This window comes from Schistocerca piceifrons, chromosome 7 (genome assembly GCF_021461385.2).
Source record: "Schistocerca piceifrons isolate TAMUIC-IGC-003096 chromosome 7, iqSchPice1.1, whole genome shotgun sequence".
In the NCBI taxonomy this organism is placed as follows: domain Eukaryota; kingdom Metazoa; phylum Arthropoda; class Insecta; order Orthoptera; family Acrididae; genus Schistocerca; species Schistocerca piceifrons.
Window position 1 is genome coordinate 307,504,529 of NC_060144.1, and position 72,089 is coordinate 307,576,617.

The 72,089-nt window shown below is 45.3% G+C and overlaps 1 protein-coding gene across 1 annotated transcript; it reads right to left on the bottom strand.

Moving 5' to 3' along the window:
- Nucleotides 1-3,093: 3,093 nt before the first annotated feature.
- Nucleotides 3,094-59,393, bottom strand: LOC124804935. The gene is made up of 2 exons (XM_047265313.1): nucleotides 59,031-59,393; nucleotides 3,094-4,989 (listed from the first exon to the last, which is right to left on the bottom strand). Exons 1-2 carry the CDS (start codon nucleotides 59,383-59,385, stop codon nucleotides 4,892-4,894), a joined length of 453 nt encoding a protein of 150 aa, XP_047121269.1. The 5' UTR covers nucleotides 59,386-59,393; the 3' UTR covers nucleotides 3,094-4,891.
- Between the last annotated feature and the right edge of the window lie 12,696 nt (nucleotides 59,394-72,089).

A 72,089-nucleotide genomic window follows, 5' to 3' on the forward strand; every position in this document is an offset into this window, starting at 1 on the left:
ATACTGTATTTTCGTTTTCGCAGTTCACTCAGAATGTTTCAGGTTTACGCACAGCATCCAAAAAAGGGTAGTTCGAGTTCAATTTTGTACTAAGTGACAAACACGGCATTGCCCGGGTATTCATTTTGCCAGTTTTCTATTAGAAACGAAGCCTTACCTACACATTTGCAATAGACTCGGTGTGAGTTGATCCCGGACAATTTCTGTACGCTGGACGCAGCTGCTTCACGTGTCTCCAATACGATTTTATAAACGCCTCTATGGCAACACCTCTTCACAGCTCTACAGACGGCTATTGTTTTCGCTTACAGCCGTTTGCTCTTCGCAGTTGAAAGCTGCCACAAGCGCTGCTATATAGCATGGATTCCCTTACGTCGTTTCGAATGTAGGAGTGACTTAACTGTAGAGAATAAATGTATTAAAACTTCATGTATGTTGCGGCATTTTTTCACGTATCGCAATGTTTATGACGTCATATCTACTAGTCTTTTTCATACAATGATACATTTTTGTGGGTACATTCAGCGGCATATGTGAATGTTTTTGTTGTGGTCTTCGGTCCAAAGACTGGTTTGATGCAACTCTCCATGCTACTCTATCCTGTGAAAGCCACTTCATCTCCGAGTAACTACTGCAAACTACATCTTTCTGAATCTTCTTACTGTATCCATCTCTTGGTCATCCTCTGCAGTTTATAACTCCCACGCTTCCCTCCAATACTATATTGGTGATTCCTTGATGCCTCAGAACGTGTCCTATCAACCGATCAGTTCTTCTAGTCAGGTTGTGCCACAAATTTCTTCTCTCTCCTATTCTATTCAGTATCTCCTCATTAGTTAGGTGATCTACCTACCTAATCTTCAGCATTCTTCTGTAGCACCACATTTCAGAAACTTCGTTTCTGCCGGCCAGAGTGGCCGAGCGGTTCTAGGCGCTTCTGTCTGGAACCGTGCGACCGTTACGGTCGCAGATTCGAATCCTGCCTCGGGCATGGATGTGTGTGATGTCCTTAGGTTAGTTAGGTTTAAGTAGTTCTAAGTTCTAGGGGACTGATGACCTCTGATGTTAAGTCCTATAGTGCTCAGAGACATTTGAACCAAACTTCTATTCTCTTGTTGTCTAAACTGTTTATCGTCCATGTTTCACTTCCATACATGGCTACACTCGATACAAACACTTTCAGAAAGGACTTACTGACACTTAAAGATATACTCGATGTTAACAAATTTCTCTTCTTCAGAAACGCTTTTCTTGCCATTCCCAGTATACCTTTTATATCTTCCCTTACTTCGACCGTAATCAGTTATTTTGCTTCCCAAATGGCAAAACTCATTTTCTAATTTAAGTGTCTCGTTTCCTAATCTAATTCCCTCAGCATCACCTGATTTAATTCCACTACGTTCCGTTATCCTCGTTTCGCTTTTGTTGATGTTCATCTTATATCCTCTTTTCATGCATATGTGCATACTGGCTGCAAAATGTGTTGCGAATCGAGTGAGTAGTAATATATTTAAACGTCATGCACAATGCGGCTGCTTTTATGACGTCATGTCTCCTGCGCTGTTTGTGCATTTAGCGGAATATATGGATACTGTCTGCGAAATTGATGTCTAATAGAGTTATTAGCGGAAAAGTAACAATACGTCATTCATGATGCATCAGTTTTCATGCATCTCAGTGTTAATTACGGCACATCTCCCGAACTAGGATAGGTAGATGGTCCTTACCCCCCACAGTGATTTTTGATTTACAGTAAAGGATGTGTATATAAGGTTTGGTTTACATTAGTCCCGTGGTTTAGGAGGAGATGTGGAACATACATAAACACTTACATCCACTTTTAGAATATGTATAGATTCCTGTCAGTTTCCATCTTTTTTCCTCTCATGCTATATTCCATAATCTGACTTCTCCCTTTACATACTTTCTTAGTCTTGTAAGTTATTTTCTGTCGGCTGGCTTTCAATAGCAGAACCATCGTGTACTGAGTTTCATTGCATTGTTCATTACTGTATGCACTGCTCCTTTAATGAGGACATGGAAAGCGATTGCACTGCATGGAAAGGATTATACCATGTAAAGCATCTAATAAGTTTCAATGCTACATTAATTACACCAATTTGTTTGAGACGTGTGAAGCTGAAGATTCCAAGCTTACAATACAGGTTACTATAATATATATTTCACTAGTTATTGCTATTAACTACTTACCTCTTGGATTAATTTGACGTGTATCGAAGAATTGCAAATTGATATCACCTTGTCGCGAAACTGAAAAAGATATAGTAATGTTCTTCCTTCACAACGGCCACTTGAACTGATGCTGTAAGAATTTTATAGACCCTAACACATAGTGTTGCTTCGGTTTTCATGTTTTGTGGTAACAGTTACTGTCATGCTTCGCTTATTCTGAAATACATTTTGTGTGTGTGAGATCATATTCATTACATTTACGTTCGTGGACACTGGAGCTGTGAAAAATGTATTTATTAGACGTTAAAATTTTTCTGCTTCATGTTCTTTTGCAGAATCCTTTGATATTCTACCGAATGCAGATACTGAGATTTATTTTTTGTTCCTCCAGTTGTCTGTTATCCCTGTCAAAACGCTAGTTTGTGTGGCGTCAGGTCTGTGACTTAGTTCTAGTCGCTTTGTGTATTCTGTCTTTCCGTTATTGAGTACTTCTATGTATCGCAATGTTTGTTCCTTTTGTTTTTGTATAGGTAATTTTCCATTCTCCTTTTTCAGGATATTCGTGCAGTTTCTTGTTCGATTAGTGCTGTTAGTGTTTCTAATAAAATAGCCTCCTCTGTTTAACTAGTTTTTCAATGTGGGATAAACAAGTGACGAAGCTGGGTAGATATAGATACTGTTACAGTTGTACCCATTTGGTATATTTCTCCATCTTAAGTGTTACAGTATTGTTTTTGGCAATACTGCAACACTGTCTCTTAAATGTCAATGCGAGATCTTGCTGTAGTTACGATGTGATTCATCTGTCAGTAAAACAAGATTCAGTGGTATTCCAAGACAAATGCAACAGCAGATATTAAATACAGTTTTTTTAGTCACAGTTAAGAGTTTATTCAGATGACTGACATTTACTGTATCTTACGCAGAAAAGAACAAATGTTATAGCATAATGAGATCTGGTATCATTCAGACTAGACATTACTGAACGGAATATACAATGTTTATTTAATAATCTGAACGACAGCATTTCAATCATTACGTAATAATTAATGGACAGATTAAATTAAACTGTACATTCATCATAGAATCAACATCCAGTAATATACAACGATACCACAAAGATAATTCTCTTTGTTTTAGATGTACTTATGCCTGAAGTAAGACACAATTCTACGAAGACCCTCAATATTTCAGTATTACAGCGCACTTACACAAAGTTAAATACTTACATTTATACATTAAATATTTTGACTTTGTCAATCTCTTTCACAAAATTTACATATTTTCCCCTTAAAGGTAATTGCAGATGTCAAATACTAAGATTATTTAGGGGTGACTAGAGTGGTTAGTCAAGAGAAGACGAAATCGCCAATGGATGGAACACTTACACTACACTGCTAAGGATGCAACGTGTGTGTTACGCACTTTCTTTGGCCTATCCGCTGTAGGCTGGCAGCTCTCAGAAAAGCTAGCCAGACAAGAAGAGGCGACAAACTAGGGATTTGCTGGCGAAATCTGTGCCTAGCTAGGAACTCCACAACAAGAAACATCTACACATGACATTTAGAATAGGATCGACAAACACGTAAGGCACGATATTTTGCGAAGCATGGACAGTGCTTGGAGTGCGAGGGAAACACTAAATCACGCGGTGCAGATACTATTTAGAAAAGTAGAGTGCGTGTAAGTTATGTCTAAGACATTTGCAGCCAATAGTTGATGCAACGTTAGGACAAAAATTACTTTTACAACAAAACAGTGAAATAAATTAACCTCACGTTTAAACAAAATGACGTTTCACGAGAATTAATACAACTAAGTAGTTGCAATTTGAGATTCAAAACCAGTCTTCTCTTAATTTCCACATTTCAGTCAACAATAACAAGAAGACTATCGTAAAAGATGCAAAATTTCTCCCCAAATATTTATCTGGGATGCTCACGTCATCAGTACACTGTACCAATTATTTCAACTTAACACAAGTGACAAAAGGAATAATACGTTTCTAACGGAATGAGCAAGAGAAACTAAACCTTTTAAAATAATATTATCACACCTTCTGTCCTCCGGCTTTGGTATGTTAGCTTACTACATTTAAATAATTTTTACTTTGACTATTTACATTTTTATGATACAATAAATAATGTGTAAGACCTCTTGGACACCCTAAGTACTAAACACTATTATCAGTAGTGATAGTGTCAGACAATCCTGTGTTCTATCAGAGGGAGTTTTCTTTTGCAGGCTATTTACAACATTGCACATCACACATGCCCTCAAGAATTAAAATGTTAACAACAGTGTGCAAGAATGAAGTAAATATTACAGGAGAGAGTATGACCAAGACTGTATTACATCAAACTGTGTTAATGTAGAGTCACTGGCGAGTGCTATACGGTAGAAGCACCGATAGCAGCACAGAAATACAGGAAATCAGTAGCATATGCTCTTCGCACCACACCAGAGTCCACTGCGCAAGCATGCGTAACGTCACAGTCAGTGGTCGGATCTACAGATTTACGAGATCCGCTGATTCCCGAGGACCGGCCACACTACGTGGTCGATGGAGTGACGTTCGGATGCAGGTTCTCCACCCGTCCTGCTTGTCGCAGATGGCGTGTACCGGGACGAGCCTCTTCAAACGGCAGTCCTCTGGAAGACTTCCCAGCGCTCAAGCCGAGAGTGAGGTCGCACCAGCTCAGTCGGCATCGGCCTCGGCGCACACGCCTTCTGTCGGTCTGCTGGATACCGCTTCCAGCTTCTTGTCGGCAGGTGCCTTTTGCACCCTGTAGAAATCTGAAACGAAAGGAAAAGGCGAATTTTGTTTACTACCATCACTCTGCAATCGGTCTATGTTTTCAACATACATTATAAAGTCTGCAGTGCTACATAGTATACAGGGTGTCCCAAAACAAACACCGAGATGCTTTAGTGACACGTTCCTTACACCAAACAAAAAAAAGTCAAGTAAACAATGGCTCTAAAGCGCATATTCTGAGAGATATGAGCAATGAGCACTTGTTCATCTTAGAGACTATGAAACACATCTCTTCTACTGCAAACTCTTTTTTTCATATTTGGGAGGGGATGAGAGAGCCAGTCGTGACAAAACTCTACCATCTGGTGAGCAAAATGTATGAGACAGGCGAAATACCGTCAGACTTCAAGAAGAATATAATAATTCCAATCCCAAAGAAAGCAGGTGTTGACAGGTGCGAAAATTACCGAACTATCAGTTTAATGAGTCACGGCTGCAAAATACTAACGGGAATTCTTTACAGACGAATGGAAAAACTGGTAGAAGCCGACCTCGGGGAAGATCAGTTTGGATTCCGTAGAAATATTGGAAAAATTGAGGCAATACTGACCCTACGGCTTATCTTAGAAGCTAGATTAAGAAAAGGCAAACCTACGTTTCTAGCATTTGTAGACTTAGAGAAAGCTTTTGGCAATGTTGACTGGAATACTCTCTTTCAAATTCGGAAGGTGGCAGGGCTAAAATACAGAGAGCGAAAGGCTATTTGCAATTTGTACAGAAACCAGATGGCAGTTATAAGAGTCGAGGGACATGAAAGGGAAGCAGTGGTTGGGAAGGGAGTGAGACAGGGTTGTAGCCTCTCCCCGATGTTATTCAATCTGTATACTCAGGAAGCAGTAAAAGAAACAAAAGAAAAATTTGGAGTTGGAATTAAAATCCATGGAGAAGAATTGAAAACTTTAAGATTCGTCGATGACAATGTAATTCTGTCAGAGACAGCAAAGGACTTGGAAGACCAGCTGAGCGGAATGGAAAGTGTCTTGAAAGGAGGATGTAAGATGAACATCAAAAAAAGCAAAACGAGGATAATGCGATGTAGTCGAGTTAACTCGGGTGATGCTGAGGGAATCAGATTAGGAAATGAGACACTTAAAGTAGTAAAGGAGTTTTGCTGTTTGGGAAGGAAAATAACTGATGATGGTCGAAGTAGAGAGGATATAAAATGTAGACTGGCAATGGCAAGGAAAGCGTTTCTGAAGAAGAGAAATTTGTTAACATCGAGTATAGATATGTCAGGAAGTCGTTTCTGAAAGTATTTGTATGGAGTGTAGCCATGTATGGAAGTGAAACATGGACGATAAGTAGTTTGGACAAGAAGAGAATAGAAGCTTTCGAAATGTGGTGCTACAGATGCTGAGGCATCAAGGGATCACCAATTTAGTATTGGAGGGTTGCGAGGAGGGTAAAAATCGTAGTGGGAGACAAAGGCATGATTACACTAAACAGAATCAGAAGGATGTAGGCTACAGTAGGTACTGGGAGATGAAGAAGCTTGCACAGGATTGAGTAGCATGGATAGCTGCATCAAAGCAGTCTCAGGACTGAAGATCACGACTGCGACAGTCTGAACCAATACAAGAAAAAAGTCTAGTAAACAGAGGCTCTACAATGTGTACCTCAAGAGCTAAATGCACTTGTTCGGTAAAAGCGCTATTTTTCAAACAAGCGAAGATGAACAAGTGCTCATAGCTTTTAAAGTATGCATATTACAACCCTCATTTACTGGAATTTTTTTCCTTGTTTTGGTCAATACTTCCTCCTTCGAAAACATGGAAAGCAAACAGCTTTCAGTAGAATAGATGTGTTTCATAGTATCAAAGATGACCAACTGCTCATATTTCTAAAGATATGCTCTTTAGATCCCATGTTTACTAGACCTTTTTACTTGTTGATGTATGAGGAACTTGTCACTAAGGTTTGTCAGTTTTTTTTTCTTTTTTCAGTTACCCAGTATATAAACAGGATGTTACGGGTAAGTGCAGATATTTCTGTTGATGATTGAGGACAGTGTAATGAACGACATTTCTTCAGAATTCACTTCATTTGCGGACTAATAATTTAAGTCATTAAGGGGAGGATGCTTTTAGGATGGATAGTACCTCAAAGTAGACGTGGCTCAAACTAGCCGTTAGTGTTCTTTCCCCTGGGCAGCTGGCCAGGTATTGCAATGCGGGCATGTGGATGCAAAATGGATAGCCTACACTTACAGGCGTAGTCCACTTCACGGTGCAGTTACGACTGTGCAGCAAACACCAGACATCAGGTCTTAGGATGATGTGTCCGGACACGGAGTCCTATCCTCGGTTTGTTTCTCAAGACTCCCTCTACAGCCCCTCAAAGTCTGACCTAGCATTTCTGGGAAACTCTCTAAGCATCGAAAAAGCAACGACGGAAACAAAAGAAAGGTTCAAGAGTGGGATTAAAATTCATAGCGAAAAGATATCATGATAATTTTTGCTGATATCATTCCTAAACTCAGCTGAATGGAATGAACAGTCTAATGAGTACAGAATACAGGTAGCGAGTAAATCGAAGAGAGGAGGAGGAGAAATGAGAATAACGAGAAACTTAACAGCAGAACTGGTGATCACAAAGTACACGGCCGGCCGGTGTGGCCGAGCGGTTCTAGGCGCTTCAGTCCGGCACCACGCGACCGTTACGGTCGCAGGTTCGAATCCTGCCTCGGGCATGGATGTGTGTGACGTCCTTAGATTAGTTAGGTTAAAGTAGTTCTAAGTTCTAGGGGACAGATGACCTCAGATGTTAAGTCCCATAGTGCTCTGAGCCATTTGAACCATTTTTGAACCACAAAGTAGAAGAAAAGGATTTCTGCTACCTTGGAAACAAAAAAATAATCAAACTTCCTGGCAGATTAAAACTGTGTGCCGGACCGAGACTCGAACTCGGGAACTCGAACTCGGGACCTTTGCCTTACGCGGGCAAGTGCTTTACCAACTGAGCTACCCAAGCACGACTCACGCCCGTTCCTCACAGTTTCACTTCTGCCAGTACCTCGCCTCCTACTTTCCAAACTTTACAGAAGCTCTCCTACGTGAGTCGTGCTTGGGTAGCTCAGTTGGTAGAGCACTTGCCCGCGAAAGGCAAAGGTCCCGAGTTCGAGTCTAGGTCCGGCACACAGTTTTAATCTGCCAGGAAGTTTCATATCAGCGCACACTCCGCTGCAGAGTGAAAATCTCATTCTTCTAAAAAAATAATCCATTACGAACGAAGCAAGGAGGACGTGAAGAGTAGAGTAGCACGTGTGTAGAGGACATTTGTGGCCAAAAGAAGTCTACTAGTCTCAAACAGTGGCCTTAATTTAAGGACGAAATTTCTGTTTGGCAGACAGTTATGGACTGTAGGGAAACCGGAACAGGAGGGAATCGAAGGGTATCAGATGTTGTGCAACAGAAGAATGTTGAAAATTAGGTAGACTGATAAGGCAAGAAATGAGGCGGATCGCATCAAAAATTTCAGAAGACTGATGACTCAAAAAGTATACGAACATTACCTTCACCATACCTCGACTGACACGAAAATCAACGCTAAATGTTGTCTGTGCTCCCCAAAGGGCAAGCTAGAGACAGGCGGGGCAGGACGACGCTTTTAGCCACAGTGTCACGTGGTACAGAGCCCTTGCCACTCTGCACAACGTCTCACCACCATCCTACTCGCGTGCAGGCCCCTACAATAGGACGCAAATGCACGAGTGGAGACAGGTGAGGAACATGGACTAGTTTCATGAGCTTTACAGGTGTACGTAAGGAGCGTCCTAGCGCCATTGGGTAGAAAGGGTGAACGCCGGTAGCGGACAATGCGCCAGGTGAAGACGACCCCCATGCGAGGCGCGCATGCGGGTCCACGCGCCACAAGCCTGCGGGCCATCTTCACCTGGGCCATTGTTTGCAGATGAGCGCCAATTAGGACAGGAGTGCGCTGCAGGTGGCGGCGGAAGCTCGCCGGGGCACGCGACACGGCTGCGACAAGGCGTGGGCACAACCGAAGCGCCCGTCACGCGCCTCGGGTGTCGCCCTCTTGTGTAGGGGCCCTAATACGAGACGCCGCTCAAATCGGGCAGCTGTAAGCATTCTGTAAATGGGTGCGAAAGACATCAGCACTACTCACTCGAAGTGCAGAAAGAAGCTATACTGCTGAGATGATAATACAACTAGTTAGGAAGTTTTAACTAAAGATAAAAAGAAAATAAAAACACAAATTTTAAATTGGTCATTGCGAGTAGGACTCACGCTCTGACTATTTTTGGCTGTTATCGACATCGATACTCGCAAGATATCGACTCCAGGAGTTCCAAGACTTTCGAGAACGTTTTAAGTTTGAAGTCGGATAAGAAATGATAAAAATATATTTCCCGTTTGATACAATTCAAATTAACAATTTTCGGGTTTATTTATTTTCTTGAACTGTGAAACCTTCCTTTTTGACAAGTTTCATGGGTGTAGATCAACGGGAAGTACCGTCTAGGTTTTAATGAGTGTGTTTGCGAGTTATCAAAATATGTGACATAAATGGTCGTTATCTTTTGATTATTTTGGTTTAGAAGCTCAAATATGTTACATCGTCGAGAGACTGTAGACCTTAGTATGTGACTTAAAAACAATTTCGATATGTCTACCCATTCCTGAGGAAAAAGATTTTTAATAGTCTGACAGACAGACAGATGGACGGATGGACGGACGGACAACAAAATGATCCTTTAAGAGTTCCGTTTCTACCGATTTAGGTGCGGGATCCTAAAAACTGTACAGTAATGTGGCTCCTTGGGTGTTATATAGCCTAAACCACGTACTTAATAGATGTGGAAAACTAACTTCGGTAACATGGTAACATGTTAGAAATTTTTTGCTGGAAAAGATGCGAGAGAGTGTCGAATTCGCATGCAAAAAGTCCTGGCCTCATATCCCAACTTCTCCATTCTCTTTCTAAATGCACTATGTTCTAACTTTTGTAATTTGTTCCTTTTATATCCTAATTTTGATTTATTACGTAAACATTCAAGGAAAACATTACAAAAATACGAATAAAATTTTAATCATCACCTCGAATAAAATTAAGTTGGGAAAAAATTCCAGTCGTTGCCCATTCCAACAAGACTTACAGAAAGTACATTATTTATAGTAAATAACATCGACTATAGCAGATAATACTACTATGAAATTAATAAGAAAGACCCAGACTCTTTTAGGGAAAAAAGCGAAAAAATTGGAAGGAGGTGGCGGTAAACCTTTTATCTTCTCTTCACAGCTCTCGACTATCAACCAAGCTACAGCTTCGATATGGCAGCCAGTGCTCTGTGTATAGAACACACTGCCTGAAGATGCATCACAAATGTCATTATTTGCTATTTAACAGTGATAAATTGTATCAAAACGACGTGCTATTGATAGATTGTCAATGTGCCTTAGCGCTGAAACGGTATACTTTCACAGCACATTAGCTACAGGACGCCTGTAGCTACCGATGCTAGTTTCCTGTCATTTTATTATAACAAATCGTATCGAAAACGAATCGTTTTCGGGAGATCCTCAGTTTGATGGTACTCTGAAACAGCTTATAGTAATAGTAGGTACTCTGTGGCAAAGAATATCCATCAGTTACGCAACTTAACTCAATACAGTATGATGTATCCCAAGTTGTGAAGAAAAACGGTGTCGCATCTCTTTCGCCACTTTCCTCTCCACTAACTTACATCCGAACTCAACATATAAATAATATTCACTCTTCCATGACCGCAGGATGAAAGAGCATCAATAATTTACCATAAATAAATTATTATTACACACATTAGCATATAGCTAACGTCGTAACACTTAATAACAAAGTCTGTGGTGGAGAATGCGTAGCAGCATCGTTGGCTCAATGGATCACTATTTTTATTTATTTTTTTTTCGCAGTTGCACGTGGGGTTAGCGTCCGACTGACAGGAAGCAGGTAATGATCCAACACTTACGACGACTCACCCGCCAGGTGTAAACAATTAAACGTGATGCTTGGCCAGTTCTCCCGGCTGTAGAGCCGTAAACATCTTTACTGCTCCGCCGTAGGTGGCGAGCGGCAAAATCAAAAGGTTCCGCCAGCATCCGGACGGAAACCGCAGATATGCCCCAGGCCCTCATTCGCATTTCCCGTCGGATGGCGAGTGCCTCACCGCCTTTGTCAGAGCCAGCCAAAGCTCGGCACGTCTGCACGACGTTCAAGAGCTGGTTTTCCAGTTGGTTCATTCGTTCACATGGGTTCCAGCGGCATTCCATACTAGCGCATCCATTCACTATATTTCTTCACAATGGGTTCTTTTACATGAAATATTTTAGTTTTCCAGTATGCAAAGGTCTCTAGTGTATCACTGCCGCGACAGCAGAGAGTCACAATTATTGTTTTCACCTCTGTCAAATATTAAGTAGTCCAATGAATTAGATACAATGTGGACATAAATAGCTGAGAGTAGGTAAAAAATGCTCCTCACAGCTCCAGTTACAACCACTGAAACTACAGAAATGGCGACCTAGGGAAACAGTCGAAAATTGTCATAGATGTTGAAACGTTGGAACAGGCATCAATTTTCCAGTATCTTCCATGTCATACACACTATCCGAACAAAAGTACCCGAACACCCATACGTAATGCAGAACTGACCAATAGATGTCACGGCCTGTAGACCCGACAATATCAAAGGAAGCGGGGTGTGCTGTCAACAGAGAAGCAGTAATAGCAGAATGGCTAGATCAACAGAGCACAGTGACTTCGAATGTAGACTATTCACTGGATGCACCTGCATAACAAATCCAACGCGGACATTTCAGTCCTTCCAAAGTTGCTCAATACGATGGATAGTGACGAGACCGACGTGAAAACACGAAGTAACAACCACAATTAAACCAAGACGACGCAAAATTCACGTACTGACGGACTGGGAGGGTTGAGCACTGCGGTGGATGATTCTAAAAAGTCGCATGAAATCAAAGGAAGAAATCACTTGTGAGTTCGAAAGTGCCACCAACAGTCCATCTAGCACAACGACCGTGCGTAACGAGTTAAAATAATGTGGTATAATGATCGAGCAGCTTCTCATAAGCGACACATTTTCGTAGTCAGTGCTAAGCGGTGCTTCAGGTGATGTAAAGAGGGACGCCACTGGACGGTGGACGATTGAGAACGAGTGATTTGTATTGATGAATCATGCTATATCCTATGGCTATTCGATGAAAGTGTCTGGGTTTGGCGAATGTCTGGAGAATGCTACCTTCCATCACGTGTGGTGCCAACAGTGAAGTGCTGGGGACATGATGTTATGGTAAAGGGATGTTTGTCGTGATTACGGTGTGGTTCACTTATTGTGCATCAGAGAGCGCTAAATGCGGAAGAATATAAACACAATTTAGAGTATCGTGCCTTGAAACAGTAGAGTAACAGTTCGGAAGCCATGAATGTTTATATCAACATGACAATGCAGTGTGTCCACCTTTGGGGGAATGGTCTGAGGACAATAACATTCCCGAAATGGACTGGCCTGTCCGGAATCTCGCCTGAACACAACTGAACACCTTTGGGATGAGTTAGAACGTCGACTTCGCTCCAGAATGCAGCGTTTTGTTCTTGAGGAAAAATGTACTGGTGTTCCTTCACAGACACTGAACACCTCGCTGAAAGTGGTCCAGCAGAGTTGAGGTCGTCATAAGCACTTTGAAGTTGGAAGACATTATGGATACGATGTATTTAAGGAATTGAATTGTAGACGAGGGTGTGTATCTGGAGCTAATAGACAGTGAGACGTTGATGAAAGTGCAGTTTCTTAAAACATTTACAAATCTTTAAATGGTCGCATTCGGGAGAATGACGCTTCAAACCCGAGTCCTGCCATCTAGATTTAGGTTTTCCGTGATTTCCCTAGATCGCTTAAGGCAAATGCCGGGATGGTTCCTTGGAAAGGGCATGACGGCTTTCCTTCTCCATGCTTTGTTAATCCGAGCATGTCTTCCATCTCTAATGACCTCGATGTCTGGGAGACGTTAAACACTAAATCTCCTTCTCCTCCTCTTGAATGGGACAATGTCTATTGCTAGTAAAATCCTAAAAGTAGAGTAAATGGAAACGTCAGTGGTGTTTGTTGCAGGGAGCCAGTGGAATTAGTTTACGAGTTATCAATTGCTTAGGTGCTAGATGACGGTGTTATGTTTGCTTGCATTGTGTTGTGTGAAGACTGCGATTACATTTCGACGGTCCTGCCGCTTACTGTGTGATAGTGGACGTAGTAGGACTTGCTTGGAAGATAACATTTCTCAATGCGAAAACATGTGGACATGCTCATTGATTATAGTGAATGTAGGAAGTATGCCTTTCATTCGTGTATCGAGTACGCCGAACGATATCCCACTGGGTGTCAATCTCTTCAACGTCGTCAAACAATTTCACATGACATGAAACGGCGCATTACTGCTGACTGCGCCGCCGTTTCCGCTGAAATGCTAGCACGTGTGCAGCAATCGTTTCACGACAGACTGAAAGCTTGTACAGACGCTGGTGGTGGTCATTCTGAGCACAAGTCTTTGAGGATACGTTGGTTCTTTACGCGTCATGCATCACTGGGGCACTGCATTCACCTTTATTTGTCTCTAGTTTCACCTAGGTAATGTTACAACAATACACCTCCGGAGACTTATTAACATCTGTGCAGGACTGCAAATACGCATGCGTGAGAAACTTTCGTTTCCACTACAACGTGGAACAAACAATTGTCAGTGTTTACTATGTTCATACTACGGTATCTCATGAACTACTTCCACTGAAATCCCGCGACAAACGCCAGTGACGCTTAATTTAGTTTATTTCGATTGTGGCACTAACATCAGGCATTGTTACATTGAAATATGTGTTCAAAAAATGGTTCAAATGGCTCTGAGCACTATGGGACTTAACATCTATGGTCATCAGTCCCCTAGAACTTAGAACTACTTAAACCTAACTAACCTAAGGACATCACACACATCCATGCCCGAAGCAGGATTCGAGCCTGCGACCGTAGCGGTCACGCGGTTCCAGACTGAAGCGCCTAGAACCGCACGGCCATCCCGGCAAGCGAAATATGTGTACATTTCTTAAACAAACATACATTCGAAACTCCAAACACTGTCTATGGACTGCATAGGAGGGCCCATTGCCTACCGTTCTAATCTGTGACATCCGCATATCAGTGGCGCGTCCCATTATGGAAATGGAAAGAACAACTCGGCTGAACACCCGAATCGCAATATTAAGCAATCGCACAGAGAACACCAGAGACATTGCAATTACTCTCAGACAAGTTTTGGCCATCAGTTTGTACACTATCCCTTTCGAATGCAGGAAAGTCAAGACACGTTTGATTAACCAGAGGCCTTGTCGTGAAGGATATTTGACGGTACATCGGACAAGGAGGCCATTACGCCAAATTGTTTCGGGTTCTGAATTATCGATTGTGCATCAAATCCATTGGTCCAAAAACAGTGCCCTGTGGCATTCGAATCTAAGCGCGTTCCCCAGTGGGAAATAACGGTGCGGGGGCCGACAGGAGTGCCTGAGGGCCCGGCCGGCCGTGAACTCCCAGCATTTCAGCGCCAGCGGGTTCCGGTCCCGCCTGGGCATTCCTCTGCGGTGTAGCGGGCGGAGCCAGCCCGTGGTACCGCTAGAGCCAGCGACCTCTGCGCGCCTGCCAGCCGGTCCCGGCGCACGCTCGCTTCCGCGTTGTGCCTCCTGCGCTCCACTGTCTACTTACTGTCCGCTCCAGACAAGAATGTGACGGCCAAGTGCGCGCTCTGAGGCGGAACGCTGAGCATTGTTTTAAAAACAATGCCAGGAATGCAGTTACATCAAGACAGTTATCTGTGACTGATTTCAAAAATGGTTCAAATGGCTCTGATCACTATGGGACTTAACATCTGAGGTCACCAGTCCCCTACTACCGAGCGAGGTGGCGCAGTGGATAGCACACTGGACTCGCATTCGGGAGGACGACGGTTCAATCCCGTCTCCAGCCATCCTGATTTAGGTTTTCCGTGATTTCCCTAAATCGTTTCAGGCAAATGCCGGGATGGTTCCTTTGAAAGGGCACGGCCGATTTCCTTCCCCGTCCTTCCCTAACCCGAGCTTGCGCTCCGTCTCTAATGACCTCGTTGTCGACGGGACGTTAAACAACACTAACCTAACCTAACCTAACCAGTCCCCTAGAACTTAGAACTACTTAAACCTAACTAACCTAAGAATGACACATACATCCATGCCCGAGGCAGGATTTGAACCTGCGACCGTACCAGTCGCGCGGTTCCAGACTGAAGCGCCTAGAACCGCTTGGCCACTCCCGCCGGCTGACTGACTTTCCAAAGTTAAAACGATGTAAATATATCACCCCATTCTCAGTGTAAGATACTTCGGTCAAATTCTTAATTTGCGTGTCCTGCTGTGTACACAGTTAGCTTATACAGATACACTGTATACATGTAGCGATTATGTTCTCATAAGAAAGTATAATGCAGGACATACTTCTATGCTGTTTCTAATGTAGGAAAAAAATACACGAATCCTCAAACTGAGAATCCCCTGGCATATGATAATCCGATGAGAAAACTCCCTCTGCCCAACTTCTTTTCAACTGGGATATCTGGCTGGAAAGAATGAGGTCTTGTTCTACATCAGCCCATCCAACACTCACGAGTAGGGAATGAAAGATGTAAAACAAAAACAAATAAAAAATCCAGTGTCTCTATTAAAGTTGTTAACATACATCCTAATTTCCAGCAAAACGCGGATAATGGAATGTAGTCGAATTAAGTCGGGTGATGCTGAGGGAATTAGATTAGGAAATGAGACACTTAAAGTAGTAAAGGAGTTTTGCTATTTGGGAAGGAAAATAACAGATGATGGTCGAAGTAGAGAGGATATAAAATGTAGACTGGCAATGGCAAGGTAATCGTTTCTGAAGAAGAGAAATTTGTTAACATCGAGTATAGATTTAAGTGTCAGGAAGTCGTTTCTGAAAGTATTTGTATGGAGTGTAGCCATGTATGGATTTGAAACATGGACGATAAATAGTTTGGACAAGAAGAGAATAGAAGCTTTCGAAATGTGGTGCTACAGAAGAATGCTGAAGATTAGATGGGTAGATCACATAACTAATGAGGAGGTATTGAACAGAATTGGGGAGAAGAGGAGTTTGTGGCACAACTTGACTAGAAGAAGGGACCGGTTGGCAGGACATGTTCTGAGGCATCAAGGGATCACAAATTTAGCACTGTAGGGCAGCGTGGAGGGTAAAAATCGTCGAGGGAGACCAAGAGATGAGTACACTAAGCAGATTCAGAAGGATGTAGGCTACAGTAGGTACTGTGAGATGAAGCAGCTTGCACAGGATAGAGTGGCATGGAGAGCTGCATCAAACCAGTCTCAGGACTGTAGACCACAACAACAACAACAACAACGTTTCTTAAAGTGTCCGCTAGCATCCGAGTCTGCTCGAACAAGATTTTGTTCGAAATATTTCTTGCAGTGCAAACGGAATTCTCGAAGTGAAGCTTCACCATATTATGGACTGGTCAAATGTAAAATGATACAACATGAGAATATACTGTGTAGGAGAAAGGGAAATAATACATGGTCCAGTGACCCCCTACCAAAAGCCTGAATAACCATCTTCTGCAGCGCGGAAGTACAGGAAGACACTCTATGACGTTCTGGAGGCTACCAACAGAAATGTGGAGCCATGCTGGCTCCAGAGCCATGGCCAACTGCACTACGTTTCTCCGCTGAGGGATCCACAGCGCAAACAGCCAGATCGAGATTGTTCCACAGATTCGCGACTGAGTTTACATCCGAAGAGTTCGGCGGCCAGGGGAGTACTGTAAACTCGTCTGGTGCTTTTCGAACCACGCACGTACACAGCGAGCAGTGCGACTCGTTGCGTTGTCCTGCTGGTAGAAGCCATCGTCCCAAGGAAAAACAAGCTGGTTGTAGGGGTGGACGTGGTCCCCAATAATAATTGAATGCTTCCATTGACCCACTGTGCTTTGCAGGATCAATCAACGAAACCCACGAAAACATTCCCCAGACCATAACGCTCCCTTCTCCGGCCTGGACCCTTCCGACGATTGTTGCAGGGACATATAAGCCAACAGACATCTGTCCGATGGAGTGTAAAAAGTGATTCAGCCGAAAAGGCCACATGTTGCCACTCAGTGGGCGTCCAATTGCGGTACTGGCGTGCAAATTCCAGATTTTGTCGCCGATGAACAGCAGTCAGCGTGGGTGGTTCAACCAGGCGCCTGGTGCGGCGGCCCATGCGCAGCAACGTTCACTGAACATTCGTTGAGGATTCACTGAAGGGAGCCCCTACATTTATCTGGGTAGTGAGTTGCTCAACAGTTGCGATTCAGTTCTCCCGTGCCGGCCGTTTTGGCGTAGAGGTTCTAGGCACTTCAGCCCGGAACCGCGCTGCTGCTACGGTCGCAGGTTCGAATCCTGCCTCGGGCATGGATGCGCGTGATGTCCTTAGGTTAGTTAGGTTTAAGTAGTTCTAAGTCTAAAGGACTGCTGACCACAGATGTTAAGTTCCATAGTACTTGGAGCCATTTGAACCATTTTTTTTCTTTTCTCTTTTAGTTCTCCAGCCGTACACATCTCCGCAGGCGTCGTTCAGCCATGTCGTCTATAGTCAGTAGTCCACCACACTTGCCTTGGTGTCGTTTCTGTATAACGCCATCTTTGTATACTCCAACCACCAAGCAAACAGTTTACAAAGTTCGTCGTGTCGACAATGCTTCCAGCCTTGGCTCGAAAGTGGATGATCATGCCATTTTGAACATAAAATAAATCACCCTGTGACCACATTATGGCAACGACTGTCCTCTCTTCCGCGTTCCCCCGCCCCCGACACTTTTTGTACTGTCGCTGCTGCCCCCCCCCCCCCACCTCGCTGTGTACGAGTGGCTATTCTTCCACGTTGACGTCGAGCATAGGCGGTGGTCAACAGTGATGTGAGTTCATCGTATATAAATGTTGTGAAGACGTTCGCCATGCAATGGCCGCAACAGAATGCACAGAAGAACGTTCGTAAGAGAACAGAGAGTGGAAGACGAGAAACGAGAAACGGCAGTACCATTATGTTGCCAACATAGTTCCGCGTAGTCAGCGCGTACACAACTTTCCCACTAGAGCGCGCCCCGCTAAGCACAACAGCGCAGGCGCAGCGCTCGCCCGTCTCCGCACTACGAGATGGTGCTGCCATAGAGATGGACCAAATTCTGCTTCCGCCGATCCGCGTATTAATATGTAACGCAGCCAATGAGATTGCTGCTAACGTAGAACCTTTTCTCCTTGCGGATCACACTCGCGCAGTGATACATGAAGGGGCGAGGTATTATAATGAGTGTACAGACCTCCGATCAGTTAGTCTGCATTTGTCTGCATTAGTCTGTACCAGTCTGCATTTGTCTGTACTAGTCTATAGTCAAGTTTCAGTCTGCGCCTAATAAGATTACCATATTCCTGTACATAGCCATGAAGATAAATGTATAGACACTTTTGTCAAGTATCAGAGATATATGTGAGAATAAGATTAAAGTGCCATTACCAAAGGAACTTCAGATTGTCAATTGTAAATAGCATCCAGAAGCGAGTTAAGTAATTTTTAGGCTTATTATTTTAATAAATGTGTGTGAAAATTAATCAAATTGGTCACCATCTATCTGCTACTCTAAGCGTGCAAGTGGCATTTCTATCGTCTGACCAAACGGCAGAAGATAAACACGCCACGATAAGACCACGAGACACATTGCTGACACTCGCCCACTTCGTTAGAGCGACAAGTGAAATAATCTGATGGTATGTGTACTAAAGGTCTTACAGTACGCACACCACACATTACATACAGCTAGCATACAATCATTATTCCTACGTTGGGAAGAAATGAAGCCCTAATGCACACCATAATACTGAACAGCTCAATAGTAAATAATCTCTGCAAGTACTGTATACTAGGCAGCGGAGTGGAAATGTTACGGTAGGGCATGAACATCCTTCTCACGCCATTTAGCCCGCAGCTCATCGTGAGAGGCACGCACATACGTCAATGCCTCTTCGGCACACAAAAACAGCACGTGACGGAGTGGTGAGGTAAGAAGCCGAGAGGGGAGTACTACGAGTGAGTAATCGCGTGCTGCTCGGCTTGCCGCCCACTCAGTGATGAGCCGAGAGCGAGAGCGCCATTGGCTGCGGGCTGGTTACGCAGCCACAGCCAGCGCAGTAAAACCGGCCGCCGGCCCACGCTGGCTGACGTCACGGCGTGAGGCTGCTATCAGCAGGCCCGATGCGGGCCACCGGGTCACACAGCACGCCGAGCGATAGCGCGCTCGGGGTGTACGCTGCCCACCTACCGCGCCGTACACCTCACCTCGTCACAGTTCCAATTGGTGTTCCAGCCTCGATGCAAAGTAGGAAGCGTAATTATTCCGGAAATTTCGTAGTGCGGGCCGCTGCGAAGAAAGCGCAACTCAGGAGCCAATAGTGTATTAATAGGGTTCCACGCGCACTTGAAACAAATGTTGAAACTTCCTGGCAGATTAAAACTGTGTGCCGGACCGAGACTCTAACTCGGGACCTTTGCCTTTCGCGGGCAAGTGCTCTACCGTCTGAGCTACCGGTACAGCACTTGCCCGCGAAAGGCAAAGGTCCCGAGTTAGAGTCTCGGTCCGGCACACAGTTTTAATCTGCCAGGAAGTTTCATATCAGCGCACACTCCGCTGTAGAGTGAAAATTTCATTCTAGAAACAAATGTTGTTTCAAATATTATTCATTCGTAAAGGAGTCAATGGTAGGGTATTACACTTTATTAAGTACTAAAATGTAGACTTTCACGGCCGGAAATATCATGTCCATTATAATTATCCGGGCTGTTATGCCGTGGTCGGTTGATGAATTTGGTCTCAATTTGCAACGTTTCGTCTCCGACTGCGGGAGACATCTTCAAGGGAGTCCGTAGGTCGATGCTACTGACTGCCGCTAAATTCCGCGGTGTGACGTCACGTGTTTTGAAAACGTCAGTGCAATTGGCCGCTGTCCGTTGCCGTCGATCGCCGTTGCCATCACCCAGTAGTGGGCGGGTGGTACACATCTTCTTTAACACAGGCATCCATATACCGTTTAATTTCACGTCGTCCTCCTTTCGGTTGAAATTATTTGGGTGTTTAGCGATTTCGATTGCCTCCCTGTAGAGCCTTTCGTAGTATCCGCTTGTGGCCGCTAGTACTTGCGTCTCCTCGAAACGAATATTGTGGTTCCCTGGCTGGAAAGCATGCTCCGCAACAGCTGGTCGCTCCGTTTCTCCTCTTCTACAATTTCCCTTGTGCTCAAACTATTGAAACAAACACATTTTCACATTATAATTTTCACATGAGGAGGTAACATTTGTTAATAGCGTATCATGTTTACCTTCCAGGTTACAAAAGTTGCTCAATGTGACCATCACCTGCATAAACGACAGCCTGGAACCGGGCTATAGATTGCTCTACTGTTGCTTGAAACATCTCAGCTGGGATATTAGCTAGCTCCCTTGCTACGCTCATTTTCAACCTCCAACGAGCACTGCTTGAAGATCGCGAATTGCGTCCAGCGTTCTCAGTCATGGCAACAGTAACGCCTTCAGCAATTTCCGGCGCAATTGGCTGTCGGCCTCTCCTGGGAGCGATTCTCAAATCGCCACTTAGTTCGAACGTCCGTATCAGGTTCTGCCATGCCTGTGTGCAAACAGGACCTCTCCGTATTTCTTTAATGCGTCGAGGCCGGCCGGAGTGGCCGTGCGGTTCTAGGCGCTACAGTCTGGAACCGAGCGACCGCTACGGTCGCAGGTTCGAATCCTGCCTCGTGCATGGATGTGTGTGATGTCCTTGGTTAGTTAGGTTTAATTAGTTCTAACTTCTAGGCGCCTGATGACCTCAGAAGTTAAGTCGCATAGTGCTCAGAGCCATTTGAACCATTTAATGTGTCGACAGTCGCAATGAACCGTGCCACCGTTGCTGTTCTTTTGGTATTGCTGTTGTTTATGGTACAACATCTTTACGAGAAAAGTCCTGCTCACCTTGCCCAGACCCATGTTGATTCTCTGCAACTGTAATTCATACTGATTCTTGTGTACGAATACTGGCACCATAGGCAGTCCTTGACAGAAACGCTATTAACAACGCAAATCCTGCATCATACAGTCTCAACATTTCTATAAAGATGGGCCCTCGTCTGGAAAATAATTGGTTGGTTTTGTGGGGGGGAGGGGGGGGGGGCTGGGGCCAACAAACAGCGAGGCCATCGGTCCCATTGGATCAGTGAGGAAACTCGGCAGTACCCTTTCAAAGAAACCACCCAGATATTTGCCTGAAGCGATTTAGGGACATCACGGGAAACCTAAATCAGGATGGCCGGACGCGGTTTTGCTAACCATTGTGCCACCCCGCTCGGTCTGGGAAACAGTTTTCCTTCACTGGCTCAAGTGGCGGAAGGTTTATTAAAACCACCCTACAGATTTGAGTTTTAAACCTGTATGTGTTAATCCCAGCTTTAGAGATAAGAGTTTCGAAAAATTTCCGACTTTGTTCAGATTGTAAATGTCCAGTCTGTAAAAGAGACATTCCATAGAAAAATCGTGGTAACCGTGCTTGAATTGTTGGTTTTCACATCCTGTTCCGTCATTATCGCAAATTTGACCTCACATGAACGTAAGCAACAAAAGAATTATCTAAGGATTTAATATCATTTCTTATTTGCACCCTTTAAATATCAGCATTATTGTCTTCTGCCAGAAGTTGAAACTGGCGATCTCTTGGAGTCTTACACAAATATATAGGAATGATTTGAAAAGTATAAGGAATGATTCCATGGGTTTGTGGATTCAAACGGGTTCTATATTGAAGGTGACTGGAAATAACACAACGTGTATGGAAGGAACATACACATGTACGGCATCAGCCTCGTTTTTATCAGCCCTCATACATGACACTCTCGTTCGAGATCGGCTGGGACAAAGTAGGCAACCTTCGTCACGGTGATCCACAGCGGACCAGCATAATGTCTACTCATATGGACATCTCAATGAACCTCACGTCCCTCACTGACGTAAAAAACTGCAACGAGTATGCCAGTCGACAAGTATAAACGATAACTGCAGGTTGATCAATTTTTATGAAACTTGTCTCAGCACACAGTCACAGTATACAAGCGAAAAAGAGAAGACGGTCACTGCAGATAGTTACTTAGTAAAGCAAAATGTCTCATTTCCTCTGTTATAAGGTAGGATTTTCTACGCTCAAAGTATAAACAAAATTCGTTGCAGTCGCAGTACAAGTGCAACATCTGAGCAAGTGATTTTTTTTGGTTTCACCGCATTGAAATACTAGCTTTGACTTTAATTTCGAGTCTGAATATTTGGCTCAAGGCTAATGTTGACAGTTTAGAGTCCCTGCTTCACCTATGAAATATTTCAACGTCCATATATACAGGAATTTAACTGCTCTTCACCGAGGATATTTCGTATCAGCGAGCTAGCAGGTATATAGTATTATACTATGCTCACTTTTATACCATAAACCACAAACGAGCAACCCTAACATGCTGATACCTTTGGAAAACTTACGAATACTGCTCAAACTTTTTTGTATAATCTCAGTGGAATGAGTGAAAGCTATTTTGGCAAAATGGTGTAAGTCTGAAGGAACGCGCGCTGCCCTTAGCATTACGTTCTCCCGGAAGAGCGAGCTGACTGTTGGAATTGCATCAGCATGGCTCCCACTTTCACATCGGGCTGACGCGAACGAAAGCGTAGCCTGCGGCAGCAGTGACTCACTCGGCATCTCTGGCTGAGCACTGGGGAAAATCACTCAGCGATCTTAGCCCAACATGGCGTGCGCTCGTACCGATATACCACGATGTCGTCACTCCGGCTTTCTATAAGCCTCCATCACCGTCTCGTGCAATCGTTTGACCGTGTAATTTACTGCCAGATAGCAACTGGAGTCCTGAACGAATATTTTCAGGGCTCGTCACCGGAAATAATAGCTGTACCAGTTGGATAAAAGCTGTACAAAAGCACAAGTTTCTGATACCCAAACAATTCCAGATAGAGCATCGTAACCGTACGGTACGCTTTCTTTCCTGTCCCGTCTGAAATCATCCACCTTTCTCGTCTTGCACTCCTCTCTCCATCTATAAAATTTGGCACACGAAACATCCACGATAATATATTTTACATTTTACATATTTCGATCTTCCGCTGTCCTTTAATAGTTCCATTCCGAAATTAACTTTTCCTAGTTACCTCAACATAAGGCCTAAAAACCTGTAACTTCTTATGTCCTTATTGTTTCTGGCTACGTTCATCCAGTGTCCTATCTAACCATTTAAAGTTTGTCTTTCTGTAAACTGCATTTCGATTTCTTTTTAAGGTCACTATTTTTAATGAAATCAAAGCGGTTCAGGAATAAATTCGGTTTCAAAGGGACCTCGTACTGTTTAAAAGAAGGGGATAAAAGTAATCAATAGTTCGTTTGGATTCTAAGGACGCAGCTTAGGGATCTATAACACTTAATTCAGGATAACTACGGGAAGAAAATACTGGAAGGTCCTTAACTTATGACCTCTTTTCAGTAGATTGTATACCCTTAATGGAGACACTGGACTCGCATTCGGGAGGACGACGGTTCAATCCCGCGTCCGGCCATCCTGATTTAGGTTTTCCGTGATTTCCCTAAATCGCTCCAGGCAAATTCCGGGATGGTTCCTTTCAAAGGGCACGGCCGACTTCCTTCCGCGTCCTTCCCTAATCCGATGAAACCGATGACCTCGCTGTCTGGTCTCCTTCCCCAAAACAACCAACCAAACTTAATGGAGGCTTGTTAGTGTTAAAATCGGGTAGCCCTCTGACGTGAATCACAAGGTACTAGAAAATATAAAATGTCAACATGTGTGCGTAAGACTAATTGAAGAGAATGTCGCAGTTTCGGAAATGGCAGCATAAATGTGAACTGCCCAGCGCTTAAGAGTGATGATATTACTGTGTACTAGGAAGAAACTATGCGCCTTCATTGCTCCAACCTTGAACAGCTAATGAGTTGTGGCATTTAAGTAATAGAAGACGTGTAAGCACTCCTTATCTGAACATGTTTACGAAGGCACTGTGTAATCTGAGATATGCCGTCAAGGACATGACTTAAATGGCTCGTACATACAGCAAGCGTCGTGACCTTGTGTTGAAACTATGAGTCTAGCAGCTGCGATAGTTTGTCAGATACCAAGACAAGAAGCTGGCAAAATGAATCTTGTTACTTCTGCCTGTAAGGAAAAGTTTGAAACGAAAACTGTTCTAGTCTAGTAACAGCCAATTATGGTACGTTTGTGAGAACAAAGAAAGACAGAAGTACAGTAGTTCAGTTTTAACGTTCTAAAACACTGACTGTAAATGGAAGCTGTAACGTGAGTACAAAGCCATACAGTACCGACTGCTATTAGTTCAAATACGAGCAACAATTAGTTACGCGGCGTAAGGCACAAAATAAGTGGCCACCACGCATTTTGAGGTACATTAATACGCCAGGTCATAGTTCTTAGAAACTTAATTACCGTTGCTAGCAATCTTTTTCTAGGCCTCCATAAAGTTTAGTTGGCTCCGGTGTTACGAAGAATGCCGCGCGGGATTAGCGCGCGGTCTGAGGCGCTGCAGTCACTGACCGTGCGGCTGATCCCGGCGGAGGTTCGAGTCCTCCCTCGGGCATGGGTGTGTGTGTTTGTTCTTAGGTTAGTTCGGTTTAAGTAGTTCTAAGTTCTAGGGGACTGATGACCACAGATGTTAAGTCCCATAGTGCTCAGAGCCATTTGCACCATTTTATAATTTAGGTTAAGTGGTGTGTAAGCTTAGGGACTGATGAACTTAGAAGTTAAGTCCTATTAAGATTTCACACTCAGCTGAACATCAAGTTGAGTCCGATAAGGTTTCACACACATTTGTTAAGAAGAGTGAAGATTGCCACTATCCAAAGAATACCACTGTTTATACAGAGCAGTTTTCGCCAGTAATTTTTTGAGTCTTCCTTCGGATACACAAATACTGTCTTTACTTACTTCTACCTATTCCAGTCGGGTTATACCTACAGAGACTGCATTTTCTCTCTCTTTTCTCTCTTACTTCTTTTTTTAGTTGCACCACCTATTTATGGGTGGCACCGGGAGACGGAGGGGGGCGGGGGGAGGGGGGCAGGAGAGAAGAGCAGAGTGGCGAACTTCAGTTGTTGTTCTGGCAAACCTGATATTATCCCCTATTTTTCTTGGCTGGTTCGCTCCCAGGGGACGATGGAAGTAAGTTCACCGATTTCTCCATTCATATCAGATTATAGCTTTCTGGATCGACATGGGCATTATTTACCCGAATTGGCTCTTTAGAGTGCGTGCTAAGTTGTTCAGCGTTTCATGACTTGGATATTTCGAGTTTCATCCACTCATGTATTACTACCTGTTGTCGTCGGAGGATTGCGTGGGGAGCAATATAGGGGTGTGCGTCTGGGTTTAAAAGTTCGCGCCACGATCCTTATAGCGTCCTTCAGATGGGTATCGAAAGAGGCTCGAGGCGCAATATGTTGCAATCAGCCTCTTGCCCGCGAACATACATTAACTGTGAGGTGACAAGCATGACGGTTGGCCGTGTGGAAAGCGGGTTTGGACCTCGCGGTGCCGAAGGTTCGAGATCAACTGCGGGCCGCCAGGAATGGGAGGAATTCCGAGTTGGCGCCAAAAGGCTCGGCTGCGCGCGGCCCCGCCCCTCTTTAGCGGTGCGAGTCGACAGGTCGGAGCCTGCCCGCCCGCCCCAAGGCCGGCTCCAGTCTGGACCGGGCTACCGAAAGACGGCGGGCGCCGCGGCTGCAGCGGCGCGGAGACGTGGCGGGAAGGTTTTCCCGCGCTGGCAGCGTGCCCAGTCGGTTAGACGGCAGTGCCGCACGCGGGGCTCCGCGTGACCGCGATCGCCCGTGACGCAACAGGCGGCCCCTGCCCGGTTGGCCGCTGTTTACCACCCCCACCCCGCGCCAGGCGACCAGCCTTCTCGCCGGTAGCTGTCCGCAACTTAATGGAGCTGTGTCGGTCTCGCAAGTTAATGATATCTCCGGATTGTGCAACTCCTTCACACTATACACCGAGGTGACAAAAGCCATGGGATCCTCCTAATATCGCGTCTAGCCTCTTTGTACCCGGCACAGGGCAGCACCTCGACGAGTTGGACATCCCCGGCACAAAAACACTACTGACCATTAAAACTGCTACACCAAGAAGAAATGCAGATGATAAAGGGGTATTCACTGGAAAAATATATCATACTAGAACTGACATGTGATTACATTTTCACACAGTTTGGGTGCATAGATCCAGAGAAGTCAGCACCCAGAACAACCACCTCTGGCCTTAATAACGGCCTTGAATACGTCTGGACATTGAGTCAGAGTTTGGATGGCATGTACAGTTACAGCTGCCCATGCAGCTTCAACACGATACGACAGTTCATCAAGAGTAATGACTGGCGTATTGTGATTAGCCAGTTACTCGGCCACCATTGACAAGACGTTTTCAATTGGTGAGAGATCTGGAGAATGTGCTGGCCAGGGCAGCAGTCGAACATTTTCTTTATTCAGAAAGGCCCGTACAGGACCTGCAACATGCGGTCGTGCATTATCCTGCTGAAATGTAGGGTTTCGGAGGGATCGAATGAAGGGTAGAGCCACGAGTCGTAACACATCTGAAATGTAACGTCCACTGTTCAAAGTGCCGTCAGTGCGAACAAGAGGTGACCGAGACGTATAACCAATGGCACCCCATACCATCACGCCAGGTGATACGCCAGTATGGCGATGACGAATACACGCTTACAATGTGCGTTCACCGCGATGTCGCCAAACACGGATGCGACCATCATGATGCTGTAGACAGAACCTGGATTCATCCGACATTCGTGCACCCAGGGTCGTCGTTGAGTGCATCATCGCAGGCGCTCCTTTCTGTGACTCAGCGTCAAGGGTAACCGCAGCCACGGTCTCCGAGCTGATAGTCCGTGCTGCTGCAAACGTCGTCGAACTGTTCGTGCAGATGGTTGGTGTCTTGCAAACGTCCCCATGTGTTGACTCAGGGATCGAGACGTGGCTGCACGATCCGTTACAGCCATGCGGATAAGATGCCTGTCATCTCGACTGCTAGTGATACGAGGCCGTTGGGATCCAGCCGGCGTTCCGTATTACCCTCCTGAATCCACCGATTCCATATTCTGCTAACAGTCATTGGATCTCGACCAACGCGAGCAGCAATGTCGCGATACGATAAACTGCAATCGCGGTAGGCTACAATCCTACCTTTATCAAAGTCGGAGACGTGATGGTACGCGTTTCTCCTCCTTACACGAGGCATCACAACAACGTTTCACCAGGCAACGCCAGTCAGCTGCTGTTTGTGTATGAGAAATCGGCTGGAAACTTTCCTCATGTCAGCACGTTGTAGGTGTCGCCACCGGCGCCAACCTTCTGTGAATGCTCTGAAAAGCTAATCATTTGCATATCACAGCATCTTGTTCCTGTCGGTTAAATTTCGCGTCTGTAGCACGCCATCTTCGTGGTGGAGCAATTTTAATGGCCAGTAGTGTATTCATCTGTGCTCCCTCTACAGCCGTCCATAACTGCGATCTTCAAACCAAACGCGAACACTTGTTGCCGAGTGACAGGGCCCATCGTTATCCATAAAAATTCCATCGTTGCTTGGGATCATGAAGTCCATGAATGTCTGCAAATGGTCTCCAAGTAGCTGAACATAACCATTTCCAGACAATGTCCAGCCGATGGTTCAGCTGCATCAGAGGACCCAGCCCACACTATTATGGAGCTACCACCAGCTTCACAGTGTTTTGTTGACAAGTTGAGTCCATGGCTTTGTGTGGTCTGCCTCATCAGCTTGGGCCCTATCACCAGATCTTGCCGACGAAAACCGGGACTCATCTGCCCAGGTCATGTTTTCCAGTCGTCTAGGGTCCAACCGATATGGTCACAAGCCCAGGAGAGGCACCGCAGGTGATATCGTGCTGTTAGAAATGCATTCGGCTCAGTCGTCTGCTGCCGTAGCCCATTAACGCCTAATTTTGCCGCGCTGTTCGTCGTACCTCCCACATTGATTTCTGAGATTATTTCACGCAGTGTTACTTGTTTGTTAGGACTGACAACTCTACGCAAACGCCACTGCTCTCAGTCGTTCTAGGCGCTTCAGTTAGGAACCAGGCGACCGCTACGGTCGCAGGTTCGAGTCCTGCCTCGGACATGGATATGTGTGATGTCCTTGGGTTAGTTCGGTTTAAGTAGTTCTAAGTTCTAGGGGACTGATGACCTCAGATGTTAAATCTCATTGTGCTCAGAGCCATTTGAACCATCTCCGTCTTTACGTGTCCAGTCTGTTGACCGTGGTGAGAGGTAATGCCAGGAATTTTGTATACTCGGTACACTCTTGACACTGTGGCTCTCTCAATACAGAATACGCTTACGATTTCCGAAATGGAATGTCCCATGCGCCTAGCTCCAACTACCATTCCGCGCTCGAAGTCTGTTAATTCCCGTCCTACGGCCATAACGACGTTGGAAGCTATTTCACATGAATCACTTGAGTACAAATTTCAGCTCCGCTGATACACTCCCCTTTTATACCTTGACCAACGACACTGTTGGTAATGTGAATGTTAAGTGGAACTAAAGCTAAACCAAGACCATGTTGATCTGCGTACTAACAGTCAGTCACCTTAGAACGTTTCGGACAGTGGTTGTACAAAATAGCAAGAAATCAGAGAAACTAATCACTAATGAGTCCCCTAGCACAATGACGTGGCGTAAGGAGTTGAAAAAAATGAGGTATACAGTAGTCGAGCAGCTCGCCATAAGGCAAGCATTTCTTTAGTCGGCCGCGCCGGGTAGCCGCACGGTCTTAGGCGCCTTGCCACAGTTTGAGCGGCTCCCCCCGTCGGAGGTTCGAGTCCTCCCTCGGGAGTGTGTGTGTGTGTGTGTTGTCCTTAGTGTAAGTTAGTTTAAATTACATTAAGTAGTGTGTAAGTCTAGGGACCGATGACCTCAGCAGTTTGGTCCCATAGGAACTTACCGCAAATTTCCATATTTCTTTAGTCGATGCTAACTGACGCCTGATGTTGTGTAAAGAGCGACGCCACAAGACAGTAGACGACTGAAGACGAGCGATTCGGAGTTATAATTCATGTTACATCCTGTGTGAATCCGATGGAAGGACTTGGATTTGGCGACTGCATGGAGGAGGGTATTTGCCATCATTCGTCGTGCCAGGAGTGAAATACGCGGTAGGAGGTGATAACGCTGTCACGGAGTTCTTCGTGATTAGAGTGTGGCCCCGTTATTGCACTTACGGAAACGGTAACTACGGATTGATACCAACACATTTTGCAGTACTGGGTTCTGCGTAAGGTAGAGGAACAGTTCGGAGATTGTTGTTCGTATCAGCATGTAAGTATACCCTGTCAGAAAGCAGCGTCTGTGCAACATTGCTTTGTGGACAATAACTTTCCTGAAATCGATTCCTTTGCCCAGAGACCCGACCACAACCCAATGGAACACCTTAGAAATACGTTGGAGAATCTAACCTTTCCCAGACTACAGCGTCGATACACTACCTTATCTGGTTTCGATCTTCCGGCAGAATGGGCTGCCATCCCTCCAAGGATATTCACACACTCCACTGAAAGTGCCTACAGCAGAGTTCAAGCCCTATAAAGACGAAGGGTGGAATCTAACGTCCGCTAATAGGCTTCTACATAATTTTGATCCGATACTGAATTTCATTATGTTACTCCACTGAGGATGATGGTGATAGTTTCACGCGTCGGATGCAGTCGACTCTAGCTAAATCGATATTGCGTATATTGGTGCAGTCGACAAATCGAAGCGATTTTCATGAGAGCATCGCAAACACACTAGAATTTAAAGCCAGCAAAACCGTAAAGCGCAAAGTGACCAACGTACACAATAAACTCCAGATATTACAATAACTGCCTGTGTACGAGTCAGTTCAAATGTCGGTGAAAAGCAAGTACTTATCGCCTCCAATACATGTAAGTACTCTGATTTTCGAATCACCCTTCGGGTTGAGGACGGTTTTACCTTCTTTGTACATAATTGTTGTTGTTGTTATGATCTTCAGTCCTGAGACTGGTTTGATGCAGCTCTCCATGCTGCTCTATCCTGTGCAAGCTTCTTCACCTCCCAATACCTACTGCAACCTACATCCTTCTGAATCTGCTAAATGTATTCATCTCTTGGTCTCCCTCTACGACTTTCACCCTCCACGCTGCCCTCCAATACTAAATTGGTGATCCCTCGATGCCTCAGAACATGCCCTACCAACCGATCCCTTCTTCTACTCAAGTTGTGCCACAAATTTCTCTTCTCACCAATTCTGTTCACTACCTCCGCATTAGTTATGCGATCTACCCATCTAATTTTCAGCATTCTTCTGTAGCACCACATTTCGAAAGATTATATTCTCTTCTTGCCAAAACTATTTATCATCCATGTTTCATTCCCATACATTGCTACACTCCATACAAATACTTTCAGAAACGTCTTCCTGCCACTTAAATCTAAACTCGATGTTAACAAATTTCTCTTCTTCAGAAACGCTTTCCTTTCCATTGCCAGTCTTCATTTTATATCTTCTCTACTTCGACCATCATCAGTTATTTTGCTCCCCAAATAGCAAAACTCATTTACTACTTTAAGCGTCTGATTTCCTAATCTAATTCCGTCAGCATCACCCGACTTAATTCGACTACATTCCATTATCCTCGTTTTGCTTTTGTTGATGTTCATCTTATAGCCTCCTTTCAAGACGCTGTCCATTCCGTTCAACTGCTCTTCCAGGTCCTTTGCTGTCTCTGACAGAATTACAATGTCATCGGCGAACCTCAAAGTTTTTATTTCTTCTCCATGGATTTTAATACCTACGCCGAATTTTTCTTTTGCTTCCTTTACTGCTTGCTCAATATACAGATTGAATAACATCTGGGAGAGGCTACAAGTGTGCGATGTCCTTAGGTTAGTTAGGTTTAAGTAGTTCTAAGTTCTAGGGGACTGATGACCTCAGAAGTTAAGTCCCATAGTGCTCAGAGCCATTTGAATCAAGAGGCTACAATAATACACAAGAAGTGCAGGTTTTAATCGTTATGTGCTAAATGATGCCGTTGGAATAAGGAAATTACGAAGTCTACAAAAATGTAACCAACAGAACGAGTTTTTAGTCGCTCAAGAAGGGTGATGTTGAAGATCTCTGTCCGGTCGTTGAAACTCTTTTTACAGGATCTTATAGACTCAGGGGCTATTCCCAAATTAGAATGCGTCAACACGCAGGATGCAGATCTAGGACAACCACTGTTCCTATTTTCGCCCGAATACCTGGAAATGCCACGGTTGACACCAAGGAGAGATTTATTCTTGTTCGCCTGTCAAAATTACACCTCCTATGAATTCTGCACAACAGACTACACAGAACGATTCTATTACGTACAGCGTTTGTTAGATGCTTCACCGACGGCAGCCTTCAGTGCGGCGGCATTTCCGGCCCTGGCCACGTTTCGACAGAACGCCGCTAGCTTTTGGCGCGCGCTTCAAGGCCAAACACTCTGACAAGGACTCAGCGACGCCGTTCTGTTTACTCGCGAGTCCCCGTACCAGTAGCGATCCGCCAACGTCACCACGATACCACCGGCGACAGGGGTAGCCCATCCACTGTCGCCCCCACCCTGCCTCAAATCTCCCTCCCAGCTGGACGGCATGTTTTACCAGACGAACCCCGTCGGATGGATCTCGTACCTCTATAGTTATCTGAACCGAATACAAAGCCTTCAAGACCAAATGGAGTAGGATATTCGACGCAAAAGACCGCAGTCGGATTCACTGCCGTGGTGTCTCTTTCCGATTACAACTGCATTTTACTGTCACAGTGATTTAAAACTGGACGAGCAATGATAACATCGATATTTCAACGTGAAAAAAGCACTTAGATCTAGTGTATCGGAATTTCATCCTCTGAGTCCATCTATTCATACCAGTGACTTTCTGTCCAACCAGTGCCGAATCGAGAGTTGTGTGGTATGGTGTGATACGTCTCCAATTAGACAGAGAACCAACCAAGCATAATTACCAACTCGTTTTTATTAGGTCGCTTTCTTGTCTATTTTTTCAGCACAAAGTTTCGAATTAATTGTTAACTAACTTCCCGATGAGCTACATACTCAAACTTTCAACATAGCGAAGACCTGGGTGACAATGCAATACTGACTCGCTTTCTAGTCTGATGTGTGGGGAAGGTACTTTCTTTACCACCATAATTTCCCAATTAGCTAGAGACCAGAAATTTCAACATAGCTCAGAACTGGATGACAATACAATATTAACTAGCTTTCATGGGTGGCAGAGGGTACTTTGTATATCACTGCTATTTTCTTCTTTTCCCGTTCCACTTCCGAATATTTTGTGGTAAGAATGATTGCTAGTAAGTCCCCGTATGAGCTCCATTTTCTCTAACTTTTACATTCGAGGTCCTTTCGTGAGATAATCGAAGGAGGAAGCAATGTATTGGTTGACTCAGGTGAAGAGAAACTGAAATAATCCTGAAATTTACCACACGTATCTCTTGTAATCTCATCCCCGGCCGGGGTGGCCGAGCGGTTCTAGGCGCTTCAGTCTGGAATCGCACGACGCTACGGTCGCAGGTTCGAATCCTGCCTCTGGCATGGAAGTGTGTGATGTCCTTAGGTTAGTTAGGTTTAAGTAGTTCTAAGTTCTAGGGGACTGATGACTTCAGATGTTGAGTCCCATAGTGCTCAGAGCCATTTGAACCATTTTTTTAATCTCATCGAAATGTTTGAAATCGATCAAAATACTTGGCACGCAGAATACTAAAAAGCAGAAAATAATTATTTAAATAAAAACTGTTTAATATGATACATTTTTAAATCAAACTTAAAAGTGTGATCTAATTTCTCATAGCCTCAAACAGAATCCTAACCGTTTACAGCTAATACTGAAAATTTTTGCTTGGGAATTTTTAATAGATACGAAAGTACTTATAGAATTTAAAACGAAAAATGTAGGGCACATGCAATACATACTTGATGCATGAATAGTTCATTTTTAGGAGACTGTGGGGGTAAGACAAATTATTTTATACTTTTTAATCCGTTTTAAAAAACGCGTTAAATTGAAAAGTATTTTGTTTAAAGAATTTTAATGCTAATGCCAGCGCCTGCCGCCCCCCTCCAACCCTCCTCAGAGGAGGAATCCGTATGTTTGTCCTGTCTGCTACGTCTAGTGTACATCGCGTAATCAGATGTTATAACGTTTTCAGTGTGTCTGTAGGACTTGGAAACCAGCCCGGTATTTATGTCGGTGGATGTAGACAACATCTAGGCTGGCCGGCATACAGGCATCCGTCGTTATTGCGGTGGGTGGTTTCGGTCCCTGTGTCTCTGAGTTTAAGGGCACTCAGACTGCTTTACATTATTATTATGTAACCCCACTCCAAAGGAAGATGGTATCCACATTGCTTAGTTTCGCTTATGTTGAGGTATGTACTAATAAATACACGGACAAGAAAGAAAAGCTACTTTCGATATCATTCCTTATTTATGTGTCTGTCGCTATAGGAACAGTGAAAATCTGAAGTCTAGGAGATGTTCTTGGCGCACTGTTTTGGAAATATTTCGTGTTAACATCTTACTCTATGTATATCGAATCGCCAGTGAAGAGTAACAGCTTACCTATCTCCTTGCACGTAGTATTGTATTGAAAATTGTTGATAAGTAACTGAATAGCGTTCTTTCGGATATGATCTCGAGGTGATTTTCTTGATTCACGCAATGGAATACTAAACAGCAGTTGGTTGATTTGGGAGAGGAGACCATTCAGCGAGGTCATTGGTCCCATCGGATTGGGGAAGAAAGCCGGCCGTGCGCTTTCAAAGGAACCATCCCGGCGTTTTCCTGAAGCGATTCAGGGAAATCACGGAAAACTTAAATCAGGATGGTCGGACGCGGACTTCAATCATTGTCCTCCCGAATGCGAGTCCAATGTGCTAACCGCTGCGCCACCTCGCTCGATAACGCACTCTGTGTCTTTAAGACGCAGGCAGTACAGTACCTCACGACCGAGCACAGTAGAACTGTGTTGCAAATCTGCACTCTTATTTACGTACTTACACTTCCGCCTCGACCTCTTTTTTTCGTCTCAAAATTAACACCGTGAGCTTTCTCGGTCGCAGTTCGCCTGATCGATTTCTCAATCTCAAGTAACCCCGATTTCAGCATACCCGCAGCTCAACCATTGTCAGTAACGTCAGAAGAGGGCGATGAGGAGGCGGTGAGAATTGACGTCTGCCACGAGCAAGTCCGCTGTGCATTGGAGTACGTCACAGGCGCCCGCCGCCCCGATACTGACTCGGGCCGTGGGAACTGGGACGTCCTTGATAGCCGCCAGCAGAATCCGCGAGCCACAGTGCAAGCCGCTGCTTGCGCGTAGTAGCTTCTATCCTACCCAGAGATTAACACGAGTGTACGGCACAAACCGCAAGACATATTCCTCACCCGTAGGCGAAAACTCATGTTATAGGAACATGGAAACGCTTTGTTTTCGTGTTACAACTCATTTTCTCCAACTCGTCAATCATGGGAAACAAATATGAACGGAGCGTTAGAATCGTGAATATGCAGTCTTGGTGGCGTCTGGTTTCATTGTGTACCACCAGTGATATTGCTTTACATTTCCCTGTTCCAATGCGACGTACGTCATTGCTTGTTAACATGTAACAAGCCGGCCGCGGTGGCCGAGCGGTTCTAGGCGCTACAGTCTGGAACCGCGCGACCGCTACGGTAACAGGTTCGAATCCTGCCTCGGGCATGGATGTGTGTGATGTCCTTAGGTTAGTTGGGTTTAAGTAGTTCTAAGTTCTAGGGGACTGATTGCCTCAGAAGTTAAGTCCCATAGTGCTCAGAACCATTTGAACAGGTAACACCAACTGTTCCAACGATCAGTACAACTTGTTCAAGCACACAGATTACTACGTAGAGTTAATCACAGACTTTGCTCGTGCAGTGAGAGCGTACACAAATGCAGAGATGGCAGATGCCCATTTGCTGTGTGGATCAGCCGACGGCAATGACTCTGGCTCTCGACGTTCGTACCTGGAGAGGTTTCCAGAACGAGGCTGCCCCGACGGAAAAACGTTTGAAACCATTGATGGTCGTCTTAGAAAACATGGTGCATTTACGCCTGATACTTGTAACTGAGGGAGGCCTAGAAGAGCGAGGGCACCGTAACGGGAGGCGGCAAGTCTTCATGCATTTGACGACGACCCTAGTGGCAGTACAAGACATGAGGCTGCAACACTAAATGTTGACTATATGATGGGTTGATGCATATATCAATGCCCACGGAGGGCATATTGAACATCTCTTGTGAAAAGAGTTACATGTGGTACGCTAGTTCGTTCTGTTCTCGTCTGTTTCCCATGATTAATGAGTTGGAGAAAATGAGTTGTAACATGCAAACAAAGCGTTTCCAGACCCATAACATAACTTCTTCGTCGTGTGAGGTATGTCTGCTGCAATTTGTGCCGTAGATTTTTGTTACATCCTGTCAGAAAGGTCACAGTTCGCAGCAAAAGACGGAAAGTCATCGAGTAAAACAGAAGCAAAATCCGGCGTTCCCCAAGGAGGTGTTGTAGGCCCTCTATGGTTCCTGATCTATATTAACGACGCAGGAGACAATCTGAGAAGCCGTCTTAGATTGTTTGCAGATGATGCTGTTATTTACCGTCTTGTAAAGTCATCAGATGACCAAAACGAATTGCAAAATGATTTAGATAAGATATCTGTATGGTGCGAAAAGTGGCAATTGTACCTGAATAAAGAAAATTGTGAAGTTATTCACATGAGTACTAAAAGAAATCAGCTAACTTTCGATTACGCGAGAAGTCACACAAATCTGAAGGCTTTAAATTCAGCTAAATGCTTAGAGATTACAATTACAAATAACCTAAATTGGAACTATCACATAGATAATGTTGGGGGTAGAGCAAACCAAAGACTGATTCATTGGCAGAACACTTACAAGGTGCAACAGGTCCTCTAAAGAGACTGCTTACACTACGCTTGTCCGCCCTATTCTGGAGTATTGCTGTGCGGTGTGGGTTCTGCATCAGGTGGGACTGACGGATGACATCGAAAAAGTACAAAGAAGGGCAGCTCGCTTTGTATTATCGCTAAATAGAGGAGATAGTGTCACAGACATCATACGGGAATTTGAGTGGCAATCATCAAAAGAGAGGCGTTTTTCGTTGCGACGGGATCGTCTCATGAAATTTCAATCACTAGTTTTTTCCTCCGATTGCTAAAACATTCTGTTGGCACCCACTTACATAGGGAGAAATGATCATCACGATAAAATAAATCAGGGCTCGCACAGAAAAATTTAGGTGCTCGTTTTTCCCGAGCGCCGTTCGAGAGTGGAACGGTAGAGATACAGCTTGAAGATGGTTCATTGAACTCTCTGCCAGGCACTTTCTTGTGAATAGCAGAGTAGTCACGTAGATGTAGATGTGTATAATCCGCAAGCCGCTTTATGGTGGCGGAGGGTATTTTGCGTACCCCTGTCACTTCCCTCATTTGCTGTTCCAGTCACGAATCGTCGGCATGAGGAAGGTTCCTGATTAGAAACTAATTCAAGAGTGCACGAAGTCCTACAAGAGCACGCACCAAGGGAAAACAAGAAACAAAGATACAGTTGAACGCACTGTAGGTATGCGGAAGTTTCCGAACAACGACATCGTAAACGCCGCTTGTGAATGGTGCAGCAGGAAACCTGTTACTGCAGTCCGCTATGTACGGCGACCGCCCTGTTCTGTGTGGAAACCTGCATGGGCACTGTTGTGTACAATACGGCCACGTGCAGCCCACGGTAATGTTTCCTGTTCAATACGAACAAACAGCTATAGGCCTAGCTGAATGTTGCATAAATTAAGCACGAACGAAGACAGTTTTTTATATATAGATTCCCGGTAGTATAGTTGCAGAAACCAACAAATAATGGTCTCGTCATAAGTTTTCTACAGTACAAAAAGTTCTGACTTCTTAGTCGTTCACGTACTTCTAACAAGCGATTTCTACAGAAGGCAATTCCATGAATCCTCTCCAGGCATTCTCACACTTTTCCGTAGAAGCGTATCTGTGGGAGACAGAAGATAAGCATCTTGCGTACCACTAGGCCATTACAATAACTTCACAGTCCTCGTGTTTGTGACGCAGAACGATGGCGTGAAACGAAATAAGTATGCGGGAGGGCGGGGGTGGTGAGCGGTGGGAGAGGAGGGGGGAGGGTGCTTCGTAGAAACGCAGTCGCTTTCCTGAGATCGCTATCGCTGCCGACAGCTTCGAAGACGTCCTTTTCCAAGGCCGAGGTCACATACGCAAACAGCTGCTGTGTCTTGCGATCATCCCTATCTCTCAACTTCACTACATTCCCCGGTCATCGCGACATCACACTACGTTATTCTCCACAGCCACCGCCATAATGTAGTATGCTGGTTCCTGTCTTACGGCAAGCCACCCAAAAACTCTTACAGTAACATATAACATGTAATCAGCTATTCTTATCTTATATATACCCTTTCTGTCCAGATAGCTTCGAGACTGAATTAATAACACATAGAGAAATGTTCAGATGGTGATTTTAATGTGTCAGGCATTCTACATAGTCTTTCCCCGTTCGGTACACCGCGCAGAAAGTTCATCAGAGTCCTCCTTTGGGGTGTTCAACTTGTGCGTCACATTGGCTTTAACATCGGTTGTGTGGTCAGAGTGCCGGCCGGAGTGTCCGTGCGGTTCTAGGCGCTACAGTCTGGAGCCGAGCGACCGCTACGGTCGCAGGTTCGAATCCTGCCTCGGGCATGGATGTGTGTGATGCCCTTAGGTTAGTTAGGTTTAGTTAGTTCTAAGTTCTAGGCGACTGATGACCTCAGAAGTTGAGTCGCATAGTGCTCAGAGCCATTTGAACCATTTGTGGTCAGAGCATTGACACTTCAAGCGCATTTCTGCCTTTCTCGCATTTTTAGTAGGTTCGTACTGAAAACTCAAGTCTCGGCACCCACTATAATTTTTTCCAGAAAAGAATTCTCCACGTGCTGCATTTCAATAACATCGCAGAAGACGTCCATGAGATTCTGGTCAGGAATCAATATGTGCGGGATAAACCTTTCACATTCGGGAGACTGTATTGAACGTTTGACTTAGAGATGTTGCTGCACTGAAATTTGCGACACAACAATGTTGACACACTGTAAGGCCGCACGCCCGCTACTTGGTTCAAATGGCTCTAAGCGCTATGGGACTTAACATCTGAGGTCATCAGCCCCCTAGAACTTAGAACTACTTAAACCTAACTAAGGACATCACACACATCCATGCCCGAGGCAGGATTCGAACCTGCGACATTAGCCCGCTACTTAACATTACTCTCTCACTTCTGACTGATTAAATGCCCATCTGTTGTTTACAGCTGTTAGTTCAAGCTGCACCGTAGTTACTGCGATGACGTCGTTTATATGCCAGGAATAAAATCAGACCCGGAACTTTTTGGGCGGACAGTGTACGCAGCGTGTTCCAACCTTTATAGTCAATGCAGTGCAACTGATAAATTACCTGAGTAAGAATTTCCAGCCTTCCAGTTTGTAAACTGCTCCTTTTGCGTGATAAATAACTCCTACTGCGCAGACTTTTGTAACGCTACCTTAAAAAAAAGTTGACAGTCTTCTCTGAAGTGCCCATGGCGCAATTCTCCACTGGTCACAGAGCAGGGGTTGTTCCCCAAGACAGACCATCAGTCACTACTGGAACTTGCAAAAGAAGTGTATTTAATGAGTGGTGCTGCATGATCTAGTGTTAGAAAAGCTGAATTAGCGAACAGAGGGGAGTTTCACAACGGGGTGAGATGCTAAATGGAATAAATTTATCGTCAAAGACAAAAAACACGAGAAGCTGTATCGTTCAGGCCACAAAGAGCTGGCCAAGACTCACAACAGAAAATCTGTTTGAGGGTATGGTGTGAAATTGTGTGGGAGAAGATTCATCAACAAGCGTGTTTCAAATTGTCCTTGAAATGCACCCATCGGAGAATACGGCATTGAGGGTACTGACGGAGCAGCAATGTCACCTCTATTAGTCACGCCAAATGATTTTGAACCCGGCGATCGGACCATCAATGGATTATCCAGCGCAACACCACAATGCCAAATAACGATCTGGCGATGGTCACTTTGAGAGCTACCTGCTTTAAGGTAAGAGTTAATTATGTCGACAACAAACTAAATTAGTATTTTTTCAAGTCTCTGTCACAGCTGCGTACTATTTCTTGGTGGTGACTAGCTTCGAATATTAACGTTAATCCTCAAACCATTGCCTGCATTTCACGTGTTTGTTTGAGCATGATTCCACAGATACACTTACGTCAAATCTACATAATAAGATCCACATAAGGAATGTGCCGTACTTATACGAAGTAGTAGTCCATGGTTTTGACCGAGGAACCTTTACGGCTTTTATAAGGAGCGGTAGAATGTATAAAAGTACATTATTATTGACTGACATGCTACTAAAAGGTACATACACTTTACTTTTTGCTGTATTGCCTGTTGGCTTTCGTCTCAGGATTTTAGACCGACACCCACTGTCAGAAATGGAGGGTGAATCTTTGACAATGCCAGCCACCCGTGTTAGCGGAACGACAGATAAAGCATTAAGCCAACGCTGGCCGAAGATGTAGGTCAACAAGGGTCCACAAAAACCTCAAAAATTTTGTACTTTAATGTTCGTTCGCACTTTGGGCACGCTTCATCTTCGAACTACCAGTGTTGTTTATGTGTTAAGTTTAATTCAGCTAATTGTGATTAGTAAATCAGTACGTTTTACAACACTGATGTCGATGAGATGAGATGAGTTGTAACCTCACACCGCCACACACTCATTGCTTTCTCCTCTCGAATGTTACCGAGGAAACACAATGCTTAAAGCCCTGTGGCCTTCTGTGGAAACTAACATGAGTGGCTGGACCACGATCCCTTGTCCGTTCTTCGCCACATATTGATCTGTGACTGCATCACGTAGTTTTGTTTTAAGGTTCCGTAGAATATGTAACCTGGAATTGTTTGCGTCTTATTGGAAGACACCAGTAGGTTCATGAGGATGATGAGACATACAGAAGCCGAAAGCGGTTCCCCTTCACAGTTTCACTGAAATGATGCAGCACGCAGAGGAGAAACCTACACATGTTAAATATCGGTGTCCGTCAGCGTCTTCCAAGGATGCTGTGTATAGTTGGCTGCGACCTTGACAGCTCTTATCGAGTGGACGCCAAGTCCTCCTCTAGAGTGTAAACACGAGTTTAAAAGCGTGTGACAGGAGAGCCAGAGGATAAGGAATAGACGTCGAATAACAGAAGAACTGATAACGTCTCGAGACGTGCTGTTGTGACGAGCAAACAAGGCAAGGATAAGGGCTACACTGGAAATAACGCGATGACTAAAAAAAAAAATACAAGGATAAATTTAACGCTCTATTTTTCCTCGCTGTGGTGCTTTCTGAATGACAGTTGCTGGCAACAATTGAACCAGTAATCGCTTGAGTGTACTAAGCGACATAATTTTGAAACGTGCAGGATACTCTTATAGGAGCCAGAGAAAACAATAAGCCAAATTATTTGAATGAAATTCGTGCGAAATTAATAGAGTTTCAGTTCACTGCTGCGTCACCTCATTCTGTATATTTGCAGAAATATTGCTCGTATATTGTTTCAGTGATGTGGAGTACTTAAGGACTGCATACAGAATTACAGTTATATTAAAATGTTTCTCTTATTGTTAATGTAAATCTCTTCTTCTGTGTGAGCACATATCAAAAGTAATGATATTGCGACGACTGTTCGTTATCTCCACACCATTCTTCCTCAGCTGCACAAAAACTTATCAGTTAACTTCGCCTTCCCGTCAACTTTTAAATCAATATAAAACTGATATGTGGCGTTAATTAATGTAGTCAATAAATCTAGTGCTGTTCACTCAAAATGGAAAAGAGACAAGAGTCTCCTGTGAGATACGTCTTTACAAAAAAAAAAAGTAAAGTATTTCCTCAAGCAACTTAGTGCGATAATTAGCAAAAAGAGCTGTCCCAAAGTTATTATTTGTTTTTGTACTGATAGATGTTATTGTGTGACGAAGTTTATCGAGCTATAACAAGGGAGAGAACGAAGTCTGAACATTATTCCTCTGCTAGGACAGGAAAAACGTGAATCTTATCACCATGTAGACCACCCCTTGATATATCTGCGTCTTGTTTTTGCATAAGCGAGTCGAACGACGCAACTATTAGATTTTTCTCCTGAGCGAGTAAAATGCAGTTACGAAACGTGCTTTTAATATGGAAGCACCAACTGCACTGGAATTTTTTGCCATTCGAAGGAGAATAGAGGGAGAGGCCACAGAAGTTTATAACTCTCTCTCTCTCTCTCTCTCTCTCTCTCTCTCTCTCTCTCTCTCTCTCTCTCTCCCTTTCAGTTTTTATTTTATAATGGACTTCAGCTAGATCGCTTAAAGTCCCGGTTGTTCATCGATCCATACATAATAATCGGATAGCATGCAAAATTCAGGGTTTCCCAAAATATTTAGCCTGATTTCAAATAGCTATTACTATTTACTTACGGTTTATGCCTATGTTATCCTGTTTTTAAGTGCGTTGAAAACTCATTAAGTTTCCATTATGGCATGTTTCAGTTTCAGAATCTGTCAGTGGGAGTGCTACTGTCGATTAAAGCTGAAAGTGGCTGCACCAGTGCAGAGAAAAAGTGTGTTGTGTGGCAGACAGACGAAAAATGCGATCACGGCGCAGCTAAATTCCGGGGAACTGCCACCAGATGTGTAGTTTATTGAGGCACGGATGCAGTCAATTTTAGTTACGAGTTCAGGTGGAAACAAAAAAAAAGCTGTGGGCGATCTTCGACGTATCCAGAGGCTGCCGAAAACATACGGTGTTTACACGATCGCCGTCCAAATTATTAAGATGAGGATCACGTCAGCTCTGTGAACCGAATACCATGACGCATAGAATGTTACGTTAACGGTTGAGACTGTACGCTTATTAGATTCCGATTTTGCAAGAAGTGAAACTACATTATTTTGAACAGCGTAAATAATTTGCTGATATCAATTTGTTCCCTATTGGCGAGAATGAAAATTTCGTACAGTAAATAGAGTTTTCAGATGGAGCAATGTTTAACTGAAGTGGAGTGTAAATAGACATAACGTGCTTATCGGGTTAACGAAAAGCCACTGCTTGTGAGGAAGCACATAGGGGGAACCCCAAGATCAAACACAAAATTTCCGTCACTGGTACTGTGTACTTGGATATGCTTCACTACTATGCTGTACCCCAGTTCCAGGAGGTGCAGCCCCGTGTGATGTTTCTACTAGATGGAGCAATTCCTCATTGGGCAACATGTACTCTACAGTCTTTGGATAAGGAATATTTTTGTCGCTGGGTTGGAAGAGGTGACCCAATTCCACGACCAACAAGATTGCCGGACATTACCCCACTGATTTTTTTTTCCTAACGGATATATTGAGAGAAAGATGTTCGACATACATTTACCGGATGTGCGCGCATTACGCGAATGTATCATTCAAACTGTTGAAAGAGGTACCCGTCAAATACAACGAAATTTGTGGCGTGCGATAGACTATTTCGCGAGTCATAAGCTGTACTCTCATTGAATACATTAAATGGAACTTAGAACACGAGTGTTTGTACGCATGTGTGAAATAATTTGTGTGTGCCGCATTTTAGTGCGATATTTATGGTCACTTTAAATCACGGTAAACATTCTGAAACACCCTGTATGTCTGTTAATGCTGCTGAACGAAACCAATTCCCCTCCAGTGCGGAACATATTCTCCGGGCGTTTACTTTACGGTTCTCCGACGTTCCGTCCGTGGATAACTTATCTGCAGCGCCCCATCAGCACTAATTCCGGCCAACGGGCTGGCTAAGTGAAGAACACCGCTGCGAGGCAGTCCGTCTTCATCCAGGGAACGCACGCTGCAATCGTTGCGGGGCACCCACAATGTGAAACGCATCAAGAGCAATTCCGTCGAGTTAGAGGAGAGTGAAGAAGGCAATCATTCAGGAGGTATGACTGGCCTGCCGCTACGGAGGCGTTATTAAGAAAAGTGCTGGGGCCCATGAGTCTTCCGTCGGCCGGCTTTTTATTAGAAGGTATGGTCGACTTGGCAAGATTAGCCTTGCGCTGTGAAGAATGGCTAAACTTCCACCATGATATATCCACTCACCGCCCCCTCAACTAGCGGGCAGCCAACAGAGCTTACACTAAAAACAGAATACGGATTCGCTTTTTTCAGACGTAATGTACAACGCAGCCAAGGCATGAGATTAGCATTATGTAAAGACGCAAGTGACAAAGACGTGTAAGGAAGTGGTGCGTGTCGATGTGACTGCATTTGGGCGATGTGATTTTTAATATCGTCCGCCTTCGTAGCATTATGTAAAGACGCAAGTGACAAAGACGTGTAAGGAAGTGGTGCATGTCGATGTGACTGCATTTGGGCGATGTGATTTTTAATATCGTCCGCCTTCGTAGCTGATTGGTCAGCGTGGCTGACAAAGGCGGAGGACCCGGGTTCGATTCCCGGTACTGCCAGGGATTTTTCCTTGGTGCAAGAAGTGGAGCTGAGTGGACTTAACAGTTGTGTTGCCAACTGACGAACAACTTGAGCGAGTGGTAGCTGCTCAAGCTCACAAAAACAGACATCGGTCCGGAGAGCGATGTGCAGCACCCAAGCCCCTCCATCACGCTTCCAATGACGCCATTGGCGGAGGATGACACGGCGGTCGGTCGGCAACGATGTCGTGCATGCGCCTGCTGACTGAGTTTACGTTTCGATTATAAATACGATTGGCTTCTGGGCTGATCTCGCGTGGAAGAAAGGACACTATTTTATACCTCTCCATTACAAATTAGATTTGCAATAATCGTTGGGGCCAGTCCGAAGCACCCATGCCAGAATCCAACAACGCTGACCATTAGGAATGTACGTGGGTAAGAACTGCACAGAAAACTATTCAGTTTCTGCAGCAGTTGAAAAATTCAGCATGATCACTTCAAATGAACGAATAGTGAATCGGCAGTTACTCAGTCGAAAACATATCATCCTATAGCACTGATTGATTTCTGCCGAATGACTATCGACTGCTGAGAGGTGCAGTCAATGGTGACAGATAGGCCTTCAGATGACGCACACGTTTAATAACGCAGATATGTGTGTGTGTGTGTGTGTGTGAGCGCCCTTCATGTCTTGGGCGTTGATACATTTTTCTCTGCATATCAGCTGACTGGAAAGAAAATTTCTTACAGTTAGTCAAGATTTCAACTGTCACGAGCTTATAAGAAATTTCCTGTGCACCACGAACGCTTCGAAAGTTTGGACCGCATTAGGCGCCAGCTTCATGTGCAAGTAGAGTTTGCCTTGCTATTGTATGAACGTGCGTTCATCCACGCTTTGTTACCTCTAGTGAGGTTGAATTGATCGCAGAGGGTAAGTCACTGTACTGAACTGGTGGATGTGTGTGGGGAAACTGGTTCATGGACTTAAAGTATACTACGAATTTTGGGACTCCGTGAGAGTCCGATACAATGTTTACGGTAATACACAGTGCGTTTTTAATGCAATTGTTGTCGATGCATTCCCCTTCCTTGTACCAATCTTAACAATCCTATCTTAATGGGAAGCTTCACTCTTAGAGAGTCATCGATCCGCATGCACTTTTCAACTTCTAATTATATAGGCTTTAACTCAAACTGATTACGGTTACCAGTGCGTGTGGGTTAATCGGAATGTTATCAGTATTTGAAACAAAGCAAGAACCGTTCGATAGTACAGAAAGCCTTCTGCAGCCTTCTAGTCACCTATACATTTTCATGGTCAGAATTTTATTTCATCCTTATTGTTGTAGCGGGCCGCGCGGAGTGGCCGCGTGGTTTGAGCCGCCATGTGACGGACTGCGCGGCCCCTCCCGCTGGAGGTTCGAGTCCTCCCTCGGGCATGGGTGATGGGTGTGTGTGTTGTTCTTAGCATAAGTTAGTTTAAGTAGTGTGCAAGTCTAGGGACCGATGACCTCAGCAGTTTGGTCCCTTAGGAACTCACACACACATTTTATTGTAGTAATCATCAAACTGGAGTGAATAAAGGAGCGCTTATACCGCTCACTTTCCTCGAATACCGCGTAATATCATTTAAGTCAAGTGTGGAAGAATAACTCACGATTTCAAAGTGGTCGTCAAGGGATTAGGGGAAAGCTAAAATTCACGTAACTGCAGTTCGATCCCCGGTTGACCATAGAGCTTTTCCTGCACCTACCTGGTTGTGTGTGCAATTTCAACGGGCCTCGAGTTTCATCTTTCACTGTACACTGAGGTGAAAAAGTTCATGGCATCGTGTCTGATTTCCATTGATTTCCATTTCCCCGCCGTAGTGCAGCAACTGGACCGGCAGGGACTCAACAAGACGTCGGAAGTCTCCTGCTGAAATATCGAGCCATGCGACATCTATAGTCGTCCATGATTGCGAATGCGTTGCCGGTGCAGGATTTTCTGCACGAACTGACGTTTCGATTATGTCCCATAAGCTTTATATAGGATTCATATCGGCTAATGTGGCTGGCCACATCATTCGCTCGAACTGTCCACAATGTTCTTCAAACCAATTGCGAACAACTGCGGGCCGGTCACATGACATCATTGTTTGGTAACTGTAAGTCCATGAATGGCTGCAAATGGTCTCCAAGTAGCCGACCACAACCGTTTCAGTTGGACCAAAGGATCCAGTCCGTTCGATGGAAACACAGTTCACACTATTGTGGAGGCACTACCAGCTTGCACAGTTCCTTGTTGACAACATACGTCCATGACTACGTGGGGTCACTCAAACACTGCCATCAACTCTTAGCAACAGAAATCGGGGCTCGTCTGAGCTGGTCATGTTTTCCAGTCGTCTAGGGTCCAACCGATATGGTCACTAGAGGAGAGGCGCTATAGCGACGTCATGTTGTTGGCAAACGCAATCGCGACGATCGTCTGTCAGGCGCCGTAGCTCATTAACGCCACATTTCGCCACACTGTCCCGATGGACACGTTCGTCATACGTCGCACATTGATTTCTGCTCTTGTTTCACGCAGCGTTGCTTGTCTGTTAACACTGACAATTCTCCGAAAACGCCGCTGCTCTCGCTCGTTAAGTGAAGGCCATCTGCCACTGCGTTGCCCGTGGTGAGAAGTACTGCCTGAAATTTGGTATTCTCGGCACACTCTTGACGCTGTGGATCTCGCAATATCGAATGCCCTAACGGTTTCCCAAAAGGAATATCCCATGCTTCTAGCTCCAACTACTATTCTGCATTCAGAGAGTGTTAATTCCCAGCCTGCGCCCATAATGACGTGCGAAATCTTTTCTCGTGAACCACCTGGGTACAAATTTCAGGTCAGCCAATGTAATGGCTTTTATACCTTGTGTTCGCGATATTACCGCCATCGGCGTACATGTGCATATCGCTATCCCTCGATTTTTTGTCACCTCAGTGTATATGCGCCTATTACTGATTGTATTAGCCACTTAAGAGGGCTGTGGAAAGCACTTCGTCCAGCAAAGGGTGTAGATTCACGATGCTTTTGTTGCATCCGAGTGCTTGTGCACGCCTCCGCCGCAGTGATGTCGGCGGCCAGACTGCACGGCAGCTCTGAGCACACGCTGCAGGCCGCTGGGAGCTCAAGGCCCCGAGTGTAGGTCAGGAACAGAGCGAGCACGTGCGCCGATGCCCCGCGGGCACACCCCGCCGCTGCACAGCGCGCGCCGGGCCTGCAGCAAGCCGCGCATCGAGGCGCTGTTACTAGGCCTGCAAGAGCTCCGACACACTGCACACTCTGCCACCGGTTGCTTGCGAATCCGCACTGGACAACGCAATCCTCTCCGTACCCTGCGCTCGTAATCAAACGGTGCATTCCTAGCAGTTGTAACGACAAAAACGGGCAAATGAATAGAAAATAACAATAATAATAATTCTGTCAGTTACTATCTAGTTACGTATTTATGCAACGGTACTACAGAGAAGATTTAAGAACTGATATCCAGCGACAAACGGCGCGTTTTATTGTACTGCACTACGCAGATCAAGACCTAAATGGACATATTTCCAGGTGTTACTGCTGAATTTCTACCCGTCTTCTGTTACTTCAGCGAATCGAATTATGCGCCCCTATTACTCAAACTGAATTTTATGACTCTGAAAACCAGGAGAAACAAAATAGGCATGGTAGATGCTAGCAGGACTCGCACTCTTACATTCTTAATTATATATGTACATAATAACAATAACTTGATGCGGTGCAATCTTTTCTATCGGAAGCCACTATGGCGACTTGCATGTCTCTAACATACCTCAGCTTTCTAGGGAAACGGGAACTAGTTTAGTGTGGAATCCGAAACAAGTTTTATTTCTGGCGATTCCTTACATAGCTGAGAGGTGAAGGCTAGGTTAAAACATAGACTGAAAAATCCGTGGTCCGACTGAGATTCGATTTCGCGACTTCTCAATTTCCAGCCATGCGCTTTAGCTCTTTTTTCCCGTCATTCTGTTCGTCATTCTTCTCATCATTAAGTCTGAACGGTGTCACGTGACACACCTTCAATTTCATCGTTGAATACTTCACTCAGATTTTTTTTTATTATAGAGGACAACCAACCCTCTGACCGAACATGCTGAGCTACTTTACCGTCTTCGCTAGACCATCTGGTTCGATATGTATGTAGATTGGTCATTTAATGGTTCAAATGGCTCTGAACACTATGGGACTTAACTTCTGAGGTCATCAGTCCCCTAGAACTTAGAACTATTTAAACCTAACTAACCTAACGACATCACACACATCCATACCCGAGGCAGTATTCGAACCTGCGACCGTAGCGGTCGCGCGGCTCCAGACTGTAGCGCCGGCGATCATTTAATGGTTCTGATAAGTTTCCGATTGTCAAAGTATGTAACATAAATGGCCGTACCTGTTGACTGCATTCACTTAGAAGCTCAAGTTATTTAGATCACCAGGGACTCTAGACCTTAGTATTTGAAACAATCTCATCTGCTACTAAGAAAAAGATACGTAGAGACAGACTGACAACAAAGTGATCCTACAAGAGTTCTGTTTTTGCCTATAGAAGTACAGAAGCCGGCCGCTGTGACCGAGGCGGTTCTAGGCGCTTCAGTCCGGAACCGCGCTGCTGCTACGATCGCAGGTTCGAATCTTGCCTCGGGCATGGATGTATGTCATGTCCTCAGGTTAGTTAGGTTTAAGTAGTTCTAAGTTTAGGGGACTGATGACCTCAGATGTTAAGTCCCATAGTGCTCAGAGCCACTTGAACCATTTGAAGTGCGGAAAGTACAAAAATCTAATGGCAGCTGAAAACAGTATACTGAACTGGGAATTGAAACTCCTTGTCACTTCACTACGGGCCCAATGCCTTTCACTGAGTTATTCATTTGCGCTAGATGGTCCGATTTAATGCTTTAATTCTTAGTAGCCATCCCATTATCTAAACTCCACTTACACAGCGAAAGACTTGAAGCAGTGGATAAGACGCTAGACTCGAATTCCAGAGGAATGCGCTCACATATCCGTCTGGCATCCACATTGAATTGTACGTGAACAGGGAGACGCCTGACGTACCTTTCCGTCGATGTCCATCCCGAACTTCATCCCCTTCTTTAATGATCCCCACATCGACGGGATGTTAAACTCTTATGTTCTTTCATTTATTTTTCCACAGAGGCTTACCCGCTTACACTGATAGACCAGCGCTGTCCGAAACATCAGGAATGGTGGCGCATATTTTAGATGCAATCTAAGCGTTTCTGCACAGTGGATATTTCACTATATAGCGGTATGTACGCTTTTTGGTAGATTAACACGTTATGGCGTTTGGAAGGTAGTATAGACACAAGTCTAAAGCGAAACTTACAGTCGAGCGGTAAGGCGATCCTGTAATCTCGATGGAACGTATAGATTACTGCATACCGCCTCACTACAAACTGAAAGATTTATTCTGAAGGCAAAGTGCTACCAGGATTGAGCGTTTGAGCGTCTTGAGAAGTGTAAAGTGGTGTGTTAATGTGCATGGACGCTAAATATTGAAAGAGCAAATGCACTCTAAGACAAAAAAATTACTACGATGGAATAATCTGAATGAAACAGAAATCAATAGATGTGACGACTCGTACAGAGAAACAAATGATAACAATTTCAGAAAAATTGGATGATTTATTGAGGAGAAAGAGTTACAAATTAAGTAAATAACGCGTTGGTCTACCTCTGGCCCTTATCTAAGCTTTTATTCGGCTTCGCATTGATTGATAGAGCTGTTTGATGTCCTGAGTGATATCGTGGCAAATTCTGTCCAATTGGAACGATAGATCGTCCCAATTCCGAAATGGTTGGAGGGACCAGCTCATAATTCTCCAGACGTTCTCATACAGGGACAGAACCGGCAACACTGCTGGCCAAGGTAGGATTTGGCAAGCACGAAGACAAATAGCGGAAACTCGCCATCTGCGGGCTGGCATTAATTTGCTGAAATTAAAGCCCAGGACGGTCTTCCATGAAAGGCAACATAACGAGGCGTAGAGTATCGTCGACGTATCTTCCGCAGTAAGAGTGCGCAATTGACAACTAAAGGGGTCCTCATGTGAAATACAATGGCACCTCAGACAGTCATTCCTAGTTATCGGGCTGTATGGTGGGTAACAATCAGGATGATATGCCACCGCTACCCAGGGCGTCCCCGCACATATCTTCGCTGGTCATATGGGCCTGGAATCTCATTGAATGGAGTAGAACTGTCTTCAGTGAGGGGTCCCGCTTCGAACTGAGCCCCGTTTATCAGCGAAGACGTGTCTGGAGAAGCCCTGGTCGGCACAGGGATATCAACCTGTCACCCATCATACGGCCCGACAACCATGGTGCTTCTCTTAGGCGAGATTTCATTTCATAACAGGACTCATTTTGTTATCATCCGCGGCAGCCTTACGGCACACCAGTTAATCGATGACATTCTACGCCCCGTTTTTTCCATTTTAATGCAAGCCATCCTGGGTTTACATTTCAGCAAGATAATACCCGCCCGCACAGGGCGAGAATTTCTACTGGTTGACTCCGTGCTTTCCAAGTCCCACTTTCGCCACCAGTGTCGCCGGATCTCTCCCCAAGTGAGAACGTTTGGAGAATTATGGCCAAGACGTCCATCATGTTCGTGATTTAACAATCTAACGCGCCAATTGGACATAATTTGGCACTACATCCCTCTTGAGGACATCCAACAACTCTGTCAACCAATGCCAAGTCAAATAACTGCTTTCACAAGGACCAGAGGCGGACCAAAGGTTTGTTGGCTTGCTCAGTTTGTGAAGCTCTTTCTCTTGAATAAATCAACCAATTTTTCTGAAACTATAATCATTTGTTCCTCTGTACATTAACATCACATGTACCGATTTGTGTCCCACTCTGATAATTCCTTCATGATGGGTCGTTTTTCCCCTTGGATTATCTAGTAATGTGTTGCTTGAAAAAACAATACAATACGATCATCATTTGGTTTTCTTGCACACTGCACCTGAAGTGTTGAGAAGTCTACACAGACGGATTTAAATAACAGGGAGAGTGATTGGAACATAATCTTCCGAAAGAACAGCATTATCAATTTGAATAAAAAGCTTTGCCGGCCGATGTGGCCGAGCGGCTCTAGGCGCTTCAGTCTGGAACCGAGCGACCGCTACGGTCGCAGGTTCGAATTCTGCCTCGGGCATGGATGTGTGTGATGTCCTTAGGTTAGTTAGGTTTACGTAGTTCTAAGTTCTAGGGGACTGATGACCTCAGATGTTAATTCCCATAGTGCTCAGAGCCATTTCAACCTTTTTTTTTTTTTTTAAGCTTGGACTGGCATGTCAACTGACCAGCAGCATCTTTAACGAAAAATGAAGCACTATCAGTTATCCACCCTATATACTTTAGCGTGTCTGGTTCTCAACTGGAAGGGTCTCAGAACTGGAAATCCAGATGGGAATATAGTGGTGAAGATACTGGGACCAGTCAAAGAAAGCAAGAAATATAAAGACTACCGACGTGGTTAGGAAGAGACCTCTATCCTTGTACGGACATACTCACAAGACGCATCTCAGAAGGTTGACCAGTCAGCATATCGACTGGTAGGAACAATGCATCCAGAGCATGCACAACTACTGGACGAACGCCAGAATCCACTCCAAACACAACTGTTGAAAATGTAGTGGTCCTTAGTCGGTCTATACGAAAGAAGAAGAAGAAAAAAATGGTGTTCAGTTTTGAGAAAATAGCAAACGCAGTTACAGCTCTTCTGTACGATAATGGATACGTCAGCTCACGAAATTTTTCCTCCCTCTGTATTCGTGGAGCTCAGTTATCTGTTGTAATACTATCACGACGATTTATGGACACACTATCCCTTTAAAAAGCAGTTACCTGCCAGACTAGCCCCTCTTATCACGAGATGGTGACAAAAGACAGACAGAGCGCAGCGCGATCAGGATCCGCTGTGGCCGGATGAGCGGCTCGCGGTTCTGCGAAATGGCCCGCGTGCCGCGTGCTCCATCCATCCGTCGTGTTTCGCTCGGGCCCCCCTACCCCTCCCCCTTCCCCATTCCCTTTCCTACGCTGAGCCGCTAATTTGCACACAGATTGGCGCTCATACAATGGGCCCGCAACGTCTTAACGACTTCCGGAGCAGGCGCGCGTTGCGCTTTAGCAGCCTGCAATCCTCTCGTCCCGTCCTACACTGCGATTCGTCTTCAGCACCAGGTGCCAATCACAGCTCCATCACTTTTACTGAGCCGTATTTATGGCCTCAAATAAACTGAAAGAGACTGGATTTTAGCTTCTAGATGACAAGGAAGTCATTAAATACACGGCACCAGCCTAGGCAACCACAGGTCGGAAATCGTAATGTTCGTGGCCTTCTCGATGGAACCACTCCGGCATTTTCCCTACTTAGTTTACTAAATAATTCCTACTTAGTTTTCTAAATAATTCTAGTTGTCATCGTCAGCAGCACCAGCCGTTTGATATTCTCCGATATATAAAGCTTTTCTAGATTTTTCCGTGTATTACGTTCTTTGTCCATATTGCCCGTATTGCTACTGCGAGTCATCTGACAAGTTCGTCGTCTCGATCTTCTTTTGATTCCAGGTAAAGTTCTCTTTCATACATCTTCCATCCTTTTACCATACTACATGTTCCTCACAGTAGTACAGCTCCAGGTCACAGAAACTGAGGCCGGCCGGAGTGGCTGTGCGGTTCTAGGCGCTACAGTCTGGAGCCGAGCGACCGCTGCGGTCGCAGGTTCGAATCCTGCCTTGGGCATGGATGTGTGTGATGTCCTTAGGTTAGTTAGGTTTAATTAGTTCTAAGTTCTAGGCGACTGATGACCTCAGAAGTTAAGTCGCATAGTGCTCAGAGCCATTTGAACCATTTGAACCACAGAAACTGACAACTATCGAGAGAGCACTGTGCTTACACCATACCTTTCAATACAGCACGCAGTGACTTCTTGGCTTATTGGCTGAGGAAGACACAAGTTGGCAGGCGTATTTATAAGGGTGAATGATGACGCCTATTCATAAAAATGGCTCTGAGCATTATGGGACTTAACATCTGAGGTCATCAGTCCGCTAGACTTAGAACTACTTAACCCTAACTAACCTTAGGACATCACACACATCCATGCCCGAGACACCTGCTCATATTTCGCGCCGGTTGCATAAGAATGGCAGCTATGTGGATGCAAATCAGGTTTACTTTAAATAAACTGCAGTAACTATTCTGAGATCAAGAGACTTGTACACGGTAGAAATGGACAAAATGACAAGCTGAATTAGAAATCGTATATGAATTCGGAATAAACGGTATTTTCGTTATCTGTTTGCTCTCGGTTATAACACTTTTTTTCATTTTCTGCTAATAACTAAGAAAACGCCATATTTGTCATAGCACCAGTGCTAAAATTTTTGGTCTTTAAATAACGTTTATTCACAAAATTTTCATTGATTTAAAATACTGTGTTGTTACAGAAAATGGGGAAAAGACCAGTGCAGTTTTAATAAATCTGCTTACGGTTAGAAACCATCGATACTCACATACATAGGGATGAGCATAGCTTTGCTGAAACAATAATGTATCCGTTGCCTTGTGACGTGGCCCATAAGAAGTAAAGAATTTACGTGCAGTGTGCAAGACTTTCCCCCGTCTGGTCTATGCGAAAGTTTCCTGCTGTTCTCCTCAGACATTGGTTGTAATGCAGAATGGCACCTTCCCTAGTTTGGAAGTATGTTTCCAAGTACAGTATCAATGAAATACAATGCTCTATTTACTTTAAAAGGGCCAACGAACTTGCGACATCATGTAAGGACAAAACATCCACAGTGTCCCTTAATTGATATACCCACAATTTTATTTAGATTCTATAAATTTAAAATAATAACTGAATCCTCAATTGTGTGGTTGCTTGGGGATGAAAAATTGACACCACCCAAAAGTGGAGGTGCAGGGAAGACCTCAGTTTGTGACCTTTCACCCTCGCTGTCATCCCGAACGTCTTCCTCATCTTTGCCGTCTTTACTGGAGATACTGAGACCGATTTCTGCCATAGCCGCTATCTCATGTCGATCGAGATGTTCTACTCTTCGCGTTCATTCGAATTTTTCAACCTTTGTTCGAAGTCTTACGTTTATTGCTGGAAATAACAGCAATAAACAAACCGAAAATCTGTTATTTCAAGCGGTTTTAACGTTCAAGTTAATCTGGAGACGAAAACACCAGTATAACTGAAAGCCGGTTTTTGAACTATAACCACCATCCCAAGAACAGGTAGACTAGCATAGAGAGCTGCATCAAACCAGCTGGAGACGAAAAGACCAGTATAACTGAAAACTGGTATTTTAGCTATAACCACCATCCCTAGAACAGGTGGACTAGCATAGAGCCGGCCAGTGTGGCTGAGCGGTTCTAGGCGCTTCAGTCTGGAACCGCGCGACCGCTGCGGCCGCAGGTTCGAATCCTGCCTCGGGCATGGATGTGTGTGATGTCCTCAGGTTAGTTAGGTTTAAGTAGTTCTAACTTCTAGGGGACTGATGACCTCAGATGTAAAGTCCCATAGTGCTCAGAGCCATTTTTGAACTAGCATAGAGAGCTGCATCGAACTAGTCCTCGCACTGAAGATCACAACAACAACCACGACGACGATGACAGCGTCTCGAAGACGACGAGGACGAAGTACCGCACTGCGATTATGATGTGTGAATATTTCAGTGACGCCATGTTCATCAAAAGTGGATAAAACAACTTCACAATTGCACAGGAGGATTACAACAGTAACGGAGCTTACATAACTGCCGGCCGGTGTGTGTGATGTCCTTAGGTTAGTTAGGTTTAAGTAGTTATAAGTTCTAGGGGACTGATGACCACAGATGTTAAGTCCCATTGTTCTCAGAGCCATTTGAACCATATGAACCTTACGTAGCTACTGTTTCTCTGCGCTGTCCGCTAGCAAACAGGACAGCAGTGTTTTGGCTAGCGAGTAGGTCGCAGCTGTTTACGGATCGTTTGGTTTTTCCTCCTCCCTCCTCTCCGCTCTTACTCAGAAGAGTGAGGAAGCGATGTGTCAGCGGTTGCCCTCATTGCGCGCGATTCACCGCCTTCTGGGCAAAAGTTTTGCAACACTGGCGGCGCCCAGTTGTCTGCAGCACAGGGCAAGCCTACTTCTCTTCTTTCTCTATGTTTTCTTTCCTCGCTATCTCACACGGCTTTTTTCCCTGACAGCCTGGAGACGTAACGTATGCTCTCCGCGTTTTGATTACTGACGTACGTTTTAATCGGTGAAGTAACGGTAAATACTTCTGAGAGATCCGGCGGCGGGGCGTTTGATCTGTCCTAACGAACTCATACATGTTTTTCAATTGGATTCAGTAACATGTCATATCTAGAGGTTACTCATCCCACGTACGTCTCCGTCACGCGACAACTGTGACAAGTTAATATGTAAATCTGACATATATTATTATCGCGGCAGTTTGTGTGTGTGCGTGTGTGTGTGTGTTTGTGTGTGTTACTAAGTTTGTTATTCCTTCACGCTGAAACGACTGGCCGGCCGCGGTGATCTAGCGGTTCAGGCGCTCAGTAGGGAACCGCGCGACTGCTACGGTCGCAGGTTCGAATCCTGCCTCGGGCATGGATGTGTGTGATGTCCATAGGTTATTAGGTTTAAGTAGTTCTAAGTTCTAGGGGACTGATGACCACAGATGTTAAGTCCCATAGTGCTCAGAGCCATTTGAACAATTTTTGAAACGACTGGACGGATATCGATAACATACGAAATGGCGATAGCTTTCACCCTGAATTAGCTGCATTAACACATAGGGTATCTTATAGATACCTGCTTATCAAAGGGATTGGTGTGAGCGAACTGCACAATAACCCTGGGGTTATTGTGAGCAGGAGGTCCTTATTCATTGGTCTGAAGATGACCATATTAGTGGCCGAAAGCGGTCACACCGTAATAAAAAAATGGTGAACAAGAATGTTTTTGATAGAAAAAAAAGAATAATTGCAATATGCAGGGCCAGTTTAAGATTCAAGAAACACTAGCGGCCGCTTAGAGCGCCAAGCTGAGAAGATCGCAAAGAAGCCCAGGTGCAAGATTTGTATACAGTAGCGAAAACTAAGTACGAGGGAAAAGAGGGAACTAGTGCCGTCGAGTGGGGGGGGGGGGGGGGGAGGGGAGGCAGATTAGCTCAACGTAGAAACATACAGAGGCTGCAGCCTAAAGCAATCTTCAATTTTCTCACGTTCCACTGCGAGCAAAAACGATTAGCAACAACGTAATGAGAAATACTTCACTACTTTATGACATACGACTTCGTGATTCTAGACAGAAATTAATCAATCCGTCAGCGACTCTGCTCGCTTGGACTCGCATTACAACTTCCGCATTTTCCGCCACCATCACACGTCGGAGAACGGCACTCCCATACTAACTGCGCCATCACTTCAGCATTGCTAATAAGACGGATCTCTTTATTGCATCTCCAGGGGCGCTTAATGCTGTGGCAAGGGTCCGCATTACTGATCACGGTGTCGACTTCACACTCACTACAACAGAGACGTTGCTACGTGTAGGCGGCAGAGAAATACGAGCACACAGATTTCGCTCACGGTTTTCCAGCTGTCTGCCAAAGCCTTCGTTCAACGATGGCTTTCAGAAGAAAAGGAGGGAGATCAACGTCCCGTCGATTAACGATGCAGTTAGAGATGAAATCCGAAACTGATGCAAGAACCATTGCACCATCCGCCACAAGGGATTCAGGGAAACAAAGGGAAATCTAGAACAAAGGTTGCCAGACAGGATCTGAACTATTTTCCGCAGGCACGAGTTCAGCCTCGTTACTACCACGCCAACTTCGTTGGTTACAATGAGGAAAATACGCCGACCTTTTCCGTGATCTACGTGTCAGAAGACAGTTGGTAAGCAGACACTTAAAGGCGAGTACATAAGCAGTGTCTTGCCTTCGTAGCGAGTTGATAGCTGATTCTACAGAAGTCAGTTCGTACATGTTGGCCGCTGAAGGGATCGTGTATACCATCTCAGCGTCAGTGAAGGTTTGAAAATGGTGTACTGGGTCACCGGTACTGGCAACAATATAATAAAATAACATCAAAATGACGGCTGCAGGTGTTTCATTTTATTACGTAAGTGAATAGCCGATGTCCCATGGACAATGGTGCACAAAGATGGACATACAAAAACTTCGTAGTGGAGATAGTGCAGTGTCAACTAACCTGGATTTAGACACCTCCAGTAGAAGCGGCGGGACAAATATTTTTGTAACCAATATTCAGTATATGCAGAGAGTGGGGGAGGCGAGTTATGCGACACCGCTATCGAGCGACTAGTCGTCAATGTACCTCCGTGTGTCGTATTGTTAGTTGTAGAACTTCAGGAGAAGAACGGTGGGCAATGTATCGACACTTCGCTTCACTCCCACATACATAGCGAAATGAGAAACCACAAAGTAGCTCTTAGTTCACCTTTCCTACGGCCATGCCACACATCGCAAGAAGTCTACCATTTGTAACGGAATGCAACAAACGTACGAATACTTCACCAGTGTTTGACTGTGCAGAACCAAAACTGGCATAGGGAAGCAAAGACTCGTGATTGGATTTTCTGTGACCTCAGTGACAGATTACACAGTAGGTGTGATCCAACTGTACAGTTATGGGGAAAAAATTGCAGTATGAGTATTGAACCTTCAAAACAGCAGTTTATTAAACATTAATATGATGTTTAAGGTGCCCTCCGACTAGAGAGCACCCTTACTTATACTGCAAAAAGTATGACATACAGTGCAGAGATTAACACAACAGGTACCTAATGGTTGGAAGACAGCGTTTGCCATTACGTTCGCTGGTCTCCGACAGCTTCGAGTATAAGTCAATCCATAAAATACAAATTGGCTATTCCTCTAAATTGATTTAAGCAATGACTTTAGTGTCTAAGCATCTTTCATATGCCGTCTCGAAGTTAGTGTGACATTCCCCGTCCTACCTAAGAGAACAGTTTCACAGATTGTCAAATCCAAACGTAGATAATATGATAGTCGGTCAGAGTACCTTATTTTCCCTACTGATATGGTTGTAACAAGTTTTCCTGTCTTGGTTGGTTTTACATTTCCGGGTGTCCGGCCAGGATGGCAATTACATTTTTCTGCACCGTATTTCGACGACGGCTACTGCGTTTTTCAGCCAGTTCTGTCGTGTGATGAACTTTTGGATTCCAACTAGTCTAAGAAACGATCGCAAGTAAGAAAGTGAGAGAGGATCGTCGGACATGGGAGATACTGAGTGAAAAAAATCTGGGACTTGAAAACTAGGACTTATAAGCATGTACGAACAGGTCGAGAAGTATAGGGTTAATGGGAGAGATAATGCCATAAGAATGAGCGAAAATAATTTGTTTCATGAATTGTTTATTAACGAATCTGTCACAGTTCCAGGACATATATTTGGCGTCTTGTTTCCAACCACCTGGTCCATTCTCATGCGACATACTGTGGTTCCACTGGAAGTCCCTAACTTAATAACAAACATCGAAACGGATTTGCATGCTTTACAGAGTAATGGCAGATGACTATAGCAATCAAATGTGCCTAGTTAGCAAGTCAGACTCTTTTTTTTTTTTTTTTTTTTTTACTTTGTAAAGAATTTATTGCCTTTTTGATGGTTGTCAGTAGGATCAGGCACTTTCCGTGCAACCTCAGTAGGTCAGGCTTGAGCACGAACCAACTGGTTCGAAACCAGTTGCCAAATATACATATGGCCTGCAACTGTGACAATTTGTTAATAAATGCTTCAAGAAATATAAAAAAGAGGTTGCTAGTCCTCTATCAACAAAATGTTGAAACAGAGAAATAGGATGCCAGCAACAGCAATCAATTTTCGACCAATAGGGAAAAATATAACAGGTAGGCCAAGTGAACTAGATAGATCAAGCAGTAACTAATCATCAACAATGGAAGCACTGAACAAGAGGACGTTGCAGGTAACTTAGTGACACACTTGTAAAGAGAAAGAAGAAGAAAAGTAAACCTTTCCGCACCTAGAAGTACATCTTCAGACACGGCAGTTGACAGCATCACACAGAGACTTGTTACCAGACACACAGTGGGACGTACCTTTAACAGTGGTCTGGCGGTGGTAAGGCTTGGCCCTGGGTCTCCGCAAGCTCGGCGCCGGCGCCGGACCGAGGGGTTGCGCCTCCTCCTTCGCGGCCAGCTCTTCTTCCGCCCCCAGGCCTGCCTCCACGCCCTCGGCCGCCAGCGCTGCTACGACTCGGAAGCCGAACCGCCACAGCAAGCGCTCCCTCTCGGCTGCCAGCTGCTCCCGCAACAGCAGTTCTGCGGCGCCCGGGTCCGCCGGACCGAACAGGCAGCGAGCGGCCCCACGGGCGCGCGCGACTTCCTTCTCGGCCGGCACGGCGCCGGGCAGCAGCAGGCACGTCTCCACCATCGCAGCTGAAGCCGTCAGCATCGCGCCAGCGTACGCGATACTCTGCCGGCACAGCTCTCTGCGCGAGCTGGCCTGCGGCGGCCCTGTCCCCCCCACCCTAGCACCCTTCCCCCACCACTCCCGCGTGTAGCCAATCGGCAGCCGGCGGGCTGGCCACGTGCCGCGTCCCAGGACACACCGCTGCTGCCGAGTGTTGCGCCTCTCTTGCGTTAACGCTTTTTCCACTTCGTAATTTCCTGCTTTTTCCTGGTAACGAGATTTCCGTTTTCTACCGGGAAGCGAGCAAAGTCTCGGTTAAGTATTGCTCGACAAGGTAAACCGCCGTCCGCTAAAGTGAACGTCATCTGCTGGGACAGTGAGTGCACGCAGCAGACGCCGGCACTTACCATTTAAATAGCTTCTATCAGCTGCGGGGCGGCGCCTCAGCAGACTACCCGATACTGCATTTTACACCGTGGAAGCGGAGACAGAGATATGCCAACCTCCGTGGCTTTGACCGAGTGTCACAATATCGTACAGAGATTTTGAAAGTTCGGTTACCACCTCGTAGGAGGGCGTGAGTCTTAAATACACTACTGGCCATTAAAATTGCTACACCACGAAGATGACGTGCTACACACGCGAAATTTAACCGACAGCAAGAAGATGCTGTGATATGAAAATGATTATCTTTTCAGAGCATTCACACATGGTTGGCGCCGGTGGCGACACCTACAATGTGCTGACATGAGGAAAGTTTCCAACCGATTTCTTATACACAAACATCAGTTGACCGCCGTTGCCTGGTGAAACGTTGTTGTGGTGCCTCGTGTAAGGAGGAGAAACGCGTACCATCACGTTTCGACTTTGATAAATGTCGGATTGTAGCCTAACGCGATTGCGGTTTATCGCATCGCGACATTGCTGCTCGCGTTGGTCGAGATCCAATGACTATTAGCAGAATATGGAATCGGTGGGTTCAGGAGGGTAATACGGAACGCCGTGCTGTATCGCAACGGCCTCGTATCACTAGCAGTCGAGATGACAAGCGTCTTATCCCCATGGCTGTAACGGATCGTGCAGCCACATCTCGATCCCTGAGTCAACAAATGGGGACGTTTGCAAGACAACAACCATCTGCACGAACAGTTGGACGACGTTAGCAGCAGCACGGACTATCAGCTCGGAGACCGTGGCTGCGGTTACCCTTGACGCTGCATCACAGACAGGAGCGCCTGCGATGGTGTACTCAACGACGAACGTGGGTGCACGAATGACATAACGTCATTTTTTTCGGATGAATTCAGGTTCTGTTTACAGCATCATGATTGTCGCATCCGTGTTTGGCTGCGTCGCTGTGAACGCACATTGGAAGCATGTATTCGTCATCGCCATACTGGCGTATCACCCGGCGTGATGGTATGGGGTGCCATTGGTTACACGTCCCGGTCACCTCTTGTTCGCATTGACGGCACTTTGAACAGTGGACGCTACATTTCAGATGTGTTACGACCCGTGGCTCTACCCTCCATTCGATCCCTGCGAAATCCTACATTTCAGCAGGATAATGCACGACCACATGATGCAGGTCCTGTACGGGCCTTTCTGAATAAAGAAAATGTTCGACTGCTGCCCTGGCCAGCACATTCTCCAGAACTCTCACCAATTGAAAACGTCTGGTCAATGGTGGCCGAGTAACTGGCTAATCACAATACGCCAGTCATTACTCTTGATGAACTGTGGTATCGTGTTGATGCTGCATGGGCAGCTGTAACTGTACATGCCATCCAAACTCTGACTCAATGTCCAGGCGTATCAAGGCCGTTATTACGGCCAGAGGTGGTTGTTCTGGGTACTGATTTCTCAGGATCTATGCACCCAAATTGCGTGAAAATGTAATCCCCTGTCAGTTCTAGTACAATATATTTGTCCATCGAATACCCGTTTATCATCTGCATTTCTTCTTGGTGTAGCAATTTTAATGGCCAGTAGTGTCCAATACAGTGTGTGCGAGGCCCACGAGGAAGATCGCCATGGCGCGTACGTCACTGCATGTGGCCTGCACATCATACAGTGGTAGCAGCCGTCTCCGGCGGGGAGCGAATAACTATTTGAGACGAGTTTAACAATTCTTGATCGCTTATCTAAATGCATGTAAACCCCCGTTAGCACGTGAAATATATAAGACCGTTAGTGCACAACTTTTCAACAACGTATTGATTTCACGTGGGCCCTGAATGGAGCCGACTGTTCACGAAGTGTGGCGGACAAGCCAACTACTGTGACGTCACAAGTTCGTTGCAGGGTCCGTACATCTCATTGGACCCGAGTGTGTCAAACTTAAAAAGATGGAAAGGCGCATCAACAAATCATTTTATATTAGTGCCCCTCGATGACGATGATTACGATGGGACATAAAAAAATGGCTCTTAGCACTATGGGACTTAACATCGGAGGTCATCAGTCCCCTAGACTTAGAACTACTTAAACCTAACTAACCTGGCCGGCCGGAGTGGCCGAGTGGTTCTAGGCGCTACAGTCTGGAACCGCGCGACCGCTACGGTCGCAGGTTCGAATCCTGCCTCGAGCATGGATGTGTGTGATGTCCTTATGTTAGTTAGGTTTAAGTAGTTCTAAGTTCTAGGGGACTGATGACCTCAGAAGTTAAGTCCCACAGTGCTCAGAGCCATTTGAACCATTTAAACCTAACTAACCTAAGGACAGCACACACATCCACGCCCGAGGCAGGATTCGAACCTGCGACCGTAGCAGCAGCGCGGTTCCGGACTGAAGGGGCTTGAGCCGCTCGGCCACAACGGCCGGCACGATGGGACATAACTACGTGGTTATTACTCGTAATTCTTCAATCTTCTCTTTCCGCTCGAAGATGTATGTAAGACATTAATTTTTTATAGTAATAATGTTGTCACATGTACAACACTTTGTACATGAATTGTTAACTAAACTTACAAAATTTCATCATCATTAGGATAAAAACAAAGATCACTGAGTGAAAACATTCAACAACTATATTTGTTTTGGAACTACAGTCTCGTTGAAATTTTCAAGGGATAACGTTTTCACCGATATGTACATATATTATGAATTGTTTCGATCGTGTAGACTGTACGGTCTGTACAGACTTCTTGGTTTCTTATTTAATCGAATTTTTATGTTGTTCACAAACTGCAACACCTTCTAAGCGTTTGAAGCTCATGAAGACCATACAAGCATGGTCTTGTCCGAATGTACTTCTGACCAGAAAACGATTCTGGTCTCTGGAGTCCACGGGTTTGTTAACCATGTCTTTTGCGTTCTTGTAGTTATGTTTTCATAGAAACTTTCATCCCCCAAAACATCTTTATATCTAAATCAGAAGCCAAATACCAGTTTTCATAGCTTTAGCTTTAAAAATGCTTTGATAGTTCTTTAATAATATTTTATTTTCAAAACAGTTCCACCCACTGTTTTACTCCTGTAGGGGTTACGTCTACAAAAATGCTGAAACACGTACTACGTTATTGATGATCTAGAAAACGGTTTCCAATTTTCGGAGACTTGGATTCAAAATTGTCTTAACAGCGACATATTTTCAAAAAGACTCTCATCCCCTATTTTAGCCCTTAGGGATTGAATCTCGAAAAATCCTTCCTGAAACGACGCCTACAGTAGAAGATCAACACCATCTGCACGTTGCAGGTGTCTGTCCTTAGCCGTTTGGTCTGGGCGATGATGAGTCAGTGTGTGAGTCAGTCACTCGAGACATTTCCTTTTATACATAGAGATTAGAGTCCGTCCCCGCGGTTTCTGTCTAGCTGAAGGCTAATCACACAAACTACTGTATGGATTTCGATACGGTTTTCGGTATTACATAGACTGATTCATGAGGAAGGTTTGTGTGACCTTTATAATGCACTCATGTTCATAAATGAAGGATAATGCTGATACATGGTGAAACAACGCTCTGGTGGGCGGCTTGTGGGTTTAAATCACCTCGGGGTATGACCAGCGAGCCTGTGGATGGTTTTTAAGACGGTTTTCCATCTGCCTCGGCAAATGCGGGCTGGTTGCCCTTATTCCGCCTCAGTTACACTGTGTCGGGGATTGCTGCGCAAACACTGTCTCCACGTACCCGCGCACCATAACTACGCTACCACGCAAACATTTGGGGTTACACTCGTCTGGTATGGTACGTTCCCGGTGGCGGGGTGCACTGGGATCCGAAAAGCACAATAACCCTGGGTTTGGTGTGGGGCGGCGGTGGGGTTGGTGGACTGCTAAGGCCTGTTGTGAATCACTGAGGGCTACGGCGGGACGAATCCTCCCCGTCGTTTCTAAGTCCCCAGTTTAAATCACAATACACAATTTAAAAACTAGACTTCGTTCACTGTACTTTATTTGAAAGGAAGGAAACTTGGATAATGGGAATATCAGAGAAGAAAAATCTCCAAGCATGTGTATTACAGAAACGTCATGAGCAAGTATTTGTCATGCAGAGCTAGATAAATGCTTTATTCAGAGATATCGAGGTATTACAATATTCACACTCCACTGAGGTGACATAGGTCACACTTCCTAATACCGTGTCGAACCTCCTCTTCTCCGGCGTGGCGCAGCAGCTCCACGTGAGAAGGACCCAGCAAATCGTTGGAAGTCCCCTGCAGAAATATTGGTCTATGACGTCACTTTAGCCCTTCCATCGCCTCTCAGCAACTTTAATGGCGACTCACCTGACCGGGCCACGCTTTTCCAGTCGTCCAGAGTCAAACCGATACGCTCACGAGCCCAGTAGAGGCGCAGCAGGCGATGTAGAGCCGGTAGCAAAGGCAATCGCCTCGGTGTTCTGCTGCCATAGCCCATTAACACTAAATTTGGCTGCGTTGTCCTAACTCGTACATTCGTAATACGTACCACTTTGATTTTTGCTGGTTATTTCACGCAGGTTTGCTTGTTTATTAACAATGCAACTCTATACAAATGCCGAGGCCGTCGGTTGTTAAGTGAAGACTGTCGGCCAATGCGTTTTGCGTGATGAGAAGTAATCCCTACAATTTAGTATTCTAGACACACTGTTGACAATGGTGGATCTCGGAATACTGAATTTCTCAACGATTTCCGAAACGGAATGTCGCATGCATTTAGCTCCAACCACCACTCCGCGTTCAAGGTCTGTTAATCCCCTTCGTGTAGCATTAACCACATCGGAAATCTCTTCACATGAATCAAACGAGTGTAAATATCACCTCTTCTGTAGCCTTTTTGGCGAGCTTTCCTTGCTCGACATGTTGAGCAATGTAAGTATGAAAATGCTCTTCCTGCTGTTCCTGTAAGGAAGAAAAGAAAAACCTTACATATACTAATTGGCCTTCCTATATCATCCAAGAGAAAATTTTTCTCTCAACAGGTCAGGCAGACGTGTTCTTGGCCTGTGATTTGTTGATGGTCCAATTCACGGACAAGCCGGTTGTGGGACTGCCCTGCCTTCTAGTAGAACGACGTCACGTGTACTGCAGGAGTAGGATGCCTATATCTCCGTGCAGTAGACGAGTGGAGTATTCCCTCGGAAGGCGTAGAGTGGTCTTCAAAACTCGATTCTGGAACCTTTGACGTTGCGATGAGTAAGTCTGCGGCCTTTCCCCACAACACAGTTGCTTACTCTAATGCTGGTCGAATCAGTGTTAGGTACAGCGCGAGTGTCAACTGTGGGTTCAGCAGCGGGTAGAGAGCGCGCAGGTGCCCCATCGATCATTTCTGATGTTTCGGGTATGAGGCGTCTAGGGTTATCCCTAGTTAATTCACCGTCTTGCTCCATGGGGCAGGAGCTCTCAGGGATTTGACTGGACCGGCCATTTTGGCCGAGCCGTTCTAGACGCTTCAGTTCGGAACCGCGCTGTTGCTACGGTCGCAGGTTCGAATCCTGCCTCGCGCATGGATGTGTGTGCTGTCCTTAGGTTGGTCAGGTTTAAGTAGTTCTAAGACTAGGGAACTGATGACCTCAGATGTTAAGTCCCATAGTGCTCAGAGCCATTTTAACCATTTGGTTTTCACTGGCCGGAGGTCTGGCATCAGCGTTCTTCGGGTGTAGATCACTGCCTGGCTCTTCACTGCGATGAATTTCAGCCGCCCTTTCGTTGACCATGAATCCAGAGTGTCGCACCCGAGTTGGAGACGGTGATTCATGGTGCGTGTATTCATGCTGCGGATACACAACGCTGTAACATTGGCGTAGAGTGCCAGTTCGACGCGCGTCACTAGCGGAATATCGCCATTGCACTGGGTGATCAAAAAGTCAGTATAAATTCGAAAACTTAATAAACCACGGAATAATGTAGATAGACACACATGCTTGGAATGACATGGGGGTTTATTAGAACAAAAAAAAGTTCACAGAATGTCCGACAGATGGCGCTCGACAGCAAAACATCAGAGACTGCGCATGGCTGATAAACACCTGCTGGAACGTACGGTGTTTATGCAGGATGGCGCTCCACCCCATATTGCTAGACGTGTGAAAGATCCCCTGCGCGCGTCTTTTGGTGATGGTCGTGTGCTCAGCCGCCACTTTCGTCATGCTTGGCCTCCCAGGCCCCCAGACCTCAGTCCGTGCGATTATTGGCTTTGGGGTTACCTGAAGTCGCAAGTGTACCGTGATCGACGGACTTCTCTAGGGATGCTAAAAGACAACATCCGACGCCAATGCCTCACCATACTCCGGGCATGCATTACAGTGCTGTTCACAACATTATTCCTCGACTACAGCTATTGTTGAGGAATGATGGTGGACATATTGAGCATTTCCTGTAAAGAACATCATCTTTGCTTTGTCTTACTTTGTTATGCTAATTATTGCTGTTCTGATCAGATGAAGCGCCATCTGTCGGACATTTTTTGAACTTTTGTATTTCTTCGGTTCTAATAAAACCCATGTCATTTCAAGCATGTGTGTCGACTTGTACCTCTCTATCCTCATTATTCCGTGATTTATTCAGTTTTCAAATTTATACTGTCTTTTTGATCACCCGGTACAATGAGTACAGCAAAAGGCCGAGTACAGACCCCGTCGGTACTCCCGCACATATCTGTCGTCTGCCTTGACTTGGAGGTTTCGCTCCGATAGGCAGCAGCCAGAGTGGGAAGAGTTTGTACACGAGGCCGTCATATTAGACGGAATGGAAGGTTCTGGACACGTCGAGAAACACTGCTCCAAGGTATTCTCATGTTTCCAGTGCTTTCATCGCCCGCTCTAAGAGTCGCAGTTGCTGGTGGTAGTCTGAATGGCCGCTTCGAAGCCCGAACTGCTCGTCTGGGATGACACCCTCCTGGGTGTTCCATCAGTCTTTTCGCGAATAGCCTCTCGAAAACTTTCGAGAGCGACAGGGGCAGACAGATGGGCCGGTGGCTTGTTACCTGGCGAAAATCTTTCCCGGCCTTCGGGATGGCCACAACTTCGGCGTGTTTCCACGTTGTAAGATAGCAGCCTGAGTGAAGTATCTCGTTGAACACATCGGCTAAGTGATGGTGTGCTCCTGGTGGCAGGTTCTTTAGCAGGAGTTTGTTGATTCCGTCACTGCCGCCTGCTTTCAAGGTGTTAAGACACCGAAGTTCCACCGCTACTTCTTCCTCTGTAATCGTCTCGATTACGTCTTCTTCATTCCTTGTTGCTAGTGAGACGGGGAACTGCTCATCGACTCGGTGGCCGTGGACCTCGTCTACGATGTCGGTCACTGGCGCGAAGATTGCGGTGAATGAGTCGGCCAGAACGCCGGCTTTTGCATCAAGCTCGCTGAATTATTCGTTGCCGGCTTGTAGCAGCGGTGCGCGCTGTCGGCGACGCAGAAGATTTTTACGATTTTACAGGTGCTGCTGTCGTCAGGATTGAGCGTGGACTACGTCTGTCCATTCTCTGTTCCTATGTTCTTCGACTGCTTTCTTTATCTCCTGTCGCATGCGGTCGACGTGGCTTTTAGTGTGTCGCTGGCTGGTGAACTGCCATTCACGAAACAGTCGTTTCTTCTCGGTGGCAGCTGCCAGGCTGTGCGGCGGTAATTCACGCGAGACGTCTAGTGGCCACTGCGGTCGTCTCGGAATAGCAGCATTTGCTGCACTGAGTAATCTTCGGTTGAAGAAGGCTCTAGGACTGCGTCGGTCCCGACAGTTTCGGTGTTTGCCTCGTCTTCAGGTGGCTATAGTACTTCCGTGTGGAAGCGCTCCCCAAGTTCCTGTAACTCGGACTCTGGTCTAGACGATCCCAGAAGACAGGGACAGAGTCGGATGACAGGATGTTCCGTGTTTCAGCGTATGTGAATTGGCCGCCGCCGGTAGTTGAGTGGTGCCGGCACGGTAGCTCAGCGTGTTCGGTCAGAGGGCTAGCTGCCCTCTGTAATAAAAAAAAAAAAAACTGAGCTAATGGATCAACAACGAGCTGAAACGGGTGTCTTTCGACGTCCGCCCACAGCAGATACAACGAACGAAAACGAACAAAATAAGATTAAAAAAAAGTGGTCAGCGCGCCAGAATGTCAATCCTAAGGGCCCGGGTTCGATTACCGGCTGGGTCAGAGATTTTCTCCGCTCAGGGAGTGGGTGTTGTGTTGTCCTAATCATCATCATTTCATGCCCATCGACGCACAAGTCACCGAAGTGGCGTCAAATCGAAAGACTTGCACCAGGTGAACGGTCTACCCGACGGGAGGCCCTAGTCACACGACATTATTATTATGACGTCGGGCAGGGAAGTGTGTGGGATCAAACGGCTCCTGGCAGACTACGCCGTTACGGTGTGGGAGAGTTGGGACCCGTTGGTGTTGGTGAGGCGACTGTTCCATTCCGGGTTTTTCTCATTGAAATCCCCTGCATGTAAAAGTCGCCCTCAAGTGACGGCAGAGAATTGAAATCTGCTTCGTGTGTTGGTCTATTGGGCCGCCGATATAACGACACGAAGAAAACCTTCCCGGCGGTGGTGTTGACGGCCCCCGTGGCCTCCAACAAGGCGAGCTCCAGCGGGTGGACAAAATGACGCTGCAGCGAACTCATGATACAGACGGCGGTGCCGCCCAAGTGGGTGGCTCTATCGTCCCGGTAGCTACAGTAGTTTGCTGCCCAGAAGTTCACCCCGGGTTTGAGAAATGTTTCCTGCAACATCCTCGTTCCGTAGGAATTGGCGAAATTCGTCCTGCTGGGAACACAGTCCGTTCGCATTGAACGGGCTTATCGTCAAGCCATGGATATGAGCGTTATCCGTGATGTCGCTGGTTTTTGACGGCGTTGGCTGGGAAGGCCACCGTTGTTGCTTCAACGAGTGCTGAAATTTGTCGCAAAAGCTGGGTCAGTGCCCGCAGGAGCGTACTGAGCTGGTTGCCGTCCGTTCCGGCGGCTGCGACGTTGCTCTTCGTCGCTGCGCGCTGTCCACTGGCGCGCTGCGAGATGACCCGTCGCTCCGTTTGACATCCGCGCCCTACTCGTGCGGACTGTGGCGCATTTGACGGCGCAGCCGTGTTGCTAGCTGGTGGCGCTTCACCCTGGCGACGTCAGCGAAGCTGCGTCCTGGCTGGATCCGTCTGGTGGCTGTCTTGCGGCGGAAGCCATTGCAGCCCCTGTAGCTTGCCACATGTGGTTCACATCAACTGCAGCAAGTCGGCGGGTCTTCTTTCTTCTTGCTGCACTCCCTACTCTGGTGCTGTCCGGCGCACCTGGCGCAGCGAGCTGGCGTGTGAGAGCAGCGCACCACATGGTCCATCCCTTGCAGACGTAACACTGGGCTCTCCTATCTTCTGCACGAAGAGGCTCGACCTTCCCTAAAAGTCTACAAGTTTCGATGTTGTCGACCAGGACAACCAGGAACAGAGGCTTGTTCCTGTGTGCCCTAGGCGACTTCATCAGGCCGGTGGACAGGCAAACCCTGAGCTGCGAGGTGCTGCTTCAGGAACTCTGGGTCCCACTTGGTCAGAAGATGACGGAAGACCATCTTCAACAAATTCTGCGGCTCGGCATTGTGGATAAAACAATACCATTTCCTTCATCCACAAGCTTCATGAGCTTGCGGTAACCACCGATGTTCTCCGGTCGGTTCTCGTACAAGTAGGAGCTTCCCCTGCGAATGCCGCGGCATTTGGCGACGGAGTTGATAGCTCCGCCAATGCACTTCCCTTTTATACCATGCGTATAAGTGCCTACCGCTATCCCATGAGTTTTGTCACCGCAGTGCAGAAGAATATGCCACCGCCTCTTGGGATCACCTATCTTCCACTATGTCACTGGGTAGCTCATTTTATCGCGCGGAATCCAGTCCATCTTGCAAAAGCTAGCGGTCTCAGCTGAGTATATTTCTTGCTGTAAGGTGACGGATAGGGGGTTTTCTTTGGCGTAAGTGTCCACCCGCGTTGGCGGAATCAAGTTGACCGGCCGCCAGAGGGGTGCATAACTAGGATTTTTTCGCTATAACTATCATTGCGGCCCCGTCCAGACGTTCCTCCTACCCGTAATCCGTAGAGAGAAGATTGTGACAAGGGCACATGAACCGTGGGGACAGCCCCTGGCGGGGAAAATCACGAGTTCTTGACATAGACATCACAATGGCAGTGAGCGATCTAATTCAATAAATCAAAAGAAAAAGGACAAATATAGAAGCTTAAAGAAGGGAGACGTACGTCTCGTGTGCAAAATTAATAAAAATGGTTCAAATGGCTCCAAGCACTATGGGACTCAACATCTGAGGTCATCAGTCCCCTAGATTTACAACTACTTAAACCTAAGTAACCTAAGGACATCACACACATCCATGCGCGAGGCAGGATTCGAACCTGCGACCGTAGCAGCCGAATGGTTACGGACTGAAGCGCCTAGAACCGCTCGTCCACAGAGGTCAGCAAGGATGGAACAGATACCCATGAAGTTCTCTAGGGTTACAGCTGCTGTGATATTGAACAGCTCAGTAGGCAGTTCAGTTGAAGAGGAATGGACATCTCTGAAAAGGGCAATTACAAGAGTTGGAAAGGAAAATATTTACAACCAAGATAACTGGGGAAAAACCATGGGTAACAGAAGAAATACTTCATTTGATCGACGAAAGAAGGAAGTGCAATAGTTCAGGAAGACAGAAATACAAGTCACTTAGAAATAAAATAAGTAGGGAATGCAAGGAGACTAAGGGGTCATTCCACACCAAGTGGTCTAAAACTGAAAAAAGTTCCCACCATCATGGTCTCCAATTTTCGTCAAATTTTAACTGTAGCTTTAGTCAAGTGTTGAAGTAAGTTTCCCAAGATTTCAGGCCTCTAGCTGCAATAGCTGCTGATCTAGACCCCCTTGTCTGAAGTGTACTTAGTCCGTGTGCATGCAACATAAAAAAAATGTCATATTTGGAGTCTAATAAAATCGAAACTAATTCATAAGAATGGTTAGTAAGATGCGACCCTGTACAGTTTTTTTTGCTGATTCCAACGAAATTATGTATAACATTACTCATGCAAACCCCGGTCAAATAACTCGACTCAAAGTATACTTCAAAATTTGTCGTGACACAACGCGACAAATTTTGACCAATATTAAGACTGCAATGATTTCCTTGCAGTTGAAGATATGGACTTGAACTTTTGGCCAAGCTTCATGCTTGTGCTAGACATAATGCAGCCGGATTTGCAATGATCCAGGCCATATGGTCGCCCTGCAGTATCTCTTCAAATTAGGCAGTGTCAGCACAAACGGTAAAATTTACCAAAGTTTCAAGCCAATTACTAAAAAATAGTTGGCCTGAATCTGCTTGTGAATAGTATCACCTAAAAGAGAAACTCTTGCTCTACAAGACTGACATTTGTTTTTTTTGCAACGCGACCATTAAGTACTCATTAACTCACATCAAAGTTGTTATATTTTGTATGCGCGATGCACTAATTTTTCTTCATTTCTAGGAATTTGAATCTTAATAGTCGCTTAGAATTACTGATATAATTGGATATTTCATTCGTGTTTTATTCAGTGATTGGCCAGTGAGAGATGTCAGAAGTTAATGAAGAAGAAGAATCGTTGGCCCCCTGTTCAATTGGAAAAGATGCTGCTGCATCAAAGTGCCATGTTATCTTCTATGCTAAGAAGACTGGATTCAAAGCGTTTAGTGATTTCACAGAATGTGACCAGAAATTGCTTGTTTCGCGTTCAGAAGCCAAACTTGACGAAAATTCCATCATTTGCTTCCACCATGAAGCCCTCTTCCTACATGAATATCAAGCGATGCAAAAGAAATGTTGCAATCCATTCAAGAAGAGGAATCACAATGTAAAAGCTGGACTTAGACTGCTTGATAATGAAACAGCTGCCAAACTTTGCCTGTTAAAGAAAAAAGAAGTGATTGATATAAAACCTGGTCAGAAGCTTTGCCCTCGCTGCATGTCGGCACTGAACCAAAAGCTAGAAGATTCATCATCACTATCAACCCAATCTGAACAAGATTTCACAACGGATGAAACTGAACCAGCCATCAACAAAAGTTTATCATTTATTGGTGCTTCACCATTGAAAAGAAGACAACTAAGTAAAAGAGATAAGCAAAGCTATGCAAAAAGAAAGATCTTGGATGCACAAAGTTTAATTGGGAATCAAATTGCTGCTGCTGTAGGAATCAATTACGATGAACAGCCAAGTTCAAGTAAAAGTCGCCCATGCAATAATTGTGCAGATCTTGATAATCTTATAGAAGAGTTGAAAGAAAAATGTAAAGTGTCAAATCGTAGGACAAAAGTTCAAATATTGACC

Excerpts from the sequence above, each read along its gene's own strand:
- LOC124804935 (XM_047265313.1), bottom strand. The coding sequence starts at position 59,385 with ATGCTGACGGCTTCAGCTGCGATGGTGGAGACGTGCCTGCTGCTGCCC. Across the intron at positions 4,990-59,030 it reads CCGCCAGACCACTGTTAAAG|ATTTCTACAGGGTGCAAAAG; the intron begins GTACGTCCCACT and ends CTTTCGTTTCAG.